Below are 70296 nucleotides of genomic sequence, written 5' to 3' on the forward strand. Positions count from 1 at the left end.
ATATTCCAACTGTGCAGTGCTGTCAAAATTAACATTCAAACTTTGTAATCAATTTGAAATGTTTATTTTATGGGCCACAGTCAACAGTGTTATTGCTGAAACACATGAAACCTGTATCCTCAGAAGATTGTGGGATGGACCTGCAGCCCTACAGATGTTACAGTAGTTTGTTTCAGTCTGTCTTTGCAAATTAGATGCCATATTGGCAGGGCCGCCTTAACATGATGGTTTCATTGGAAATCTGGAGCTCGCAAGTAATAATCGTTGTTCAAAGTTAAAAATAAGCTAATAAACAATAGTATCTGGATTTAAATCTGCTCCCGTTGTTTATTTTACCCTAATTCAGTGATTTTTACATGTAAATATCCATCATTTCAAACTTCAGTCTTAAGATGAACATAAGTGATTAACTGTGATTGACAGCCCTAATCACTGTATCTTCTAAGGGCTGAGCCTAAACCTCCAAGCTTTAAGTTCCCTTATCAGGAGCATTTTATCATCCTCTCTTATGCCATTGATCAGAAACAATCTATTATGTCGCTCGCTGGAAATGTAAGTAACTAAGAAATGAATTTAAAGACACTATACTCTATATTTCAAAGAACCAGACTGGCCTTCCTGCACAGATCTGTGACTCCAAAGCAGACACAATGTGGCCTGACTTAACACTATAATGAAAAACTGTGGCTTTTCACATCTGTCTTCAAATACAGCTCTAACCACGAAAAGGTCTGTGCAGAAAAAGAAAAACAAATGCAAAATGTGGCTTCAAAAATGTAGTCTTGCATGCCATTTTCTTTATGAGGACAAAGTTTCCACAACTTCTGGCTGATTGACTGTGAACGTGACTGGGCTGCTCCCCACGTCAGTGATCCCTTCCAGCTCGTCCTCACAGCAGCACTGCTGCAAACATTCTGCTCAATATCACACAGAGCAGCATCCTTTATATTATCATCATTTTAAAGCACTCTTCAAGCGCTCCTATGAAATTGTTCATATCTCATTTTGTTAGGGAAGTGTTTGTCTTCATTATGTGGCATAACCAAGGTCTCAGCAGCCGACTAAAACATTTGCTGATATTATGTTCTTCCATCCACACATTTTCACTCTAATTGACCTTTTCCCTCTTTTTAGGTTTCTGTTCAGTTTAATATTTAAACATTTAATAAATAGATTTTTTTTGTTTTGTTTTTAGTGAGCGAGCTGCTGGTCTTTGGTACGTCTGGCCTCCACCTGGCTAAAGGTGAGCATTGAGATGAGCCTGCACCGGGTCCAGGACTGAACCAAATGGCTGCCACAGAACCTCGTCACTGCCACGGTACTTTGTGTTTGTTGCTGTTAAATCTTCCATTAACTTGAGAATGATTGTGTGTTTTTGCATGGTTAGTAATGAGTTGGTGGTAAACACTCGGGCATTGTAGGCTTTGTGTTTCATTCACCAGATGTGTCTTTAATGGCCTGGCTGCACATTATAATGTTCCTCAATGTGGCATTTTCTCAGTTGCTCATTTCTGTTGCAGTCCAGTTTGCTGTATTATTCTCTTCTCACATTTTTTATACATTTTTTGAAGTCCAAAACCTTCCTCACATCTCCCTGCCCAGTCGCTAACATATGGCAACTTCAAATAAGAAAATACCTTACTCAAGTAAAATTTTGGGAACTTGTACCAGAGTATTGTGATGGAAAAATACTGAAATGACAATTAGTTGTTGATGACCTTTGAAAGTACAAGTGTAACAACACTGAAACATGCCAAATGTATATATCTGCCCTGCAACTGATCCTAAGAAAAGGACATGGCGAAAACAGGAAAACACCTGGAGTTGAGTTTGAGGGCATTTGATCAGAAAACAGGAAACCACCTTGATTTTAGCGTTGGGGAGGATGACCAGAAATTAGGGAGTTACCTCGGCTATTGTCGCTCTTTGTGTCTGTGATTTATAATGCTATGTTTTACTTAGATTCTTACCTTATAAGGAAGAAAACCATTTGTGCTTATGATACGCCCAATTGCCTATAATATTCTGTCTGATATCTCTTTGTGCCAGTCAACTCCTTCACTCTCCTGTGGTGTGGATGACTTGACTCTCTTGCGCAAGATAATAAAGAGTTCAGTTTGTTTGACATTGTACCGAGCTTGATTTTATTTCAAATAGCGATTTTCCACTACAGTATATCCATTTAATACTACTTTATACTTGGCCTCCACCACACAGACTTTACTCTATTGGATACTTTTACTCTGTAAAAGTATAACTACAGATTTATGAAGCAGAACCCTTTCGAAGGGACTACAATACCTACAATACCCTCCTTCCATTCTAAGGGGATGTGCTTCTGCAGAATATTTTTGATACTTAAAGTACACTTTGCTGTGCTTTTACTTAAGTTGGCCTTTGACTGCATGGCATTCTTGTAATAGAGAGTTCTCACACGGTAGTATTGGTACTTTTACTTAAGTAAAGCATCGGTGAACCTCTTCCATGAACTTGGATGCACTTGACGTGGCTCGATTGGAAATTCAAGCCACTCACACACATAGAAACCCACACAGACATGCTTGTCGGTATCACATGTCCTTCTTTGGCAGGCTGTGTTCATTTTCTTCCCCCTTTTTGAGTTAAACATAAAGAAAAGAGTGTAACCAGTACGCTATTCTTACATCCAGCCTGATAGAGCAGCATCACACTGCTCTAAAGTCTGTATTTGTGAATTCCTGTGGAGACACGGGAACATGCACATGTACACACACACACACACAACCAAAAATGGCTGGCATTTTTGAAACACTGACATTCAAATTGGTCTTTGATGGTTCTTTACCGCACACTTGTCATAACACTGGGGCACAACTCCTCTGCTGGCACTGCAGTCAGCTATTAAAAAGCCTCTGAGTGCTGTTGGCATTCCTCACTGGCTAATGCTAGCCTCGCACTTAGTGGGTGGCAGTGATGAGCTATTTAACAATCAATTCCAAACATAAACTATAATAGCAACTTCTCTTTCTAGTGTCATTTCATGTGATTTTTATAACTTGTAACTACTACATAACAGCATTCTCTATTGATCCATTTTTTTCCTGAGTGTTGCTCAAGGCAAACTTGTTGTCCATGTTTTGGACCTGAAAGAGAAGTTTTTCGCTTTTTAAAATCCTGCTTTTCTTCTTCTTCTGGAGTGTAAATTTTGTTTCGGTGCGTCTGGCTTCCAGCACATTATAGCGTTGCAGGGGGTCGTCCACGCACTGACACAAATCTGATCCCAGACCAGCTGTTCAAGACGACTCATCTTCTGTCGACAAACATCTGCGCCTCATCCCCACGGTTCGACGGGAAACGCAGAACTTCAGCTCCCTCATGCTGCTCTCTTTTCTCCCCTTCGCTCGTCCCCGGCTTCTCTCTGATGTTTGTTTTTGCCTCGCGACCATCTGCTCCCGATGATTTCTGGAATACAGAGTTCAAGACAGAAGCAGGCGGAGGCGAAAAAGAAAACAAATTTAGCTGGTGTTTAAAGCAGAGCTGCTTCTTCTCCTTTATGTTTGGTGAATGACAGTTTATGGGTTTTTATAAAAACATTTTTGTAGTTTGTCAATCAGTTTATTCCAAATAATCAAAATTCTGAAGTTTTTGAAGTATTTTTCGTGTAGTATAGCTCTGCGGGGACATTTTTCACATAAACATGCCTTCCACATCGCATGTCTGAACTTTCACCCCTCTGATTGGTCACAGCCGACATGCAGGTGTTCAGCCTCACACCTGTTAGCAAGCGGTGGAAAAAGCAAAGACTCACAAGGAGCAGCACCTGCAGAAAATAGAAATTAACAGGCCTTATTTATTTTGTCTGGTTGAAAGCAGATTAATTAGTGGACCAAGAGACTTTTTCAGATTTTTGTCAACATCTTTTTCTTCTTTTTGTTAAAACAAATTTTAGGCAAACTTTTTTAACACACAACTTCCTTTTTGAAATTATATAAAGTGGTCCAATGAGCTCCCAGTGGTAGGTTTTGTTACTTTCTTTCTTTTTTCTTTTTCTTTTTTTTTATGACGTACACAAGTTCAAGTTTTCAAAGTCAAATAATGCAATGTGCTCTAATAAGCTCCTTTCCCACTGTTAAAGCCCTGTATTTATTCCATATTATAGAGATAATGCTTAATTATTGAATTGAAATAATAAAAAAAATACATCAATGTAGGTACATGATTCAAATATTGTTTTGTATATTTTGTAGTCACGTAAATGTACTTGTGTACATATTAGGAGTGTAAATGTTGGTGAACAGTAATGCAGAAAAAGTCATAGTAACACACAACATGATATAACATAATTTAACATGACCCTAACTTATGTGCTTGTTTCTAGATGTTTTATCTCCAAAATGAACATGTGATCCGTTACTTACATGAATCCAACATAATGTATAGCATGTAAATGCCAGATCACACTACATATAGAATGAACACAGATAAAAGTAGGGGTGAACATAACTTAATATTAGATAAAGTTAAACACATACACATGCATGAACAAACATCACTACTATAACATCACACATCTATGAAATCATACCTGCAAAAGCATTCATTGCATAGATAATGAACACACACGCATGACAGCAAAACAGAATGATGAAGATGAAACACATGCGCACTGAGAGCCTGACATCACACACACACACACACACACACACACACACACCCAGACAGACAGACAGAGTTATGCTTTAGATGGTATGTCACAGACCACACATTGTGCCGGCTGTGTGTTAAAACAGTTATTCACGGTCTCGCATTCTGCTGCCGAGATCCAGAGATGAGTTGCCCTGGTAACCTGAACTTCTGGCCTTGTGTGTGTGTGTACATGTGATGATGTGTGCACTTGTGCGTGTAAATATGTCTTGAAAGTACATGTGCCCTTAAAATTCTACGGTGCTTCGTACTCATGGACTTACCTAATTGTCCAGCAAATGAATTGCTCTTGACCGCACCAAATTGGATTAACTGCCATAGGTGAAGCAGCCAGGCTCAGTGAATATGGGAGGCTTTGCTGTTTTTTGTCAAGCGAGGCTTCATAAATAACTTGGACTTCCTCCTCTGGATGCCTGCCAGTGGCTCTTTGCTATAAACTACACAAGCTCCACGGCTTTCTCTGAGCAGCCGACTGCAAAATGGACTGCCGGCTCTTGACCCCTTGAGGAGTTCAGAGCCATACTCGAGCTAATATTTCTGTAAGGAAGAGCTAAAGCAATCGACCACCCTCCTTCCCATTGCCCTGTGTGTACGTGTGTGTCTGTGCGTGTGTGTGAGAGAGAGAGAGAGACAGACAGAGCGAGAGAGGATATCTGGAAGTAACCCAGGACAAAAACTGTTAAGCCAAATGACATCCGATATACTGACCCCAAATGTGTGTCCAAATTTGGGGTCTTCTTTCCATGTTTTGTAGCCAAATTTCCATTTATCCTCACTGTTTGTGTGAGGACATATAAACTATAACAATATTGCAGCTATTGTGCACAGATTAGTAAAAAGACTATCATAACCCAGAACAGCCTCTGAATGTCATTACAAGACAGTTTTCCCCTTTTTCAAGAAGCCTACAAGTGTAGCTCTTTGGAAAGTGGAAGCTACTTTAGTTAGCCTAGCTCGCTTACAGCTCGCTTTCTTTCTGTTATTTCAGTGTGCTTAATGTACAGAGCGCTAAAAACACTATGCTATATATACAGATATGTATTAGTGAGAGATTGATTTAAATTGCAGTTCAACTTTGCTGGATACCACGTGCCAATGCCTCGCTCCATACACATTCAAAAAAAACAAAACACAGTTTTAGCACATGGACAAATTTCACAGCTTAAACAGACGCACACAAGCAGACAAAAGTGCCTCCTACATTCATCATACCACTTGAACAGTGATAGTGCTCCCATCGGGGGGGAAGGTTTTCTCCCCCTGACAGGGAGAAGTCTTCCCATACGCCGGGTGGCCACGGAGGGCCCCTCGTACGGATGACATCAGCGCTCAGCCCGGAGGAGCCCGTGACAGCCGTATGTAAATTGAATATGACTAATCGCTTCCCTGCATCACCTCCAGGCCACCGCGATGAAAGACGGAGCGAGGAAGGAGGAGAGGGAGATGCACAAGAAGCGCGTCCGCTTTTGAAGTGTGAGAAGAGGGCGAGAGGGAAGCCAACCAGACGGACATCCAGTAAGTCAGCCATTGTTTGACTCTGAAAAGTCTGAAACAAAATGAACCCACAAATGATAAAAAAGCACATGCTAAAACAGCAAGCAGGTCTGCAGTCACTCAACACAGTGCTCCGTGTTGAAGTGATAGCATGGTGTCAGCGATCTACTGGGCACACGTGGATGGCTGTGGTATCTACGTTCTCATCACTTATCGGCTGAGTTGACCAACATGGCAATCTCCCAAAAAATGTGGTTGCTTCAACAGCAAATGTTCTCAAGGGATGGATGGGAGGAGGTTAAATCGCAATTCTCACCGAGGACCATCTTCTTCTCACAGCTTTGGTTTCTTCAAGTGAAGTTGTTCACACAGACACACACACACACACACACAGCAGAGAGGCAGTGGGAGAGATAAAGTACTTCCACATGTGGAAGGCATGAAGAAGAGGCAGAGGTGCATGTGACCACCCATACAACAAGGGAATCCCAGGTGTCCTCGCCTTTGTTCTCACTCACTGTGTGTGTGTGTGTGTGTGTGTGTAGGCTGCTATCAAAAACTCGCCATGAGAATTAGTGTAAGATGTACATCACACACATTTTAGAGTCAGCTAAAGACATGAGGTATGCATTTATGTTTTTGTTTCTTTATATGCATCATTTTGGGAAAAAAAAACCCTTTACGTGTTGCTCCTCTTTTTTATGGAATAGTTAATATCCACAGATCTTTTCCTTGGTATTTTAGTACCTCCATGTTGTTTTGCAGTCAGACTTCTCATGCTGATTAATGTGCTGCATGTGATGACTTCTTTTGACACAGATGAGGCAGATTAAAAAACATTCTCCAGCAGCCTGAAAAGTGTAGTCTGCCACATAGCTGTGGCCTGAGAAGCACTGTCATTTCCTGACGCTTCCTTTTTAATTAGAGCTGAATAACTGTCCTTAAGTGCACCGCCTTCTCAGTAGCACGCTATATATTTGAAAATTACATCCTCGCGCTCTGGATCATCTTTTAAAAAAAAATTGAGAGTTGGCTATGGACAATTAAGTTTAGAGGAACCAAAACATCATTTTCATCCCTCTGTGACATTGCCCTGGAATTACATAAATCAAATGTTCAAATCTATGTTATTCCTAAAATATAGTCTCAGAACGCTATAAAAATGGCAGCTTTTACAGAGGAGGAAAGCAGCCTCTGAATCCTTGGAAAGGGGAGCCTCTGGGAGATTGGAGCTTGACTTTATGATGCAAAGACAGCATCTTCAAATTCATCAGCTTCTCTTTCACACAATTCATTTCTTTACTCAAATTCACATTGTTATATGACACAGCTTCCTCTCACTTTTGGCCCGCACACGTCAGTTTGCGCGATGTACAGTGTGTTTGTGACGTCGCCTCCACCCTCTCAACACCCCACCCCCACAAATCACCCCCTGATGGGCAGAGTAAACAAGTGGCGCTGTGTATATCCTCCATGTAATCTGGATTTAGCTCGGTGAGATCACGGCTGTTGGAGCAGAGAGCCCCCTGGACGCTCAGCTGCATTGTGGGAGGTTCCCTCTCAATGCCACCTTTGTCTGTCTGTGTGTGTGTGTGTGTGTGTATGTGTGTGTGTGCGTCTCAGATAGTCCAGCTGACAGCCCACAATAAGCTGTGAGTAAACTTCCCCACGGTGAGAGCAGATCTCGGTGTATGTGCACTCCTCAAACAAAAACACTCGGTTTGAAAGTCATTCTTCGAGTTTCTTTGAGAGCTGATTGGTCTGGCACACAGGCTGGCAAGTGCAAAGAGAACTTGACTCAACGTTTTACAGGCAAACCAATAAGATTTTAACAGACTGATGAGCAACACTTCATCCCCACATTAGAGCTGTAAGTTCAACTTTTTCACACTTGTCTGTCATGCATTTAGCCTATTCAAAAATTCAGCTGCATTATACAATCTCCATTTGATGTTTTCATTATGTTTAATTCTGCCCAACAATTCTGTCAAAATGCAGTAAATTCATATTTGGTCAAAAGAGTTAAGAGCAGGGTCTGATCTTTTACTATGTAAGACATTTGTAATGCTGTAGAAACATATAATTTCTGTAAAAGGAGCATGTAAATCTGGTTTGGTAATCTGTGGTCTCACACTCTGTCACAGAAACCAACAACTGCTAAAGCAAGAGAGCCCTTTAAAATAGCTGTGGAACCACAAAATGTACAATATCTAATAGATTTTAAAAGATCGTATGAAAATAAATAATCTTATGAATTAGGTGTGTATAATATATGAGTTATAGTTGTTGTTATTCATGAATCATTTTCATATTAATAGTTTTATTAGATATTAGATTAGAAATTTTCTTTCATTATAAAGATTTTATTTCTTTTTTTAAAGTCGGTTTTTATATCATAATGTCATAATGATAACTGCCAGCTCACCCTCCAGCCAATCACATGCGTCCTGCCTCTGGCCAGTTAGCTCCTGTTAGCCAACAACAACGTCAAAGTCCGTCTGAATCAGGTGCTTCTCTTTTCCACCTGCCCACCCGGCTCACTGGCTAAACCCACTGCTAAACCTGGGTCATTGTTCAGCACTAAAATGAGGAGCCTTTGTTAGCAGTGTTGGCTAGCTCCAAGAGAGGCTGTCTTTTGTTGTGTTTTTCTCTGACAAATGTGATTCAAAGTGTGGCTGAAGTAAAGGTGAATAAACCAGCTAACTAAGTAATGTTTAGTTGCTGTGTCTGTGTACTGTAGTTATTTAGATGGTTGATTCAGTGTGAGTGACTTTGACGTTGTTGCTCAGGCTCACAGGAGCGAACTGGCTCAATAAAAAAGAGGCATTTTGAGATAAAAAATGTTGTGATAAAATAAAAATTAATAAATTCTTAAATTAAGACAAGGGAAATAATATTTTCTAACAGTGAGTTGAGTTTGAATACTTAAATTATTTCACAAATTATTAATTCATTTATATATTTTCCACATTTTCTTCATGTGATGATTTATTTCATAATCCTACTTTATTTAATACTGACTACTTTGGGGCTCCACACTAGCCACAGTTAGGCGTAGCTGAAGCTAAAACTAAATCTACTTAGAGAATTTAAAGCATATATTTTGATGAACTCGCACTTTGTTAATTCAGTTAGTTATTCCACATAAAAGCAGTCATGATGGCAAATAAAAACCCAGCTAAGCTCCTAATGGTAATGTTACTAACTCAGATAGCAGTAGCGACCATCTCTGCTTTGAACTCCACCAGAGAGATTTTGACTCAGATTTTGCTTCATGCTTCATCTTTAAATCATAGATTTGAATCCATTTATTTATCATTGATGTCAATATTGATACTAGTAGTAAGCACACAGATGTACAACAAGCAAAGTGGAGATAATATTTAAACCTGATGAATTATGAATTGCTAATAACCAAAATAAAGGTCATTTCCCTAAATTAACAAGTTAAAATGGTGAAGGTGTCTGAAAGTACGAAGTTTATTTATAGATAATATATTATTTGCTGCATTATTATTGACATTTTGTTTTTAGCCCTTTGATGAATAATAAAATTCAGCTTCTATTTTTTTTTTTTGTCTTACAACTGAAATCCTCAGAAGTGACCCAGCAGACCTAATCTAATGTCACGGCTCTGAGCTTCCTCTGTCCCCTGTACTCCCTGCGTTTCCACTTGTCATTCTGCTGTACGATCAAACACAACAGAAAATGTATAAAGACCAAAAGCAGAAATTGCAGTGTCTTTTTACTGGATGCCAATAACTTTTGCCATATGGTTAAAACACGTGTGTAATGAAACAAATGAATGCTGTGTTGCATCATACAGCTGGAAGAGCTGTGCAACGCCACTCATTTCATTTTCTAGACGTTAGTCCGGGAAGAAAATAAATAAAAATAGCTTTTTCTTGCAGCGAACTCACTTGAAACTGCTTTCTGTTTGTGCACACCGTGGCAAATTGTACAATTTTGTATGTCCAATGGACAATCTGATGTGGGACCAACTGGGCAGCTACAGTAATTTGGGAGAAGAGTTGAGGAGACATGAAGGCCCTCTCTCTTTGTCTCCCTCCCCTCTTTTCTCCTCCCATTATGGAGACAGCAGCTGAGAGGGAATTACTCTAAACCTCTCTACTTAGCACCAGCACCACCGTCACAGGGTAGTGATCTAAGAAGCTCTTTTAAATGGGTCTCTCTGTGTGTAGGCCCGGGGTCTCTTTCCCTGCCTTTTTCCACATGCTTGTATGTCTCTGCATGGGTGCATTTCAGTGTGTGTGTGTGTGTGTGTGTGTTTCTCAGTGTCTGTAACTATAATTGTTTAACTCCGAAAAGCTTTTCTTCGCCCGCTCTGACATGTATTTTCCAGCAGCGTGTATCGTACAAAATAAACAACACTGAACACTTAATTTGCATGGACTGGTGAGCCCCCCCCCCACCCTCCACCTCTTTGTTTGAGTGACAGGTGGTTAGCCTCCATGTTTCTCAAGCAGGACCCTAGTTTATGCACCGTGTGCTCCTGTACATCCATACTGTCTCTGCTGGAAAAATACACAAGTTTAGGGTAGAGTTTTGCTCTGGAAAAAGTTTATGCAAATAACCACCATGTATGAATCATTGAATATGAATACACAGCACAGAAATGAATCGTACTGTGTGTGCCTGAAAGCTAATTATGATTATTAACACATATATACTGAGGGAATGTAGGATTATCATTTACTTCTGGTTCAACTAGAAGATGTTGTTTTTTAAAACTTGAGTAAAAGTGAAGTGAAGTGTGTCATCGTTTATTATATTGTTTTTTTTATTTCTTTTTCACGTTGTAGCTGGACGAGGTGGAGCTAATTGTTTTATATAGTTTTGGGTAGTTTCATCTATGACAGTGCATCATATTTTATAAGCTGTGTGTGTGTGTGTGTGTGTGTGTGTGTGTGTGTGTGTGTGTGTGTGTGTGTCAGCACTCTGTCTGCTACATTCTGCGCCTCATGAATGTAACTTTCCTAATAATAAAAATCTTATTTAATTCTACCTCTAACTTTAGGGGGTTGCAGTACACACCAATGCAATCTTAGCTGCAGCCTGTGGATGTTATATAACATTGTTCTTGGTGGAGGCTGATAATGCTTGGTTCTGTGTGCGTGTGCTACCTGCTCTGAATCCAACTCGCTCCCCTTTAAACGGCACAGATTTCCAGTGTGTATTCTCCTTTTATTGCTTTCATTTGCATATAAATTAAATCCATATTGTGCCTGCGAGGCAGACTATGCTAACTATGCAAACGATCCCTGGCTTTTCTTTGTTTTACAGATAAACCCTCGGCTTCCTAAATGACAAGGTGGGAGGGGGAGAGAGAAATCCTCTCGCTGTTTCATAATTGTATGAATTTTAAATACATTGTCATAGGATCCTCTTCCGCATTCACAGCAGGGAATGAAACTATCATTATAATATTAGAGCTGTAGGGTTAGCTGACCGTGAAGAGCCAGGCAGCTTCCTCACCTCTGTTCACACATGCAGGCCAGATGGCAAAGAGACTGGATTTAGAAACACATCAGGCCTCTGTGTGTTTTCTTAACACAATGACAACCTCTCATTTAATTCTTGAAGACAAGGCGGTGCGTTAAAATACTTCAAAAGATCTTCAACTGATGACAAAGACTTCCTGTGGTTTTAAGTGGAGTCTAGTTTTTAGTGGCATCACTGAATAGACACATTAGATCCACAAAGAGCCATTTAGATTAATTAAGATTTTGTGTCAAACTGAAATCCAACCCTATGAATATTCATTCATAAATATCAGTGAATAGTGACATTAAATTATTCCTAATATTGCTGTGGGCCCCCAGGAAACCCCATCACGGACCCCTGGAGGTTTCCGGTGGTGCAGAGATGCTGCAGAGGGGCCTGACAGCCTTCAGCAGAGTTTACCTGCAGCAGAGCTTCACCCTGCTGCTGTCTGCTGCACAATGAGAAACACGAATCCACAAATAAACTCCGAACTAATTGTTAGATAATTACAATCTAAATAAATTCGCTGTTTTTAAAGCCTGTTTCGCTCCCTTTTGTGAATTTACCATTTTCTTAACGCAATTCATTAACAGGCGCGTGGTCCTCTAATAGGCTAAATGAAAAATAACATAAAACCTGTAGAATAACCTGCCTATAATCTAGCAGCGGGTCCCTGCTCGTCTTTATTGAAATCAATTATTACCACACGATGCAGTGCGCTTATTAAATCCGTGCTCTATAGGCCGAGCTGAACACAAACGCAGCAGCAGCGGCAGCACTTGAAATAATTAAAAAGCCTGAAACGCGGAGGCCGTGAACTCCTCCGCTGCAGACCTCTGCAGGCTTGTTAGCTCTTAATTAAATAATCCGATCCGCGATCAGCTTCGTGCAGCCAAAGCGACGCAACAAACAGAAATAATATAAATCACGTCAGTGTGCGTCGCTGGTTCAGATCACTGCCGCATGTCAAGAGTTCGCCCGGGGTTGTTGAAGCTCCTCCTTAAACCATTCACTTTTTCATGAAATAACGAATGAAATCAAGGTCAGATCTCTCCTGCTGCTTATTTACATGTGTTAGAAAAAAATCTGGATTATATCATCAAGGCAAATAACTCGGCTCAAATATTAGAAGCTTTGAAGTAAATCCAAACCTCACTGGCCGTTTTCATATTAGGTTTAAGTCTCGTTTTAAACATGACTTGTTAGACATTTTTGTATTGATGAATGCAGTATGAAGATGGTTTGGGACTTAGAAATAGCAGATTACACCCATGATGTTACCACTGATTATTGGTGAGAATCAATGTAAACTACAGGGATCTTAGCTGGGTGAAGTTAGTGAAAGGGAGGGCAGATTAAAAGTAACTGATAAAAACAGGCGGTCGAGAAAGACAGAAGAAAGGAAGAAATAAAATGCCAGCGTAACCTAAACATTGATCATATTTTCATAAAAGCAACAATCATCCAGTTTCCCTTTAAAAAGACCTCACCCTAATCTAATTCACACCACTTTGAAACTCACAAGATATCTTCTGCCACATGTTGGAGATTATGTGGATCAAAGGGGAAAGTTTTCCACACCTCTGAAATTAATAAGCAAGTGTTAAAATTCTAAATTTCAGTCTAAATTTAGTGTTTTTATGGTCCAATATTCTTAAAAAAACAACAAAAAGTCCTGTACTGTGTTGAAATAATCAACAACAATATAGTTCAAACTTTCACTTAATCAGACAAATATATGCAGAGACCCTTTATCTGCTCTTGCTGACCTTGGAGTGCACAGCCACACACACACACACACACACACACACACACACACACACACACACACACACAGGGTTCACAGCCAGGCTCTCTCAAACCTGAACTCGAGGTCACATGAGGCCAAACAGGCCAAATGTCGCCCATGTAAGAAAAAAGTGTTCAGGCCTGAAGCAGAGGACTGAGTGGACGTGGTACACTGGCAGGCTTCTTCCATAAATGTATTCATTTCATGATACAAGAGTCTCTCTGAGTGAAAGTGTAGCAGAGATGTTCAATCCTGTAAATGCCCAGAATAGTTTAATTGGTGAAATGTTATCCATTATGGAAAAACAAGCAGGGTCTGATTCTAGTGAAAGATGAACTGTGAAACAGGAACTGTGGGGGTCCTCCTGTGTGTGTGTGTGTGTGTGTGTGTGTGTGTGTGTGTGTGTGTGTGTGTATTTCTGTTCCTGTCCTGTCACCTCTCACATATCAAAATAATAAAAAATATAAATAATCCAGATGGTCAGAAAGAATTTAAAAGCTGGTTATTAATTTACGGTTTGCTCCTTTTAAATTTGCTGTGTGAATTTTATGTCCCCCTTAAATCATTTTATATTCTAATTTTATTTTCACATGTGTATTTTATAAGGATAATTCAGTTAAAGTCATAATAACACTTTAGGTTTCCCTCATAAGTGAAATTAGGAAATTAACAAACATAGAATTTAAGATTTTTCTGTCGCCCCAAATCGCCGTTCAACGCTTTTCTTCAGCATTAAACCAGTGGAAGAAAGAAAGCTGTCGTCCATGCTACCGTTCCCTTTCTTTATTTCAGACTACACGTGAACATTTAAAAATCTTTGGCTTGTTTGAGTCTGCGGACGGATGGATGTGTGGAGGGGAAATGCGGCTTAAATATGGAGGACGGGACCACAAAAACCTCTAGAGCCGATGAGACATCCTAAAAACAATGAGGACAGGACCGAGAGGGTCCCGCTGAGAGATGAGCTGAAATTAAATATACTGTATACAACATGATAACTGTTTGGCTATATAAACTTTAATAACGATCGTTCATTTATATAATTATGTCCATATACTGTTACCATAAACAGAAATCTGTGTTTTAAATAGCTCCCCCACTTCCAGTTCTTTTTTTTTTTTTCATTATCTCCAAAAGCCAAAAGAGTCAGCGGCCATGTCCGGGCCCCTCATTCACTCTCCTCCTTGTCCTCCTGCACGGTGGTCGTTGAGTGGTTGTACAGTCCTTGCGCCATGAGCTGCAGGGCCAGCCCGTTCTTGTAGCCGGTGGCCTTTTTAATCTTGGCCCTCTTATTCTGGAACCAGATTTTAATTTGGGACTCGTTCAGGTTGAGTTCCTGGGCCAGAGACTGTCTCCGCTGCTCCGTTATGTACCGGTTGGCCTGGAACTCGTTTTTCAGTCTCTGCAGCTGCTCGGCCGTGAACGCTGTCCTGGGCCGCTTGTCCTCCTTGGCGTTCTTCTTCTTTTTCAGTTTCCGTGTCCTCGGGCCTGGCGTGGAAACAACAGTGGAAATAAAACAGTTATTCTACGGCTGGGTCAGGGGCGCAGGGCTGCACAGGAGGCTCGGAGCTCCTCCATCGCTCACCACCGAAGCTCGTATCGACTGAGAGCGTCAGTGATGAGCGATGATCGCGCCTCATGATCTCCTGTGTGTGATCGAATGTAGGTCACAACCCGCCCTCATGTGCACGGTTTGGTCTGATCTGGCCTGAAACCGGGATTTAGTCAGACTCTGCAGTCAGCACATAACAAAGCTGGGAGATACCTTGTGGATAATGTGTAGGAAAACACACCACTGCCTGGCTGCCAACGCAAAGCAGTGGCTTGGTTGTGTTTAAGAGGCAATAAAAGCTCAATGGAAACACAAACGCCAGAATTACTGTCATTTTAAATGGGCCTTTGTTTCATTTTAAACACTTATAATAAAATATACACAGACAACCACTGGGGTCGATATTTCCCGTGGCTGAGGTCTGAGCCACACAATAATAAGCCACGGTTCTTTTAATTAATATGATATTAATACTAAATCCTGTCTCCTCAGGTCACAGCAGGTGGGACCTGAAGACAATAAGTTCCTCACTATCTCACAACACTGGAGAAATAATCATAAATATTAGATCAGTCATTTCCTCTGCTTCTAATTTTTTTTTTATATGGAGGGAAATGGTGGAGAAACATGAAGAGAAACAGAAAATGTCCCCTCATACACATGTGTGAGGGTTTGGTGTGTGTGTGTGTGTGTGTGTGTGTGTGTGCCCCGTTAGATCAGACAGGCCTTTGTGTGCAGTCTAACTCTGGTCTAATGGGCCCGTGACGTCTGACTTGTTACTTCGCCAAAACAAGCAGCAACCCGCTGCCCGCACGCTTCATAAGGAATAAGTTGCTTTTGACTGCACACTTCAGTTTTCTTTGCAAAAAATGCTGTTACACAATGAATGAAGCCGCCAGGCCCGGAGTTACTTCATCCCAGAAACACGCTGCAGCACTCGTGGCCCAAATGCATCTGATACCTACAAATGTGAGCTCACACACTGAAGTCACTCTGTCAGAACACAGAGCAGGCAGACTCACCAGAGGAAGTGATTATTGAGACAATAATAATAATAATACTTAATACAATACCCACAATTTAAAGGGAGGCTGGAAAAAGCAGAATAAAGGTTAAAATCCACCCTGTCACCGCGCAGGCCGAGAAAATAAAATAATCCCATAAAAGCAGTAAGAAAGGGCCTTTGACCTTCATCCCTCATCATGACCACGAGAAGCACATCATCTCCATCAGGGGGGCAGCGACGAGACAACAGAAATCTGTGTTAATCTTCATAATTCGGTTCAGTAAATATTATGTGAAATGATACCAATGAGGAGGATTTTGTCTTCTGTAGTTATTACTATAATTACCATCTAATAACACACCGTGAACTGTGAATGACCAGCCTGCGCATCCCTTTAAACTGTGTCACCAGGCACTGAGTGCATCCTCTGGACCAGTGCGCGTTAAAAGGTAGCAGCAAAAATACAAAAACTATTTGACATATTTTCTCTCTCTCCATATTTAAAAAAAAAAAAAAAATCACAACAGGATATTCTGAGCCACCCCATCAGTGCATCACATTTTATTTAATACAGTAAATGTATTAAATTAAATCCTCGAGAAAACACATTGAGCATTACATTAGAAAATAAGCCTGGTCGCATAATTTATCTGGGCCTAATATTTAAAAATATTTTTTTAAAAATCTATTTGACATGACCGAGGTGTTGCAGGCTGAGTCTCATCAATACTATATTTATATAATCAAATTACAGATTAAGATTCCGTGAATGGCTGATATTCTCATTGCCTCTAAATTATTACAGAAGTGCAGGACTTGAGCCTGTAACGCGTTTACATGCGTTTTCCTGCACAGCCGAACCGCGCGGAGCAGCAGAGGAGGAGGACCCACGATCATCACCTGCACGTGTGTTTTTGTGAATATATCCAAAGGTCAAAGGAAGCCTCGTTGTTCTCACACAGAGAACACTTTTGCACAACCCGTGGAGCCCTAATGTTACATTTATTACGGTGAAATTACAGAATTACTAAATTACAAATTACAAAATTAGGAGGATTTTTGAGCTGTAATCCATAATACACTTTTATGGCTGTGTGTGTGTGTGTGTGTGTGTGAGGGAGTGAGGAGTAATAGAAATGAATTACGTGTTGACCTCCTTCTTCCTTCGTACACCCTGTTTTCATATTCATATTCTCGCTTTTATTTTGCCAGTGTCTGCTCCACATTTAGTTCTAACGTGGCTTTAAAAGAATCCTGTTTTGTTTGGCTCCGTTAAAACCACACTGGGAAACATTGCAGGCAAATTAAATGCAGATACGTTGGCCGTAAATTTGCTCTCATACAAATAACTCTGAGGTCGATTTTTAAAGCGAGTGTGTGGGACACCACGGGGGATCCAACCGAACAGACCCCCTCCCCAGCACCCAGACACCCCAGGCGGTAGGATTCGGGGACCATTAGCGCCTTACCAGATGAGGGCCGGTCCGAGTACCGTGTGCAGTAAACCCAAGCGGGCCACAGCATCGGCTGGCTGTCCTTCGTGCTGGTTGGAGACCCTCCATTGCCGCCACTCCTGACCAGAACTGACGAGGGGCTGTCCGCGTACCTGATGGCCCCGTTGCTCGCCGGTTCGCCCTGTTTGGACAAGTTCTGCTTGGACGAAGGCGAGGAGGACGTGGACGACGAGGAGGAAGAGGAGGAGGAGGGCGACGACGAGGTGCTGTCGCTGCTGCAGTTGGAGTCCAGGCAGAGGCTGCCGGCGTGCGGCGGCCTCGCTCCCAGCGGGTTCACGTTCTCTCTGCCCGGTGTCAGGCTCCGGTCGCGGTAGCTCGCCTCCTTCCTGCAGCCGAAGTCCGGCCGGAGGATGTTGTCTATGAAAAAGTTCGTGGTTCTGTGGGCCTGCTGGGCGGCCTGGTGGGGTAAAATCATGGGAGGGGAGGGCAGGTTCGGCGACAGGGACATGCTCTCCTCCTCGGTGGAGTCCCGGCCGCTGTTGGGCTCCTTTTGCTCTTCCATAGCTGGTGAGAAACGTCGGCCTCTCCACGCCAAGCTCCACTTGTTGCTCCCGCCCCCCGTCGGTATCCAATTTAGACGGACAGCATGTAAAAACAAGCCTTCTGGCTGGAATAAAACGAATAAATACCTGCGTTATTTTTTAGTATCACCTACAGCGGCGACATGTCGTCTCCTAAGAGCCCCCCTGGCAGACGGAGCAGGTCCAGGTTACAAGCAGAGTCCCTGCCCCGCTCCGGTGCAGCATAATATCTGTGTATCCGCTCCTCCTAAACGCGCCTAAGACCGTCGGCTCTCTCCCCCCGTGTGTGTTTCTTCTTTCTCTTACACCCAGCCGGAAGCACGTGTGCGCGTACACACGTGCAGCGGACCAATCGGGCGCGGGCTCCGTCCCTGTCACACCCGGCGACGACCAATTGGGGCCCGCGACGCGCCGCGGACGAGCACGCGCGGAGTTCGATCGATTTGTTGGCCCGGCGCACGTGCGCACACGCGTACACAGCAAAACAAAAACAAGGGCGGGGAGCCCGGGTGGGGGGGGGCACAGAGGGCAGGGGTGTCCATTTAACACCACCATCCCACCTCACATCTAGTCTGTACAGATGAACTTCTAAAGCACATATAGAAGAATTCAGCACACAGTCATCTTTAACATGACTCTGATCCACTCGGCAGTGTTTACTGCTCTGCATCAGACAGAAACATGGCTCCTTTTAGATTTTGGACTGGCAACAGGCAATCAAGGAACTCCCAGAAATATTTAATTCAAATATGTCTGAAATGACGGAAGCATGTGAATGAAATGTTTCTATTTTAATGAAGAACAGGAAACAGAAAATAGACTGTAAAAAAATCTCACTAATTCTTAAAGCTAAATTAGATTTACAAAAAATTAAAAGCGGTGGTCTTTCTGTCATTTCTTTGAATTTCCCTTCCCTCTCTTCGCTCTTTATTCTCGTCTGTTCTGCCGCACTTGGGCCACATGCACACCCCCAGCTGTAGGCCTCACAGACCAGGGCTGAGTCCCGCTGACACGCTGCGGTTTGCAAAAAAACTCTCCAGGACGAGAGTAAAATTGCCACCAGGCTCTAATTGGCGATTTGAAATAATAATATTAATAATCATAATAGCAACAGCGCCAGAGTGGGGACGTGTTGATGTTTAACACGGTGAAATCTTCATCCCACAGGCCGGAGAGGGAAGCCGTGGCTACTTAATTACATTCCAATTAGGACAGTATCAATATGCTGTTTAGCCGCAGCGCCTTTGTGGGGAAATGAGCGCTCAGTCTGCTCTTATCTGGCGCCGCAAAGAGAGGCTCCCTGAGAGGGGCCGGGGAGATAATTTATAGCTTTTAATTAGTCTTCATTCTGCCCGATCAGCCCGGTGTTCATCACGGGGAGCGGCCTGAATAAAAGCCGGGTGAGGAGCGCTGTCACCGGCCCCTGGCAGGGCCCTTAATCAAAGTGAAGCAGGGGCCGCGCTACAAGCCGCGTAATTTCCAAGGTGCTGATAAAGCTCGTTGAATAATAGCGGGGGCCCTCGGAGACACCATTTACAGAAATGACTTTATTGACGGCTTAACGTTGGTAATTCATTTTACCTTTCATGTATTGGGAGCCGGATTTGTCGCCGTAATAGGATGATAAATGCACTGACGGATCGCAGCCCCGGTTTTATTGAGTAGCCTATATAGTGGAGGTGCTCCAGCGACACACACACACACACACACACACACACACACACACACACACGGTTTATGATGAGGCTCTTGTGAAAAGCTGTCTCGGGTAAAGGCATGACAGTCGAGCTGCGTCTGTGATACTGAAAAAAGAAAATCATGTTTCCGCCTTTTTTACCTGATCATTTCCTCTTCTTACGCTGATTTATCATCTTTTTTCTGTGCAAAACAAAACCCTGACGCGTATTTTAACACTCTTGTAACACAGTGCGAACTATTCCAAGTATTAGAATTAGTACCTCACTGTACTTTGTTTTTCTGAGTGTGTTCTACAGTGTGTTTGGGTTTCTTACAAGTAAACGCACATTTGTTTTTACACGAAGAAAGTGAGTTTGATATTAGAAATAAGGCAGATGAGGCCTCCGTAAAGACCAGGGGCACAAGTGACTTCACTGTGAGCCTGAGAATATTGTGAAAAACCAAAGAGTCAAACCAGGCTGAGCTCTGTTAAACACACTGAAACATCACCTGAGATAGTTACTTACTACTTTCCTTGGCCTTTAAATCGAAGAGGATACACGATCAAAGTGGACATAATTCCCAGAATGCCTCTCTGTGCTTTCTTTTCTTCCTCAGGTAAATACGGTCTGTTGGTGTTGAAATGATTGTGGATTAAAACTGTTTCAGGAGTCACATGAGAGAACAAAGTGCACAGTGAGAGGACAGTCGGGAACTTCTGGATGGATTCTGGGTCACAGTGCTGCAGCTGAGTGCTCGTGCTGCCACCTGGTGGAGCAAGATGGGACTGAACGGTCCAGTCATTCCCTCCACCCTCTGTTCAATTCTCACTGGGCCTTACCTCAGAATTAAGACAACAAAGACCTCCTTAAACTGGACGATTTCTAAATGAAATCAGGTGGCTGATAAGGAGTATTTATGTGAAGTTATTGGCATGAACATCTGGGCCAAAGTATCCACATCTGGACACTCAGAAAGTCTCTAGCAACAATATGACTGTGGTGACATCTAGTGACTCTGAGCTGTAAGTGACCTGTCTCACTTTAGACTAGTCCACCTTCTGTTGTTTTACCTGCTGAGAGGATTTGAAATAGGAGGAACAGCGAAAAGAGAATCTGCCAACCAACCTGTAAATAAAGTGCTTTACACAAGCCGAGGAAACTACAACAAAATTTAAACCTCAATAAAAATCAGATGAAATAAAATAAAATGTAAACAGACAAAATACAATAGAGCAGAAATATAATTATCGTGCAGTTACAAAGCAGCAACAAGCTGCCCGAAAGGCACGAGACAACAGCAGAGTTTTTAATCAGGATTTGTGTCGATCAAGTGGTGAAAGCCGGGACCCAGTTAAGTTAGAATATGTGATATATGCTTTGGCTCTTTAGGCTGTTAAATGATTTAAAAATATCAATGTTTGGTTTTATATTAAAATGTTATTCAAGATATCAGAAGATCAAAATATAACCAGAAGTATCCTGGAATAAAACAAAGATTTTAAAGGACTCTTTGTGGATAAGATGTGCTCTGCTCCTCTGTATGCTACATCCCACCACATTACATAATGTTTATTTAGTGACAATTACACTTATTTCTTTAAAACATTACAGCAGTCAACAGCTATTCATATATATAAAACTTATTGAGTTTCCCTTTTGTATCAACTCTGAGAATAATTCCACAGTCTTCATTGCAATGCTGTGACTGTCCACTAGATGTCAGAGTAGAGCAGTATGATGAACTGCTCTGCTTCACTGTATAACTGACTTATCTGTTAGACACTTTGAGGCAAAAAGCTGCATAAATCAGTGGAGGTTAGTACCAGGCCAACAGGACGAACAGGCTCACTTAAAAATATTCATCTTCCCCCATAAAGGCCAATAAAACCGACAACAAGGCGTTTTTCATTCAAAACGACTGAAAAATAACTTGTGGAGGTTTAATGTCAGAGTTATAATTTCAAATCCATCAGCTTGTCTGTGAGGCTGTGAAAGCAGTCTGCAAATAATACAGTTTACGATGAATACATGTAATGAATAGTGTTTGCTATTCATTAGATAAGTTTGACACTTTCACACCTTTGTGCCACAGGTGTCACATTTGAGCAGAGCTGTGGCGATGTGAGACTAATGTTAAAGAGAGACCACAAACAACGGCCAGTTTTCAGTTGGAAAACTCTCACTCTCACTTCCTGCCACTCAAGTCCCTTCAAATATTGAGATTCTGGCAATGTACACAGGACATGTTTGCATACTAAACGATGATTATCATTCCCAGAGTTTCCCCTCTCCTTCTGTCTGTCTGTCTGTCTGTCCCTCTCTCTCTCCAAGGTCCTCGCTCTCTCCAGTAATAATACATGAAGGGCTCCTCTCCCTCATCCATTAATCAGGAGGGAGGCTGAGGTATAAAAGGAGGGCTGATCTTTGGCCTTCACACACACACACACACACTCACCTATCATTAAAAATTTAAGGGATATTAATGCAGATAAATAATTAAGCTTTGTGGGGATCTCTTTTAGAGTCCTAATGAGTAGAGGGGAACAGATTGCTCCAGTCTTATTACGTCTTGCTGAGAAGTTTGTGAAAGCTTAAGGTGATGATAAATGGGCCCCATCTAAGTAATTGGCAAATTAAATCGATGCAGACACTTTGCTGCGCTTGTGTTAACAGAATTACCCGCCTTGCTTCAAGCTGTTGCTGTAATGCAGACATGTCGATGTGTTTTTAGCCACGCGTTTAGGCTGGTCAAAGTAACAACTATTGGACGGGTTGTCAAAAATGTTTGCACAGGCATTCACGGTCCCCAGAGGATGGGGCATACTGATTTTATTGATCCCCTGAATTTTTCTGTAGCACCACCCGGAGGTTTTGCATTCTTTAATTTAATGTCTTAAGAGCTGTTTGATGAATTGCCATTAACATTTAGTACAGACATTCATGTTCTCCAGAGGATGAATTGTAACAACTTCAGTGATTTCCTGACTTTACATCAACATTTTTAGCATTGTCATTGTGAAGCACGTTAGCATGCGGATGGATTCAGACTGAAAACAGCCCAGTAGGTGACTGCGTTGGTGTGGCCGTGATACTTTAAGGACCTGAGACAATGAAATCCGACCCAGGAGGCACACTTGGAGTGACACATTCATGCTTATATGCCCAAACACTGCACAACGCATAACACTCCCACATGGCAGTTTACTTCTCTGGAAAGTTTTATCAGGACGACAATCATTGTGACATTTGTGAGGTAAACAGCAGGAATATGTGGTAGTCTTTTAGGAATATGAGCTTGCATGTAGATAACACAGCATGTGGCTGGATGAGGTTCAGCCAGGTCCAGCTTCTGTACTGGACGACCCTACGTCTTGTTGGCCAGAGCTCTCTGTGTTGGGGAGCGTCTTCATTCTAATAATAAACAAGAGGGCTGCTAAAGTCGGTCTGAAAGCAGCCGTAGTCTTGTTTTGCCATCAGGGTCCATAAGGACAGATTTGCGGTTCTTGTCTTCTTTCTATGGACACCAACATCTCTGCTCATGTTTCTTTTGATGTCATGAATACAAGATCATGATATAATTTCTATCCCTTTTAAACTTGTATCTCAATAAGCATAATGAGTGTTTTTTTTTTAGCTTGTTTGATGGGACACATCAAGAAGCAGCACTGTATGCATGCGTGACTGAAAGGGTGTGTGTGTGTGTGTGTGTGTGTGTGTCCTCATCAGCCATGCTGCTCGGGGCCACTCTAACCTTTCAGTTGATTCTCTGAGGATCGTCTCTCTCATCTGGCATCCTCGGCCTGTCACTGTCATCAGCCAGAGGAGAGATGAAAGATATAGTCCTCATTGGCTTTGTTACAATAAAAGCCGCCTGCTCCGGTGACGTCTCTCCTTAACCTTCACTGCCTTATATTCAGAAATGACAGATAGCATGACACGTGATTACAAAAACCTCCTAAGAGACACAGCGATAAATTAATAATGTCTCTGAGAAGTCATTATCAGATTGAAAGCAGACAGATGACATCCATTTAGAGCAATCTAAGGGAAATGATAATAAAGCAATAAGTCTGAATGAACCAGCTGTTAATCCTGAACTTATTTGCTATTGGTTAAGAATAAACAATGAAACCACACTCAAAGCTGCTACAGGATGCACATTTTAGTTTGAATAAAAAGCTACAAATAAGTTAATGAGGTAGGACCCATCTTAAAGGCCCTAAAACACCCGTCTGCCATGACAGGCTGAGTGAGGAGGCAGAGCATAAATGATGGGGATATAAATGTGTGAGAGAAAGAGAGGATGAGGGGAAGGCAGCAGGGAGGGAGAGTTGGATGACGGTTGACGGGATAAGGGAAGGAGTGTGTGAGTGTGTGTGTGGGCATGATTGATCTCTGCGTAGTCCCTTTTAGCCCCTCATTATGGCCCGGCCCCCGAGAACCAGACCAGAGATGTGTTTCTGACAGTTATGCCATTTTCCTGCCTGCCTGCAAATCATCTGTGTGTGCGTTCTTGTATTTCCGGCTATTATAAGGTCAAATGTCCTCACAAAGATAGAGATGTAACTGCCTAAGTCAAACACATGAAAGAGTTTATGTAAGGTAGAAAATCTAGTTAAAAATCAGAGTCTGATTTGAAGTTGTCTTCCAATTAGAATGAGAATAAGAGTTTGACATTTGGGGGAATACTTCTCAACAAACTAATCCTTTAAAATTAGAGGGTAATTAATTTTCATAAGCTACAGCAGCTACAGTTGTGTTTATAGAAGAAGTTTTAGGTGATTTCAAATGGAAATAACTAGTATGGGTTTGTCAATCCCTTCGACAGAAGCTGATGCAGATACAGTAAGTTCTCATAGAGCCAGTGCAAGTTTAAATGTCAGTCAACACCATGTTTGAAATATGGCATCATGTCCCATCACGCTGCAGTGACGACGTCTTGCTCTGCATCAGGATGAAATATGATTTAATATAACCCATATTCATTCTGGTTAAGGCACACTCCCCTAGATGGGCAGTGTTGCAGCTAATGATTACTGTCATCATCAGTTAGTGTACTAATTAGGTTCTTGATTGTTTGGTCAAAAAAATATCAGAACTGTGAAAAATGCCCATTTCAGCGTCTTAATGCCCAAGTTGACTTGACCAGCAGTCAGAAATCAAATATATTTAGTTTATTATCCCAGAGGACAAAGACAACCATCAAAGATCCACATTTGAAGATTTAGTCATTTTGTTTTCCATCGAAAACGACTTAAAGAAATCGCTTAGTTGTTAAAACTGCAGTGCTGCTGCCACGAAGATGTTACAGTGATGGAAAGAGCAGCTTTGGATCGATCAAAATCAGCTTTTGCCAACTACCTCTGCAGCCATGAAGGTTTACGTCCTTCTAAGTGTTGGAGCAACAACAATAATCTGTGGCACTGAAGATATCCAAGAGTGACAACCCGGTGCATTTTAATGACTCTGAAGACAGTGATAGAATCTCTGCAAATCCCAGATGTGAATGATGCAGGTGACTGTCGGTGAAAGGAGGCAGAGAGAAAAAAGCACAGTGACATATTGTACAATAAGCCAGCCACTAGGATGGATAAACACACCCAAACCTGGAAGCTTATTGCCCCCACAACATTATATTATTTTCCAAATAAGCTTAACCCTGAGCTGAAACCCCCGGGGAGCACATTTGTTTTCTTCATCTGTCTTTTTTGTGTTCTTTTATTTACCTCAGTGAGGACAAAAAGATGCATTCTGTCCCTTCGCTGTTATCCCTTTCCTTCTTCTCACTCCCCTCTTCTCTCTCTTTCCCTTGTTTGGCCGATTAAACCACAAAAGATATGTAATTTTGAAAGCACGGACCGACGGATGAAGTGAGTCAGCATTTGGCTGAATCATTATCCTGCATATGAATCGTGATACTTGAAGGAATTCCACTGAAGCAAAGCTTGCATCAGTCTCTCCGAGTCCTGGTCTCTGTGTTTGCTGCGTATTGTTCAGGCTCCCTCTGGAGATCTCTAGGACACAAAGACAACTGACAAAAAAATCACCATTACTTCCAAAAGTTTCACATTTATTAGCACATTCAGTATTTTGATATTGAATCTAGAAGATCACATCTTGTGTTGATGACAATGACTTTAACTAGCATGGAGCTTCCTACAGCGATACAGAATAAATTAATATGCAGAACCTTCCACCATCTAAAAAAGTAAGGCCCTCCCCAGCGTAGCACTATTTTCCAGTACCACTTATAAAATAGTAACCATAGGAGGCAAAGCATCCAGGCTTTAAGATGTTGTGCTCTACTTTAAACCTTAATATCTTTCTGGAATATTGATGTAGCTTCCAAAATGCACATGGGAGCTGCTAAAGTTATAGTAAACGGTGAATATTCAAGCCATTTCAATAAATTGGTTATAGTTCAGCTAACTGTAAAGCATGTGTTCAGATCACTCTTGAGCTAAAAACTCAAACCAAACATGCTTGCCTTGGTGAAGTCCTCAAATAACTGGTCTGCAAACAGCCATACTAACATGTCTCATACAGCAGTAGACTATGGATAGCCTATCTCAATCCTGAAGTAAAACTCACACATTCAAGACTAATTAGCACATCATGTCACAGCTAATTCCTACAAAAAATGCAAAAAAGCCATGTTTTCATGTAAATATTCACTATATTACATGGGAAAGCTGAGCTAATACACGAATAAAAGACCCTTCCTGGCCCTCCCAAAGATTTTAACTACCCTCTATTCTGCAAAACGGAAAAATTAGAATATCCCCTCCCCCCTTTCTGATCCTTCCTCTCCACCCAATCATTTTCATACAGTCCCTAAAAACTCAACATGTTCCTTATACAAATGTTAAAACAAAGTTGAATCTAGCAGGCTGTCAGACTGTGACTGTTCCACAATTACATCTTTAATGGAGTGATGCGTCACTTTAACTCCTTTTGTTCTTCCCTCCCTGCTGTGCGCTTTGTGATCACACCAGCCTGCTTGAGACTTACACAACAAGAAAAAAGAGGGAGATAAGCGGAGGGTTTGCAGGTGTCTCTTCTAGTGGAAATTCTCGAATTCGGCTGTCACCCTCTCTGCAGGTCCCTTCAGATGTCCCTCTTTGTATTTTGCTCATGCCACTCCGGCATTTGCATCTCGGGCATGAACGTGGATCAATCATCGCGGGGAGGAGAAGGGAAAAAAACCCAGCAGAGTGAAAGAATGAGGAGAGGTTTTAAAAATGTCCCGATGATTGTCTGCCTGTGTGCAGAGCTTGTCGGCTGCAATTTTTCACGTCAATTGCTGGAGACACGTGGGGGCAGCAGGCTGGTGTGTTCAGGCAATCTATTATTAGATTAGACCATTGTCACAGGCTTTAATTAAAAAATCAAAGCTTATTGTAATGACGGTGGCATGTACAACAGGCAAAACACACAATTTCACACACACACACACACACACACACACACACACTTAAAACCTGGCAGAACTGAGATGCCACATTACTCCAATGAGATGCCTGTTGCTCAGCTGCAGGTTAAGCTGCATCCCCCTGAACCTCAAGTCTGTTTGTGCGTGTGTGTGTGAAAAAGAGGCCCTGTCCCACTTATCTCATCCATCAGAGAGTTTCACTACTCCGTCTGTCACTCAGCAATCCCTCACTGTCACCCAGACCAGGAGGATGGAGCGGTCTGATCATCCATCGTGTGGTTTTATATATATATATTTATGTGTGTGTGTGTGTGTGAGAGCATCCGTCTGGCAGACAGTGACACGTATTGCTGTTGATGTCTCAGTTGGTGTCAGCAGCTCCACTTTTCATCCTAAATGTGTCTGCAGTGGGGGCTGAGAGCCTTTACGAGGCCGTCACGCTCCGGTCTTTAGACTTTAAAAGGCCTCTGCTGGTCAACAGCAATCACCTCAGACAGTCAGTGAATCAAGCCTGGTTATAGTGCAAGAATACATTTAAAGGTCACCTGTAAACCGTCAGCGTCGTTTTCAGGGCACCATTTGTTCATCCTCTGTCGTGTAAACCAGTGACTCATCAACTTCATGCTTTGAGTGTCTGAACTTCAACCTTGTCTGGTTTAAAAAAGAAACATTCTCATCCTGTTGTAGTTTGATCGTATGATCTCCTAAAGAAGCATCAGTCTGTTGTCGCCAGCCTTCCTGTTAATCCCCACACCCTCTGATCTACATCCTTCATGAGTGGAAACAGCAGGTGCTCTCGCCCACGCCCACGCTGTCTGTTTTAAATCCTCCTCAGTGACGTGTCGTTCTGCAAAAGCACAAGTCATTTTTCTTTCTTTAAAAGGTCTCATATAGTGGGAAATCAACATGTGAAATAAGCTAATATATCTGTGATATATAAATAAGGATGACACAACATGAAACAAAAAGAAAAGCAGGGAGGGAATTCTGCTGCTGGTTGATAAGGTCAGACAAAACACATAACAAGGAGAATTTAGAGCCACATCAACACGAGCAGACAATGAAGGTGACTGATAACAAAGTCACTGCCAGCTTTATTCTTGCTATTTGCACTCCTGATAAACAACACAGGAACATCCTATTAAATGTTCAGATCAAATGCTTATAGGATAGAACTACCCCACACCAAATGACACCCATTGTTTGAGTATTATCACTCATTATAACCATCTGTATTGTGCTTCTGTACAACCATCTACCTGTGTGTTTTCTTCCAGCAGCTTAATCCAATCTAAGGAGGACAGAGTTAGTTTGTTCAATGCAGCAAAAATAACGCTAACGCCCTAATGGAGGTTTATCTAACCAGACATGCTAATATTTGGCTTCCATCATTTCCATTTAAATTGACAGGGGTGGTGTGTAAACAGCTGTTTTGCGTGTGTGTTCCTGGGGCGATGGGATGAAGGAAAAAAAAAAGAAAAAAACAAAATCAAACACACACAAAACAGCCATCATCTTAATGAAGCCTTACAGCAATCTTTGAGTCTGGTTAAACATTTGCAGATCTCCATACAAGTTAATCAAAAGTGAAACACAGGAGCCGGCAGGCTGCGGCTTCTCACCACCTTTTACATTTGAGAATATCTAAAGAGACGCATGTGGCTTGAGATTTATGTTTCCTCATATAGCTAACCATTAAAGGACTCAGACTGGTCCCTGTTGCCATTAAGCCATCGTGCTGTCTTTACCACGGATAAAGGTTACAGTTGAGAAATGCATATAAAAAATGTTACGTACTTTTGAGTTTAGACTTTGTGTTTTTGAGTAAATGGCTTGCAGTAGAAAACACACCTGGAGCCAAATTACAGGCAGGATGCCCACAGAAACATTTGGCCCTGACACTATTAGACAAGAAACAACCAACACCTCTTCTTTTGCCACTGAAAACATGCTCATGGCGTAGCAGCAGCTTCCTCTTCAGACTGGATTTCTCCTCCTGCCCTCTTGTTGTATGTAATAAGCTTGGTTATTGCTTGGTCTCCACTTGGTCAGAGATTTTCACACAAAGCAAACATTTTTGTCAAACAATATTTATTTGCATATATGAGAACAAAATATATTGGATTCAATATTGATGCAAGACATCCACATGTATCTTCCATGTGTGGTTATTTAGTGAAACACTGAACACGACTCAAAGCACCAACGGTTTGGCGCAATGTGGCGATCGGGGCGGCCTGCACGAGGACAGACTCTCTGCAACTCGTCTAATGCGTTTAGAATGTGAAGTCCGTCAACGGCTGACCTCATCAGATCGTTTCAACTGATCCGATCGTTTAAAAGAGCTCCAGCTTGTCCACTTGCGGTGCACGACAGGTGAATCATGGGAAGAAAGCTGTACCAGATGTGCCCTGAATGATGGAGTTCGTTTGTTTTAGTTGCCACATTGAAGGCCTGATCGTACCAGCAGATGGCACATGTGCGCGTCTTCGCTAGATATTTGGTTGTAGAAGCTTGACGACTAATAGCCACTAAAATACTAGCCAGCCAGCAACATGTTAGCACAAGTCAGTCAGTCTGAGGGGAAGAAAAGGCTCTACAAGCTTCTTACTTTAGTCGCTAACATCTTATTTGTACTATGGACTCCTGCCTCATAAATGTCTCCTAAGCATCTCTCTCTGCAGGCCACTTTTCCAATACAGGGGGTTAAATAGAACTTGATGGTGCAACACAGCTAATGAGCTACAATAGTGCCCTCCATTTTGGACTCTTCGGCTCTCTGACCCCTCAAAGCTTTACTGGTGGTCACTGGCGCAAACTTGTGCGTCAAAGCTGAACCTTTCGTGCCATTTTCCCCACCGATTGAGGCGATTCCAATGAAATGGCCCGACTGTGCCGCGAAATGTAGTCATTTTAAATGCTGGTGGGACCAAGGTGTACCCTCAAAACAGCCTCTCACATTCATGTCATCCCCTGATTTCAATGGATTTCTTTTGTCATCGGAGCGTGAAACATAAGACTGCATGCACTGGCTCATTTCCCCCAACAGCCTTTTAGGAATGTGGTCACCATCATTCACAGGGACCTCAGACACAGTTTTTGCTTTCTCAGAGCGTTTAGGGGTGGTATGTCTGCGCTCTCAGCACCCGGGACATCAGCTTAGACACATACTCTGTTGACAGTTGAACTGAGGTGAAATCAAATACAAATACAAAAAGGTCTTTGACTAAATGAACAGAACACACAGTTGCAGATAAGCCTGTGCGACGTGGCACCTATCTTCAAAAGGAGAAACATATTTGACCATGGACGTTAATGGAAACAGTTTTCAGCAATGATTACTGTCCGTTTTGTCGTGTTTAGTCAGGGTATAAGATGAAGCCGGAGAAGGTGCTGTACTTGTTGTTGTTGCCTCCATGGGCTTTGCCGCCGTCCAGTTTGACGTAGACCTCGTCTCCAGAGTCCAGGTGCAGCACGGCGCTGTTGCTGGCGTAGTCGTAGTTCTGGTCTGCATCCTGAGCTATGGCACTGGCTCTGACCTGGGGATAAAAAAGGGGACCAGACTTCCTGTAATAAGCATTTGGTTAGAGGAGAACACAATAGAGATGGAAATCGGAGTAGAAAGGTTCATGTGTGCCTGGGAGGCGAAGTGAAACAGCCTTGAAAATTGCATTTGCTGTATAAAAGGACCAAAAGTACCTATTGCATTGTGCACTCAGTGCATTATAGTTAAATTAGAGGGCAGAACCACTACTTATCATTACAGAATAGCAATAAATAATAGCATACAATAATCCAAGTTTGACCTGAATCTATTACTGGCTGTATTATGAACACTGATTATGTTAAGACTCATATGCAACCCTGGAACTGTCTGAGGAGAAACATCACTGCCAAACAGAGCATGAGGACATGCTTGGATCTGACCAAGATATCACAGATGTTACCAAGAAATCATATGAATAGTAAGACAATGCAGTTATATAACAGGCGTCAAAGAGAAAAGGGCTCCAGCCTCAGGCCATGCTGTGAGCCTTTGGTGCGTAAAATGCTTATTTTTGATGCCTCTGTGAATCTGGATGGAAATGGATACTGGGTTCAGACTACACATTATTCTTCCTCCTCAGCTCTGCTATTACCTGTCCGTTCTTGCACAGGTCGGCCCACATGCTGGTCCCGTCTCCCCCCCGCATCAACACATGGTAGGTGAAGAAATAGATCCCGGACACATGGCAGGTGAACTTCCCGGTGTTCGCATCGTAGTGGTTCCCCAAGTTTGTAATCACGTCGTCAAACTTTAACACCTCGTATCCCTCATGTGGATTCTTCAGACCGACGTAAAAAGCGATCCTGTAGCCGCTGGCCGTGGAGTTCACACCCTCCGTCTCGCCGTTCTCAGCCCCCGCTGTTCCGGTTAGCGCGGGGAAGGCGAGTTTACCGTCGCCGCGCTCTCCCGGTGGCCCCCTCGGACCCGGAGGTCCTGGCTCTCCCGGCGAACCCCTTGGTCCCGGTTTCCCCGGTCGCCCCGGCTCCCCGCGGCTCCCTTGCGCCATCGGCGGCTGCGGAGCGACACCATTCACGTTCTGGATCACCTCCATGGCGGTGGCGCCCCCCGGTTTGGGGGTGTACGGATCGCAAACCATCCGACAGGTGCCCATCATCTCGTAGTAATGAGCGGAGGTCTCAGAGGTGCGCAGCAGCAGTAACGGGACGGCAACGGCCAGAGCCAGCAAAACCATCGCGACGGCGGTCACCAGAAAGACCACCGACCACTTCCTGCGCTCGGTTCGGGGACCAAAGGACGACAGAAAGCCGGTGGAGCCGCTCTGGAGGGGAATTGTGACAGAGGACGGGGGGCTCTCAGGACTAAAAGAAAAGAGATGAAGTTGATTAAGTACTCATCCCTCGGTCCAGCTCCTCTAGCTGGTGCCTCCGAGCCCCTGGACAGCGGCTGTGGCCGGGGAGCGGGCGCGCGTCTTGCTTGGATGGAGAGGTGAGCGCGGACAGCTGTGTCCAGCTGCATCCAGCTGTCACAGTTAGCGAGGATAAGACCGGAAGACAGGGGATATGACCTTCAAATTAAAAGAGCTGCTAACGGACGCGTTGGGCTTAGAAATGTAGAGAATATGTAAAAGAAAGCCATTTAAAGTTGACCTCTACTGTGTATTTACACTGTGGTTCACTGGTTTAATATGTTTGTCATTCAGGTCAGAGCCAAAACTACACGGTTAGAGGGGGCTCATCATGTCTCCATTTACTCGATTACAGTGGATTTACTTACAGTTCTGAGGTAATTGTACTTTACTTTAGTATTTCCGTTTAGCTTTTTACTGCAGAGGCAAATGTACTTTTTTCTCACCTACATTTTTCCTATCTGACATATTTAGATTAAGATTTTTTTTATTCAAAACAGTTTCTAGATGCATTGTGATGATTAACCGGGCAGTATGAGGCAGTAAACATGAACTTCCATGTCTAGTGCATCATGAATAAGAATTCAGGAACATAAGAGTGAATGGAGCTTTTCTGCATAATTCAGCATTCTTCCTGTTGTTGCCAATATTTCTGTACTTCAGTAGTGAAGTGACCACCAGACTGCAGGACTTTTACATGGAGTATTTGCAGTGTGGTCCAAACTAAATTATCTGAATGTGTCTTCTACCACTGCACCAGACTAAGACATAATGATTAGACATAAAACCAGATCCTCAATAAGAGTTTTATTGTGAAATGTGTAGCAGGAAGTCCTTTGTTTCTGTTTGACTGACTTGATAAGAGGACCAGGACCAGTCGGTGCGTAAAAGTTGAAGTCTGCGCAATTGTTATTCAAAATGGCACTAAATATTTGATATGATTCAACAGAGAACACTCAATACTTAGATGAGGAGAAACATCTTAATATAACACTTGAATGTATCGACCCAGGCTTCTTAAAATGCCAAATGATTTCATTTTTATTTTCATTCATCTCAGTGTGTAGACTTACCACACAATTCATTGATCTGTTTCCCTGTGGGGGAAACAGATCAATGAAGCTCTATTCCATTCTTCTGTTTTAAGCAAACATTATCTAACATATTATTATAAATATATTTATTAACTCCATCCGCAGCCACACTAGATGTTGTATCTTACAGTAAACATATGAGTTTAGAAGATAATTATGATGGATGTCCACACATATCCAATCCATAATCGCATGCATTCGACCTCTCAAATCTACAGAAATGAATAATAAAATGTAATTTCAAGACTAATGAATCCACCTTGACAAAGAACGCAGGTTAAAGTCTGGTTTGCGGGTGAACTAGTGATAAAAGCAGCTCAATACATCACCAGATATTTGACTTACACCATCAGGGGTCTTTTCAAAGTCAGAACCAATGTCTGAGGGCAGGCTCGCCATGGTGACATCAAATGACCAACGGCAGTGGTCACTTCATGCACACTCATCCACACATGCAGACAGAGAGGGAGCCAGAAAGGCAGACGTGGGGGGGTAGGGTGGTGGTGGGGGCAGATAATATATGCAGGAAATGGACCAGAGATGTCTGACGGCTGTCGACACCTTCTGCTCTAAGCTCCCCCGCTGCAGGGACATATTTGATGTCTTGTTTCACGAGGTGGAGAGCCACAGGCCTTGAATTTCGATTCTCTGCCAAATTAAAATTCTTGCTGCGCACAGGCAATCATTACTCTATTGCATACTGATTTGTCTTAAATACCTCTTTAGCCTCTTCAGTTTCTTTTCCTGTGAGGCCACTCGTTCTAACCATGTGGTTTATGAGTACATCAGCTGAATAAGACTCTTATTAATGCCATTCATTGGTTATTTCCAACAAGGACAAGCTTTTGAGGCACTCAATAAAGAGAGCCTTTGCTCATTGAAAATAAAAGCATCTATTGATTTTGTCCTCAAGCTCAAAAATTCTCCCAAAAGACCTAAAAGCCTTCAAAACATTCGAGTTGGGAACTAAGCACCTGGAATTGGAGCACGGGCCCCACATCCACAACAGAGGCTTTAGAGCTCAAGGCGATGTGGAGAAATCTTCAGAGGCCAGAGACGAGGCTTAGCTGAAGCCCTGCGGTCACACTGCAGAGGCCCCACACCCTCCCCTCCAAGTAATTTCAACTTGTGCTCAGCTCAGATTTTAACTCCCCAGAACATGGCTCCAGCTAGGATGCTCATGTCTGAAGGTGACAACGAGCCCGACAAGCGATGACAGCTGGGTCGCAAATGAAATTGGGTCTGAAATTTGAGGATATGACGTCCTGGCAATGCTAAAATGTATCATTTTTTAATTTTCATCTGCTGCTTGCTTAAATGAATGCAGTAATCATCTGCAAAACAAAATACTAAAAATAAGTATGCAGATAGAGAACATTGTGCTCCCCGACGCTGCTACATGACTGCAGAAATGACCTTTACTCAGGATTAGTACAGTGAACTGTATCTTTAGGCTATGGTGAGCCATGCACGACACACTGTCCACATTATGCACTGCAGCTGCTGAGATTATCCTGCCCTGCGGCGCTGCCATGCTTCTAATCACGCTGCATGTTAGTGGACTGCTGTGTCGCACACATGAAGCATACGGCGAGACAAATGAATCAGTCCATCATTAGCTGCCCTCAGACCTTAAACTGCATCTAATCAGGTAAACGATGAAACATGAGGGCTGTTTCAGTGACACAGAGGGGAATTAAAGCCGGGAACAAGAAGTATGGTGGCCCTGAGAGCTCAAAGCGCTACCTCTTACGAAAACACAGACAAATCAGGAAAACATCTTCATCAGTTTGAGAACATTTGCAGCGTTTGTGCTGAGTGGAAACCACAGCCAACTTAAGAAACACATTCACCAATCTGAGAACACTTATGGAGCATCATTTGTGGTCTGCATCTTTTCTGCAAATTTTCAGCTGCTTAGTGTACTTACATAATCATCTCTGCATATAGTGGTTTTTATTGGTATTGGCGGAGTCCGCCAGATTCAGGATTGCCTAGCTAAACTTGAGGGATTGACAGGAAAGGTTATCAAAAGTAAAAATGCTCATCATGCAGAATTCCTCTGATGTTAGAGTACTACATCATCATTATTCTTATTCTTCTCTCTATTATTGTTATTGTTATTATTGATACATAAATGTGTTTGTGGCATTTAAATGTTGTAGCTGGTCATGTGGGAAGCACTTAACATATTGTTGAGAAGCTGAATAATTGACAATGCATTAGATTTTAAAAGCATTTATAATGGTTGTGATGCTGGTTATATGATGTCAGATTGGCAAAGATGTTTCATCATTCAGTTGCAGGTTTTCTTTAGCTATAATGGGCCATTAAAAGTGATGACAACCCTCAAGTGAATCTAGATAAAGTCCTTACACAGTCACCAGAGGAAAGACGTGACTTTACTACACGATGAATTATAGGTGAAACAGTAGCATCACATTCATTTAGGATTAGCAAAACGTACTGTATTTTCTTAGTGTAAAATGTCGCAGGGTATTACTGTAAATCTGTGTGGGAAACCGTCACAGAGCCACAACAAGACAGCGACGACAACTTGCAACATCAGCCCCTGTCTCAGCACGTGACCCTAATCCCCGATGAAGGGCACCAAAGACACCTCCGCCCTTGAAAGCACAGAAGCAAATGTCTTCCTCCATGTAACATGTTGACAGTGAGGTCCTGTCAGATGTTGACATAGCTGTACCTGTCCACCTCAGGCGAAAGTGTTTATGACCATGCCTTCACTTCTCTGACATGCCATTTCCCATCCAACCCCTGTGAATCATCATTAAATATGCTTCCCTCTTAGTATCTACTGACCAAAAATATGTCCGTAATGAAATGCTGGGGCTTGTTTCAGGGAGAGCAGTAGACAGAAATCTGTTGCCACTGGATCAGAATAACTTCAATTGATTTGACTTGTAAGATTAATGGGTTACCCCACCGGGAGACACCAGTAATCAATACCTATGAATGGAAAATCTCAAAATCAGATATGTATGTCAAGGACTGTGACCTAAAGTGTTGTAAACAAACATGAGGCCATGGCCAGGAGACAGTGAACGAGATGGGAGCACTCATTTGTGTGTGTGTGTGTGTGTGTGTGTGTGTGTGTGTGTGTGTGTTTGTGTGTGGCGACACTGATGCAGTGCTGCGAGCCAGGGGGATTCAACCTTTTGCAAGTGGCAAAGGCAGACATGATGAAGTCATGTTGACAGTGAGTAACCTGCGGTCAGACATCTTTTTAACACGATTTTGCTTTTTTGTTCTAATCCCAAGGCCAGTTTATCAGATACACCAATTCAACTAACCACTTCTGGGGGGGAAACTACCATTGAAGACAATTATTGTTCACAAATGGTTACACTTTTCTTGTTTTTATCATTCAGTAGGAAGTAGGAAATACAACTTAACCATTGCTACAATAGGAAGAAGTGTTTACACCCACGCTGGTATCTCTTTGAGGCCAAACAACAGCATGCTAACATCCTCACATATGGATGTTTGCATGTGTAGCAGTTTTGCATTTTAGCATGTTAACATTTGCTAATTAGCACAAGCCACTGAGGGGACCATGAATGTCTGAACCAAATCTCAGAGTAGTCCATCCAATAATTGTTAAGAAGTTTAAATCAAAACCAACACCTCCAGGTGGAGCAAGGGAAAAAGTCAGGGGATCAAAACTGTAAGTAGGATACATCCTCTGGGAACCATGAATGCATGTACAAAGTTTGCTCTACCCGGTGGATGGTGAGATATTTCAATCTGGACCAAAGTGGTAGACCGAATAACTAACATTGCCCTTCCTTGAGCCACAACCTGAGCATGGCTAAAATCTTCCCAAATGTGTCAGATATGATACATTATTATATCTACATTGTATTAGTAATCATGCTGTATGTGGGCTATATTCAATATGAGGAGAGCCTGTCTGTTTTTAAAAGGGACAGGTTGATACATGCACTGTACTGCACTGAAAAGAGTTAAGTCCACAGAGAATAGCCTGTGTGCATACTAACTTCCAAGTGCTCAAGCTGTAAAGACTGACAAATACAACTTGAGGTGCACGGCCAGTCTGCACCTTTACTTTAAAAGTTTACCAACTTCTCTTCTGCACACAGTGCCACAGCTCCTGTCAGTCCGCTGCTTTCTCACTTTTATCTTGCGTACCCACCTGGGGGCGTGGTTAAGGCGGGGCTTTGGCTGTTGCGTCAACTTATCAGGAAGAAACGCACAGCCAGCGGAGGAGCGGGGTGAGTACGTTACTGTAAATAAGTAAAAATATCGATGAAATTACTGCAAGGAGCTAGATTATGTGGTGTACGTTGATATTTTATCCATATGGACGCGTTTGTGTGTCTCTGTGGTCCGGTTTGTCAAGGACAGAAACGTTCATTTTATTCGGGGTTGGAGTTTCCACGAGTTCAGCCAAGGACGACAAGCAAGGTGGCTTCTTTCGCTTTTCTGTTATCGAAAGAATATCAATACAAATTGCCGTCAGTTTAATGCAGTATCGCCATCCGCTCAGTTTTTATAAACTATACAAGTTTACTTGAAACGGTTTCTGAACAGTCGTGGTGTTGTGGTGAATTCGGCACACAGTTGGCTCGTTACCAAAGCAGAACTTTTACAACATTTACACTTTTGCCATGCTAATGTAGGCACCACACGTTAAGCAGCATAGGGTGTATTGAACCCAACTGTGGCTCATGAGTTAGGAATTTCCCTGGATGGCAGACTAAATGTGCGTGTGATTCAAATGATGGCATCTATTTATTAAATCTAGCTGGATAGACTAACAACAGAGTTAGATGTTAGTGTCTTGAGGGCGCCTTACATCCATTTATGCTATTATTGGATAGCCACTCACTGCTCAGACAGTGCAGAGTTACAGATCTAGGACATGGCAATTGAGACTCAAACATAATGGGAATCCTAGTTCTGTCTCTCTAAAAAACAGCAGACATGGTAGATTGAAACAAACCTAATCTCACTGTCCTTAAACTGCATTTTATACATTTTTTGTCACTATTACTTTTATTTTAGGTCCAATGCTGGATGAAAAACGTTGCTACGGGTTAGACCTAACAGTCCGTATCTGTGAGTAAATCACAAGTATGCCCTCTTAAAAGTTCTTTGCTTTTTATCCTCCTTTCCATTTCTTGACTGTACATTTCGGGAACAATTTAAAGCAATACTGCTGTATGTAAACAGAGACCAAAATAATGACCATGTCCCCTCTCTCTAGATTTGTCTGTGCGTGATGCCTGATGAGATGGCGAGGCCTTTAATCCAAAGCAGAGGGGAAAGGGGAGGCTCCAGACATCTCGAAGCCTCCATGTCCGAACCAGGCGCTCCAGTTATCGGCATCCTGGGTACTGGCGACTTCTCCCGCTCGCTGGCGACGAGGCTGGTGGCCTCCGGCTACCAAGTGGTGGTGGGGAGTCGAACCCCCAAACGCTATGTGGCTCTGTTCCCTGAAGAGGCTGAGGTGACACATGAACAGTGACACTGACACTCACATTCACACTCACCATGTAATTGGTGTTTTTGTTTCTCCGCCTATGGTGATAATTATATATTTACTCTGACTTTATCCACAAGGCACAATGACTGTTGTCATCATCCTGAATAGATACTTAACAGATAGTCCTAGTGAATGATGCGAGTCATTTGTGGTATGGGAACAGAATAACGCAGTTAATAAGACAATATTATGGTTTCTCCATTAAATCCTCAGATTGTCAGTGAAAGAAACCAATAAGGAAGAACAGAATAAAGAAGTCTCAATGAAAGTTTTATAAATAGAATGGTCAGATGTTTTGGGAAGTTTTCCTGCTGAGAATTGGATGAAAACCTTTTGAAACAAAAAGAAAGCCTGTTGGCTTTGGCTTCATGTGCAGCCTACAGTTCTGAGATCACTATCATCAATCTTTACATTTGAATCTGCACAGGAAACTGAATGTGTGTTTCCCAATATGCCAAACCTTTCCTTTAACTTATGTTGTATTACAGCACAGGTGCTCCAATAATGATGGATGACACAGATTCAAATAAATCATTACTATAATGCATCACGAGATATATGCATATGTTTGGGATAATACAAGTAATAGGAAGTTACACAGAATACACACCATGTTGCCAAACATTAGGGGTTTAAAGATTTTGTGGCCAATTATTTAGTGGATCACATGATACACGATGCATGCACTCCCCTTAATGATTCAGTACATTATACATGGAGTACAACCATGTATTTGTTTCCCAGGTCACGTCCCAGATGGAGGCAGCCAGCCAGGCAGACCTGGTCTTTGTCGCTGTGTTCCCTGAGCATCACTCCACGCTGGTGGAGCTGAAGCCGACACTCGCTGGAAAGACACTGGTGGATGTTAGCAATGGTCTGAGTATCAACCAAGATGGGCCCTCGAATGCCGAAAAGCTGGCCGACCTGTTCCCAGAGAGTTCTGTTGTCAAAGGCTTTAACACCATATCAGCCTGGACGCTCCAGACGGGACCTCGGGATGGAAGCAGGCAGGTAGGACACATCATGGAGGCCCAGTGATACCCCGACTTCAAATGACATGTGTCCAGATTCCAGATTTAGGGAGAGAGGATTTCTTGGGAGAATCTGTGAACTCTGTTTGTCATTTCTCATCTCCAGGTTTTCCTGTGCAGTGACAGTAACAAGGCCAAGAGCTCTGTGATGCAGATCTGTCGGAGGATGGGCTTCATCCCCATCGATATGGGCCTCCTCTCCTCTTCCCTGGAGATCGAAAACCTCTCCCTCCATCTGTTTCCCTCCTGGCGCATCCCAGTCCTGTGCACCCTGTCCCTGTTCATCTTCTTCTACCTGTACAACTTCATCCATGACGTCCTGCACCCCTACGTCACAGCAGGGAAGGTTGTTTTCTACAAAATGCCCATTGAAACTGTGAACGTCACGCTACCTTCTGTGGCCCTGGTGATGCTGTGTCTGGTCTACCTGCCTGGGTTGTGCGCTGCTTTCCTTCAGCTGTGGTGGGGCACCAAGTACAATCGCTTCCCTGATTGGCTGGACCGCTGGCTAACACGGAGGAAGCAGTTTGGACTGTGCAGCTTCCTGTGTGCAGCTCTACATGCCATCTACAGTCTGTGTCTCCCCATGAGGAAGTCTGCCCACTACAAACTGCTCATCGCCTTTAAACAGGTGAGGGAAAGAAGAAATAAATAAAGAAATCACTGAGGCAGTTTGGTTGATGGACTACTTTAAGAACAGTAGATAGTCTTTATTGTCCCTAATGGAGATATGTGTACACAGCCAATCTGCACAGAAACACACAATACATGAAATATTTTACTGCCTATTAATGTTAGCATTTGTTTTGCTTTTTTTTCTCTGATACATCCCCCAAAGAGATCACCTTGAATCTCACAAAGACACCACGAGTATCCACATACATGAAATCACTCTGTCTTCCGCCCTGATTGTTGCTGCATATTTAGTGTTTGCTAAATGGGACGGCTGGAGGTGAACCTCTGCCCTTGGACTCACTGAGGGTCCTTGTGTTTATTGTGTGTTGTCCAGATGAAGGAGGGGGAGGGGGACCTGTGGGTGGACTCAGAGGTGTGGAGGATGGAGCTGTACGTCTCCGTTGGCATCATGGCGCTCGGGCTGCTCTCGCTGTTGGCTGTCACCTCTCTGCCCTCAGTGGCCAACACTGTCAACTTTAGGGAGTTCACCTTCATACAGGTAAGTGCTCATACAGATAAGACAGGTTTAATACAGACCGATGGCCAAAGACTGACAGACACACAAGCATCATGCTGACATGTACACAGATGCACACAACGTTTCCTACACACTCACATGCTCTCACAGCCACACACACATAGCTGCCCTCCTGCAGCTGCCCCAGATGTGCCGTTAAACTTGGGCTGTGACAAAGCCATCAGGAGTGTTGTGACTCCTCTCCCCTCCTCCTTGACCTCCCCCATCATGGCCTCTATTTCTCCAGGAGTTGCTGCCCCTCTGTGCTGCCATTCCCCTTTCATCTTTCCGTTTAACTAATCCGGTGGCAGTCAGATTAGTCACGTGCTGACAGCCGGCGTGATGAAAAGCAACTTTCTGCCCGGCACGTCTAGACATGTTCACTAGAGTGTGCATATTTGTTTCTATGTAAAGACACACTTCTCTGTGTATTTTAGCATTTCCTCATTAAAAAGTATGTGGAACATATTAGCCAGAGAGCTCCCAGATATCTCCACTTTAAATCCCACATAGATGGACGCACTTCCCACATCAAAGCAGAGGAAGCACAGATATAACCAGTGACATTAATGATGGTTGTATTCCATTTCAGTGAGACTGTTCCAGGGTTTGGCATTGTACATAATGGGATACTTAATGGAACACAGCCACAGTTAATAGTAATAATGATACAGTTTTAAAATTGCTGTTGTTCTGGAGAAATGAGGCTATTTTTAACCCCTTGCCCCCTTTTGTAATTAGTGGGCCCTGTAGGTACAGTGTATGGCACACAGACATACACACACACACTTGTACGGTTCATGCACATCACAAGTGTTAGGTCAGTGTGTCTCCTCAGGGTCTGCAGTAGCCTGCGACTCAGTGAGCTAATGTAGAGGACTGGCTGAACTGCTGTGAACTGAAGAGGAGTCACTTGGAGGGAAAATGGCGCAGCCGTTTTGTTTTATACAATGTGGGTAATATATTTAGAAGTCAGGATGATTGTAATGGTACTTTCACTGTTGTCCTCCCCCTCCTGTCACCACCTGTAGTCCACACTAGGTTACTGTGCCTTGTCCATGGCCACCCTCCACACAGTCCTCTTCGGCTGGGACCGCGCCTTTGACCCGACCAGGTACCGCTTCCACCTGCCTCCCACCTTCTTGCTGGTTCTGATCCTGCCACTCGCCGTTCTGCTGGGCCGCCTGGCTCTCTTCGTGCCCTGCTTTGCCCGGCGTCTCCGACAGATCCGCCGCGGCTGGGAGAAGAGCCGACACATCCGCTTCACCCTGCCGGAGGACGAGCGCTGCAACGGGCTGGAGGATGTTAGTAATGTGTGAGAAACACACTGTTAGAAGATCCACACAATAAGGTGGAAAGGTAGAGCTCTTTATGCGTGCACTCATGAATATAAACACCGTTCAGTCACACTCAGAGAAGATAAATGATTTATACACATTTGGAATGTATCGGAGGCTCCTCTCTGAGACCTAGAGAGAGACTTTAGAGATGCTTGAGTTTCTTTTCAACAAATTAGCCCGTAGTTCCTTAGAGAACTAGATCTTATTGCACTATTCATTGTCAGAAATAAGTATTTAGTTCAGCTCCTTTTGCTTTTTACGTTAACTTATTGTTATGTTAAGTGAGCTGAAGAAAAACAATGATGGCTTCTGGTTTCATTTATGCAAAACAGTGACTGTTACACCTCTAATGAACCTGCTGAGCTGAAGCAGTAGAACAGGTGTTGGCAGAATTTCATACCTGAGTCTTTGAAATAAGGTTTCTTCAGTCTGATCATTAGAAGTAGACTTCCTCTCGGCTTGTGCATCCCTGCCAGTTTGAGACCTTAAGGCTGCTGCACAGATTTTTGTCTGTGAGCCTTCAGCAGAACCCATCATCCCGTTTTGTGTAAAAATGTGTGAAATTAAAACCAACATGGTATATATTATTCCTAATTATTTTGATCACTGCCATATCATTTTTGTGATATTTTATTTTTCACTGCTGTGTGCTGTCATTCATTCAAAGTTTTAGGGACTGTATGAAGGTTATTTGTGTGTGCAGGGGTGAACCTTAAGCAAAACCCTCCTCAGCATTATTCAGATTTTCTCTGAACTTTCCCCTTAACTTAAACAGCCTCCCCTAAAAGCTGAAAATGATATGCCATTATTGAGTTGGCTCATTTTACACATTTGATGTCTGCCACCATTATGTGAGTAAGAAGTGATATTAACAATTACCAAGTTTATGGCATAAATCTGTACAATTTTACTGTCTGAGCTATATCCTCCTTGTTTCCGACCACCCCTCCCCTCTAATAATAGTTCTACAGTCCCTTACTGAGGTGTTATTTATAGTACCAACTGGAAACCCAAATTCTGAAGCATTGTTGCTGTTGTAGCTGTTTTTTGTTTTACATAGTTACATTTCCTTTTTGTGTTACTGACTTGTTGATAAGCATCCATCAGTACACATTTAACTCAAAAAATGTCCCTTTGCTGTTACAGAACGTTCTAATTGTTTTCATCGTGGTCATGAAAAACAGTTTGCTGCTGTGCCATTTCAGCTGTTTTAGTTTTATTATTAAGTTAGTTTGTACTTTCTCTGTTTTTCGTGTTCTTGCCAAAGATGATTGATCCGTTACGTGATACATGGATGTCTTTGTCGTATTAAAATGTCATATAATTGACTATTATTGACTCTTACCATAAAGATATAAATGTAAAGGTTTTCTAGAACACAGAATAAAGCATTTTTTTCAGTATTGTATTTATGTCTTTGATAATTGTGAAATAGAATGGATGTGTTTGGAGATGTGAGGCTCATTGGGTTGTTTATTTATCAGCTTCTTGTGACTACGTCAAAGGCAGAAATGACTGGGTCCACCATTATCTGATAAAAGGTAAATCCGTCTCAGCTGAGCCAAAGTGTGCAATAGCAATATTACATGTGTGGATGCTGCCATCTTGTGGTGGGAAATAGCGTTACCAAAGCGTGCCATGTTCTCTTCCATGTAACCTGCGACATGGTCCACAGGTCTACTGCATTCTCATGTCATTTAATGTCAAATGTGTAAAAGACACTTGTCAAGTTGTGACAGAATCTTGGTTAAATGAGCGATCAGGAGTGTGATTATTGTGGGGTACAAGTTCTTAATGTAAGAAATGAAGCACACTTCCGTGGCCTCCTGCTGTTCTCACTGACAGCGTCTACAAACTACCTCCCACTTTGTTCTCCTCAGCCAATCCCTACAGTGACGAGCCACATTGTTGCCAGACGAGTTGGACGAGCCCAGACTGAAAGCAGGGAAGCGACTTGAGCAGCAGCAAGGTGTGTCTGTTTGTCACTGCAGCCATGACTGTAAGTACTATGTGGCTTTAGTTTCCATGCAAACCTTCTTCTCGTTGTTACATCAAAGAGTTAAAGTGTGATCGAGTCCTCTCTAAGGTATGTTGGCTTATCCACATTCACAGGGGCTGTAAAGATTCTGTGGCCTCGGCTACTTTTGTATAGTTTTCTGCAAGTGTAGTGAGGCGATAAATACAGATACAGTAGTATGAGTGAGGCTGGTTTTAAGACAAGTTGACAGATCAGTTCTGAATCAGATGTGTCTCCTCTCGTCCTACCAGGAATCCTTTGAAAAAGCAGCAGAGGAGGTGAAGGTGCTGAAACACAAACCAGACCATAGAGAAATAACTACACTGTATGGTTTATACAAGCAAGCCACAGTGGGTGAAATAAACATAGGTGAGTCACTCTGTAAGGTTCTACAAGGTTCTGCAGAAATCATATGGAAGTGGTAAAAAACACTGCTCTGTATCTGCAGTTCCACAGAGAAAAATGCGGCCCGACAGGTTGTCGTTCTGCTAAAGCAATGCCATAACTTCTAAGTTTATACAAAGCCATTTATTGTCTTTTTACAGTCTTATAAAGAGAAATGAAGAAACATGAATTAACTAAATGTGCCTTTGACTAAAAAAGCACTAGTGTTAACATGAATAGATTATATAAACTATGAAAACATAGTTTCAGATTTGGTCTGGTAGGTTATTTGGCACTGTTGCCTCACAGTAAGAAGGTTCCGGGTTCAAATCTGCTGGCTGGCTGTAAGTAAGTAACAGTATTTTTACAGTGTGGTACTAAAACGTTTACTGATGTAAATGCTCACTGCAAGAAACTGATGCAGAAACTAAGTTTTCAGAAACTCTAAAGCTCTGTCAGACATTTAATAAGAGGAAAAATGTGTTGAATCTGTTTTGTTTATAAGACAGTTGCTGTGTGGTTTAAAAGTTTGCATAAGAACAAACTGCAGTACTAAAAACCCTGAGTAATATATTGTCTGTTACTTTTCCATCCACAGAGCGTCCAGGGATGTTTGACTTGACAGGACGAGGAAAATGGGATGCATGGAATGCAAGGAAAGGTCAGGATTAAAGAACTTTTTCCAAAAGCTTAAATGCAGGCACGGCTGTGTTGGGGTTTTTGCCTTTACATGGATAAACAGAGCTTTTCCTGCAAAAACCAACACATTTGTTTGTTTCCGTTTCTAAACCAACAGGTCTGTCCAAAGAGGAAGCAATGGACGCCTATGTTGATTTTGTGGAGAAGCTGAAGGCAAAATATGGCATCTAGAGTCTGTTTCTAGCAGCATTTAGGGAAACACACTTATTTGCTTTCTTGCCATCTTTGTATGTCTGTGTGCTAACCACACAGTGAGAGCCAGCAGGCGATCAGCCTCACACAAGAAAGCCAACAAATGAGTGTCTGAAAATGAAAAACCTTTGAGCAAATACAGTGTTCATTTTCATATAAAAAGCCTGAGCACAGGGCGTCTGTGTACAGCACCGGCTATCAAAAATAAAGACTTGTTCTTCAGGCATCACACCTCAGACCTTGTTTCTGTTGTTCTCTAAGAGAGAACTTCTAATGCCAAACATCCAACACTATGTAAATAAAAATGATGGAAAAACCCGTCGGTATAATGAAGCGTAGGCTCCATAATGACCTGCTGCAACTGAACATCATAACCTTCATGACAGGAGGATCTGTCACAGCTCTTTGCTATTAGGCTGCATTAGTTTAGCTACCTAATAAATTAAATAAGTGAATCATGTTTGTAGCATATTAAAGCCCGCAATGGTACGATAGGTTTTAAAGGGGAATTCCACCAATTTTACACATGAAGATCACTTCTTTGTGTGGCTGAAAAAGTAGCAGTGCTTTGTCAAGTCTGAAAACACAACCCTGGTGATGTCATTGTGATGTCATCAGGGATGTCACACTGGGTTCCTCCTTTACAAGTCAGGGGCAGAGAGTTTGAAAGACATTTATCAGGGACAGTGAACTAGTGCTGGGAAATGTAGTCTTTTTGGAGCTTTTAACACATGAACAAAAAGTCTGCAATAATTTTGGTCATTCATTTTTTTACATTTGTGTCCCCCAGGTTCCCAACAGTTTATGGTGCAGTACTTTATACTGCAGTACCCCTTTAGGTGGTATTTTATAATTTAAATAATCCTTCCAACCTCAGCCTTTAAATATCTGGATAGTAATAAAAATATGACATTTGAGCAACAAATCATTGCCACATTCATTTTGACTCATTTGCATAACTTCTATAAACAAGAAAGCCTTGCACTTTATAAATATGCATTGTAATAAACACAAAGCTGCGGTTGTGGACTGTCAGCTAGGATCCATTACTGTACGTATCGATGAGGACCGTGAGATAATGAGCCAATCCCGACTTGAATCACATCTCCACAGTATCCACGGGGAGTCCACTGGCTGTCCGGCTGCCTGGAGAGCAGGGCAGCAGGGAGACCTGTGTGTGAGGGGACCCGCTGTGGCTGATGGAGCCGTGGTGCTGCCTGGTCCGGCTGGGGAGGTGCTGAGTCAGCCTCCACCTCCTCCACCTCCTCTGAATCTCCTGCTGCACCTGCAAACGCACGTGTCACAGATCTCCTACCTGCTCCACATTTTACTTTGCAGCTGTGCTGATCGGCGAACTGGTGCTTACCTCTCCATTCATGAAGCAGTAGAGCACGGCGACCACGAAGCCCTTAGAGGTGTGACAAGGAAAAGGTCAGTGAGTGTACTTTTATTTATCATCATTCTCTTCCATATGTACACTTACTTTACCTGTGTGGACGACAGGGCCAGCTCTGCAAAGGTCCATATCTTAAACACTGAGCTGCTCACTTCAACAGGTAAGAACACAAACAGGATGTAATGCAGACCAAACAGAGCCACCAGAAAAAATGTGGATTTGATCAGCCTCCTAGTGGAAGAAAAAGTATTTTCCCTCATTAATAGGAACAGAATTTCCCCTGCTGTCACACATAACTGTCTTTTATCCAAAATACACGTCCCATTCTTCAAAGACACTACTTTTCTTCTAGAACACATCACTGGCCTCAACTTTACAGACCAGACACACAGCATGACCACAGTACTGTGGTCACTACTCACTTGTATTGGCTGAACTCATTCCTCTGTGCATCTGGCATTCTGAGCTTGCTCACCAGTATCCTCAAAATCCCCAAGAAAAAGACGAGATTCATCTGAAATGATTCAGACCAGTCATTACTATGCTAATGCCATTTGGAAAGCAAATAGTTTTACCTTTTGGGAAGCAGATGTTCACTTTCTTACCAAGAGCTAGATGAGAAGATTGATAGCCACTCTTTCCTATTTAACAAACAGACTTGAGCCTCCCAATCCTCTCATGTAACTCTTGGCAAGAAGCAAATAAAAATGCTTTCCAAAATGATGAAAGAAATTATGAAATTTCAGTAAACTAGAGAAGAAAGTTTTTACTGATATAGTGAGAAGAACTGGCACTCGAAGTATCCACCAGATCCACTTATGTCTCCTTGTTTCCCAGCAGCTTTGGCAATGACATATTTTTTTTTAGAATCAATCAATAATAATAATCTCATAACTGCAAATGAATGAGTGAAACCGGTTTTATCCTCCCCTTACCCTTCATCCTCATAGAAATACTTGGCACACCCCCAGGAGACAATAACAGTCAGTGGTAAGCCTGTGTGATGAAAGGAATCTTGGTTAAATCTAAAAGGTTCTGAGGTGTGAATATGTGCACAAGGGCAAAGAGCAAAAAGAGGTGTGTGTCACTGAGTCTCCGTACCCCAGCTTAGGATGATGTACCAGGCGAGGTGTTTCCTCAGGGAGAAGAAGGAGCGGCTCACCAGGGTGAAGAGGAAGTGACCCTCCGCCAGCAGCCAGCTGTAGTTGGCCAGGATGGAGTAGTTGGAAAACATCAGCACCACCTTACATGCCACCTGAGAGAAGGAGAAGCTCCTATGTTGGGTGGTGAGGGATAACTGATCTTTATGCAAAAATACGCTCACTGGTACTGATCTTCTTATCTAACTCTAACTTCTCTTCTCTTGTATGTATGAGTATGACAAGACAGTGTTCGTCCATCCATACCGGGTAGTAGTCACAGTGGTAGAGCTCCTCATCAGTAAACAGCAGAGCGTCTCTGATGAAGATGAAAATGGCTCTCAGGATGAAGGAGACAAACAGCTGGATGTGAATGTAGTTCCTGGTACAGTGCAGCTTTCTGAAGAAATATGAGATTCGACACACATCTGTGACACATGAAGCGAAGGTAAAAGGAAGGGCCAAAGCAATTCACCAAAGTCTTTGTGGTCGAGAGAGAGAGGAAGGTTTGAGAAATGATGTTTCTCACCCAAACAGACAGAATATAGCGATGGCGATGGTGAGGGAGATGAGAGAGAGCGTGTACCCGGCTGTGTACATGCTCTTCACGTAGGAGAAATACAAATGGGAATCTGAGGGCTGATCAAGGGGAAGAGAACATCACTTCATCACGTACAAAACATGTGACAACATATCTAACACCACTGTGGGGAGAACCGAGAAGCCTGAGGGAAAATAACGTAAGCATGATTTAGTCTTGGCAGTTTTATACTCTTTTAGTTTACCAACTTTAAAAATAGTAACAGAAGTGAATTAGAGTATTTCTCCAAATGTTCAGCTATGCCTTTAAGCATTGCATAGAAATGATAGTTACTATTATACTTCTCAATCAGCTCAAACTCCCTACTTGGATAGTATATTATTTTGATCATGTAAAATTGGGTGTCTCATAGTTATGCTTTATACCAGATAAACTGCATATGTGGTTCTATTAGTTACCACCAACCTCTCCAAGAAAGTGTAGTGTCTCATTGAAAGTGTAGCCACATGCATCTTCATGTGGCACGAGCAGGTCTGTCCAGCCGTTAGCAGTGCAGTTGCGATGCACTTTACCTGCAAAATAACGATAAAATCCAACATCTGTTGCCGTTCTCTCAATGAGTCAGACAGAAAAATAAATATATCTAGGAAAATGGTGTCTTGTGGGGGGGTGTTCATCCTGGTTACGTGTGTGGAGAGTACTTATATATGTACTGGGATTTATTGGACAGTGAAAATCTGCAAATGCAACTTCAGATGGTTCTTCAGGTAAATGATGATGAAATCTATCATCCTCATCCCTCAACACAAACGTAACACTCTAGTGTGTAATCTGGTGTCTCTGTGTACACGAGCATTTCATGGCTGAATGTTTGTATAGAATCAGAGAGGGAGAGGCTGTCTCAGTTCCTTTTGAAAACAAATGAGTTTCCTGGCAAATAATTAACCAGTGCAACGTGGTATAAATAATGCGTCTGTTTGTAAAAGTGCATATGTGGTATCTCACCCTCTGAACTGAAAAACTCTGGACATGGTTGAGAGACAGTTTCCCAGAGAGAAGCAGGCGGCCAGCAGTTCAGGTCATCCCACATTCCCTTACAGTGCACACTGATATTGTTGTCTTCATAGATGGAGCAGAAATTAAAGTATATTTCATTTTCTAGGATTCCGTCCAAAAAAGCCAATGACAAATAAAAATGGTGGCTCTGATTTGATGTTTTAATTGCAGAATGAACACTTTAAATGTTCCATATCTGGATTTATTTTAACCTTTCAAATTAAAATCAATTCTCCCTAATTAACGTTTTGGTGGTTGTCGACTTTAGGGTGCAGTATGCCATGTGACCACTAGGTGTCACTAAATCATCGCACCATATTTCTGTATGTTCAAAAGGCTGTATTCAAAGATATCATTAATTTCAAAGATCAGCATTTTTTCAATAGAAATTTTAACAAAGAAGAACTTTTGATTTATTCTACATTATATATAAAGGATATATATTCTTTATTCATTCAATAAAGTATATTGTATAAGATAATACAATAAAATACACAATTTAGAAACTGTATTAACCCACCTGTTGCTTTGTGTGACTGAAAAAGTAGCAGATCTTTCATGCACTGTTCCTCCTCTCTCACAAGATTAACATGAGGATGGCATCCTGATGACGCCTGTAAATAAGGACACAATAAAGCACTTGTTCTTAACATTTGTCATTAAGCATGCATCTGTTTTCTCACCTGTGGTAACAGTAGCATTCCAATAAGTCCAACTTTTTTCATTGTGTCTGACAGGTTCCTTTTTCCCATCAAGATAAGTGCCAGCGTCCAGACCTCAAGCCGCATATCTGATTAGAATGACAAGTAAGCATCCTGCCATGCAACAGATATATGAGGTCTGAAAATCAAACACAGGCCTACTCAGTGGCGATAATTATGCACCAGCACAAGCCAGTAATAATAAACTTTAAGCTTCCTGTCATGACTTTCAAAATAATGTCATCGGCTCGCGTAAGAATAGTTAATCTGTGAAATCGTAAAGTATATTTAGGAATAGTTCAAAAGCAAATGAATATTAATTAATATAATGTGTTTTCACTGCATATAACCAGATGAGGAATGGCAAAAAATAGACACCGCGTTTGTTTTGTAGACCTTTATTTTGATTGTAGAATGGCTAGCTTCCGGGTTTATTCTCGTTGGTTTGACGCACTTTAAATCAACAAATCGTATTCGCCCACAGGACGTTGGTCCCGCCCCCTCACAGTACTAAGCGTCTCTATGGCAACGACAGTGTTTGCTAGTGGGGTCCTCATCAACAGTAAACTAAATGCCCCGGTACGAAAATGGAAAACGGAATATTGCTGGATCATTTGAACAACTAAAGGCAACACAGTGTCTAAAACATAAGTAGGTTGTGAAGTATCATTATTGAAGGTTTTTTCATTGAGAAGCTGATAAATCTGTTGTTATGAGCCTCTATTTAAGTTAACGCTTGTTAAAATAAGCTATTTGCTATTTGTAGCCTGTTTGATAGCGTTGCACTTAGTTCTGTTATGTCTGATAATTATTTGCATTATAAAAGGACTGAAGTTGCATCTTAAATTCTTTCTAGATCTTCCTAAAACTGACAGTGAAGTCAGGTGCCTACATTTAAAAATATGTACCTCTTTATCAAAATATGACACTGATTATAACCATATCCTGCTTCCTTCCATGTCTTTCATCTTGGGCTCAGTTCATAAATTCACAGGTGTACCATCCTAGTGTTCCTCGGTGTCTCCTTGACTGTCCTCCAGCCTGCTGTCATTTCTCTCATGAGGAGCCAGAGCTGACCTTTTGCCAGGATGGAAGTAGCCCTCTCTGCCCCGCAGATCCTCTCAGAGCCCCTCAGGAGGGGGACTCCTCTGCCCCTGAGCCAGCTGGTGGAGGAGAGCAGGAGCACAGCCAACATTCCCAATCACCTACTGGAATCAAGTATTCAGCATGACCTCTGAAACCCTCTGATATCACTCATTCAATTGTTGTCGTCATAGTCGTTACCATGTCTTTTTCATGGTTTCCATTGCTGCTTATTTTGGGTTAGCTGAAGCATCTGTGCGCGGTAATGCAGATGTGAAAAGCCTGCATTCAGACAGTTTTCTTCTATGCATAAAGCTTAGCACATCTGAGTAATTGTTTTTTCTTTCCCAATAGAAATCTATGCCAAACTGAAAAGCAACAGCCTGATCCAAGCGGAGCCCCCAGTGCTTCACTTCAGTGGGTTTGAGCTGGAGAAGGATTACATGAAGATCCTGGTGAGGGAAATTGTGCCAAGATGTTACCATTCATTTCTTACTGTACCATTTACAGACTACACTGGACAGCTAATTTACCAAGTTATTACAGAGTTGTTAGAAATGTAGTAGAAAGCTTTTTTTCTGCCATTCTGTTATGAGCACAAATGCTTGGTGTGAAAAACAAGTAAATCAGAATAGTAAAGACCAGACAAAAGGTACAGGCTCAATGTGGGCTGCATAAAAAAAGCAGAATGGCAGAATGGCCATGATATGATATAGTCCGCATAGTCTCCTCAGAGCACATTGGCAGCGTAGGTGTACCTTCTGCTGCACGCTGATTCATCTGCAGTGCTTTTGAATTGAAGGTAGATGTGGATGTCTTGCATCCTTTTAAACAAAAATCCTCCTCTTCCTCACTGACTCTGAGGGAGATAGCTGTCCATGTACCAGGCTTATTCGTCATCGTCATTAGCCAGGTTCTCATACTGACAAGGGCCATTGTGGCAGCAATTTATGTGCAGTGCATCATATCGGCACGTTTGAAGCACTTGGCACCACAGCTGAATGCAGCATCCAGGGTTTTAAGAGGGAGTTTACAATCAATGTTTGGTGAAGTGGTGAGGAGGCACAGATAAAATGTATAATCCAGTGCTGTACTTGAGTACACAATCTCTTAATGTCTTTGATATGGACTGTCCCTGTGAATTATAAACTTTGGCAGGCAGCTCCAGTTGTATTCAAAAAACATTGCAGTAAAGTATCAAAATAATTGTAAAAATCCTACATGATAAATTCCTCATTTGGTTTCCGTCGAGGATAGATTTGATTTAATTGAATGGGCACTGATTTTACCCTCTATGTGCGTGATGAAGCACTGTGGGCTGGATGTAAGCAGCAAGAGTATGGAAATGGTTTTCTCAAGTGCACATGATTGGATGGAAATGAATTATTATTTTCTCTCCTCTTCCTCTCCCTCAGAAACTAATCAACATCTCATCTGAAGTCATGAATATTCATATCATCCCCACCCAAACCAAGCACTTCCAAACAACTTATATCAAAAAGGTAATTTTTTTTTTCATCACAAACTGCTGACCTGAATATAATATTGTGTCTCCCCTTGTCCGTTAGTGCAGTCTGTGTTGCTGCTGATGATTCAGCCTTGTTCCATCTGTTTCTCTCAAGTATCGACTCATCCCAGGCCTCGCCTACACACTGAAGGTCAGATTCTGTCCCGACGAGTGGCGATACTTCTATGACTGCGTTCGGGTTCACTGCAAGGTTAGGATCCAGCAGTTTGCACGCCACTGTGGCCGCCGTGCTGCTTTTTGGCTGCGAGTCGCCTGCAGTGTGCTAATGCTGATTGTTTGACACTGAAATCTTCAGACTTTAGGCATTTACACAGTCACTGGGAAGGAACAGCTGCTCACTAGAGCTAGCTCATGTTGCACACAGCCAGACAACCATGTTTAACAATCCTTTGTTACTTTAACTTATCTCTTTTTATGATATGTTTACTTTGAGAGCTCTCTTATCTCTGCTCTTCTCTCTCACCCTTTCAAATCTCCCCTCTCATGTTTTCTTGTTCATTCAACCCACGTCCACCCCTTCTAAGGGGGAAGAGAACCTGTTAATTCCAGTTCATGCTTACCCTGTCATCGATGACCTGCACATCCCTCCCCGTATCGACCTATCAGCCGTACCACTTGGACAAAGGTGTGTGCGTGTACCGTACAGTATGTGTGTTGGGATCTTCAATGGACTGTATTTTGACCTCCATCCAGCCCGAGGGCTTGCCTGTCTCTTTGTATTCTTCCATACAGCCAACCATGCTTCCATTCACCCGATGGAGTCGAATCATAAAAAAATAATCTCATCTCTTTTTGCTCTAGCGTTTGCCATGTTATTCCTCTGAGATGCAGCTGCCCCATCGACTTTGAGTTTCAGGTGTACGTTCTTCAGCCCCACGAGGCCTTCTCCATCCACCCCCTTACAGGTATGGACCAGTGGAATCAATTCATTTAGCAATAAAAATGATGCAACTTGCCTTTTCATTGCTGTGCATGTGATTTTTACAGTACATTTTATGCCTGGTCTCATTTTGTCTTTTAAAGATTACATGTCGGCATTCTGAATTTACAATTAAGAATTTTTCTGTAAGGTAAAATGGCTGAGTTAGGTGTTTCAACATTGCTAGTTCTCATTTAAACCATCAGATTGAGAGGATAACCCATCAGGAGAGCAACTGTGCTGTGTTCTGTCAAAAGCTTTCAGTGCTACGTGTTGTTATTAAACATGTCACCAGAGAACATGAAGGATGCCTCCAGTTTCCACACACTGACACTATTCATGGCCTGGGAAGCATCATATCACATGGCGGAACCAGCACTTGGGATTTGAATTACAGCTGCAGTTTTAACTCGGTACAAACCTGGAATGAGAAGAGATATAAATGAGTGTCTCATTTTGGAAGGGACTTTTATGTTTTGTCTTTTTTTCCCTCTCTGCGTTCTCAATAAAGCGTGGCCATGTGACAGACCCTACAGCTCACAGTGTAAAAACATCCAGCCACACGCAGTCAGCTGTGGTAATTCAACATGATATCGTTTTTTGGGACATAACCGGGACACTTTATTTGCCCGTCAGGCATTTCAAGTTCAATCATTTGTGACCTCAGATGGTGGGTTTGTATTTGAAGTCATCACCCTTTGTTTCCCAACGTTTTGAGTCTGACGCACATACCCCCACATCCTGATCACATGAGCCTAAGTACTCTAGACGTCACCGTCCTCACATGGATATTATTTAACACTGTTGCCTACATAGACCTGGCTATTAGAATAATTTTAATGCAATTAAATTGTCATTGTTTAGGTTGGTTTAGTCAAGTCTGTGCTTCTACTACTTCCAACGGGAGTGACAGAAGCTGGATGAGTCTCTAACCTCTAACTAATTACCTTTAACCAATTTTTAATGCATTATCCTCAGCTAAGTCTTTCAGCTGGTTATCCATTACTTTTAGCTTTTAAAGTTCTGCTCACCTTGCGAATACATTCCACGCACTCAATGGCAACATATGGTGGTACAATTGACTGGGTTGGGGTGAAATGTGTACTTAAGCCCTGCTGTCAACACCAATTCATCTCTATTATCCTTTCTCTTCCAGGTGTGGTACCAGCCAATGGTGAAGTGAAGATCATTGTGACCTTTAGTCCTTTCCAGTATGAGACTTGTCAGGTCACCATCCAGCTGATAGTCTCCCAATTCAACACCAAACCCTACCTCTGCACCATCACTGGCAGCTCCACCCCTCACCTAGCCCTCAGGTAGTTACAATAAGAAGACTATAGGTCTCCTGTCCAGATTTGTCAGGGGCATTAAGGGACACAGATGGCACAGATACCAGTGTCTGTACTGGCAGCTTATCTTACACTGCTACACTCTACCTGTTCAGCAAGTTCTCTGGGTTCTTGCAGGCCTTTTTGACAGTACATCACAACAATACCTAACAAAGTTACGCCACATATTGCTATTATATAACAGGAAGAAAATATTTCAGGTCGGATCCTTTAATTTAAGTAACATACATAAACTAGTCAATCCTCACGTCGTCTATGAGTGAATGATAATGTAAAATGATCAGTTGGGGCCTTTCCCTCCTCTCTCTGCTTTCCTGTTATGATACCAGCTCTCAGGCTGTGCTTTCAAACTAACTACCAAACTAGTCGGTTGATTTAGGGATAAAAGCACGTACCCAACTGGATAAAGAGAAAATGGCCCTGTGTGCTGATTAGAAGTTCCCATTTGTTTTTGTTTTTTCAGCCGGTACAAAACCTAATGTTTAATTCTGTTCCCATGAGAAAAAGGGTGCTATCCATCACACAGCAGCAGCTCCATCCACTGCACTGTCTCGGTGTTATCTCGGCCGAAAGTTAATAATTCATGAAAATAGCTCGGTAGCTGGTGCAGTGATATCAAGATGGATATGCCTCCCGATGGATGTTTAGCATATAAAACATTCTCCCTCTGTTTGTTGTCCCCCTGCAGTGGAACCAAATAAAAGATGAGATATGTTCAAGTGAAAGATTAAGCAATGCATGCAGGAGCCAATGTTTTTCCAGCTAGAACCAATAGCTGACACTGGCTTGTTGCTGAGTGTCCCTTACCTGATGTAGGTAGAGGCTATTCCTAAAATAAACAGACGATGATCACTTTAATATCATGAATGACTTTGCTTCTGTGTTGCATTTTCCATCAGTCTAATCAATCTAATGCAATCTAACACAACAGTCTGGCAATAAATCCTTGAATAAACCTTGTAAATCCTTGTGTTGCTTATGCTGTTGGGCCTTTGCTGACACTGTCAAAGAAGTGTTGAGTCAACGCTGTGGTCATTTAAGTCCACGGTTAGCGACACTGACACCGAAAAATTTGACAGCTGGAAAAATGTAAATATAATGAAAATTCATTACCTGGCTTCTGACCTCATTGCTCAGCCTGCCACCCCCACACCCTTCAACTCCCTCGCTGTCCATACATCATTGTATAAACACCCAATTTAGACTAGTGCCGCTCTTACTCTGCTACAGCTGATCCTAGCATAATTCCAGAAAAAAAAGAACCAACTACATTTTCCCCATCCACTGTCTTTGTTCATTTTCTATTGGTTTTGACTTTGCAACCTCGAATTAGTTCCAGAAATGTCAGTTGCAGTCAAACTGGTGTTATCTACTGGTGTGTCTTTTTTTTTTGTGCTCACTATTGTGTCATAATTAGGGCAAGTTTTATATCAGGCGAAAATTCATGTGCTTATTTTTCTGCGTGACAGTGAGCTGCACACAAAGTCGGACTCTGGAGAGCACGAAGGGCCTTCACCTGCTGCCCCAGTGCCTCCTCGAAGACAAAACAAACACAGGTCGACCAAGGAGGCTGATAAATCTAAGGTAGCGTATGCAGAGATGTGGCTTATTTATTTAAGTTAGTGAAAATAGTTGTGAGAAGCTCTCTTACTCCCTGATGAAAGCTGTAAAGATCTTTATGTAAATTCGATGTAAGATGTGCTTGATACTGTGTTACCTCATTTCCTCATTCATTTCCACCTTTCATTTTTGATTAAGGAGACAAGAGAAGAAACACATTTTCTTTTAATATTTTTTTTTAATATATGCAGTCAGTGCAAAAACATCCATTGTCTTCCTGCTGTTTCTCTCTTTTGAAGACACTGAGAGATCCTAGTGCTAAGCCTGGACCGAAGCCTCCGGCAGATGTCTGCACCCCTGCTGGGGTGGCTAAGATGCTCATCAAAGACACCAATAAACTCAACTCTAAAGACCTGAAGGAAGGTAGATGATTAAACGGCACCCGATGATTTGACTGTTTCAGGATGATTTTACTCCTTCTGTGCAGTACCTCCTCCGATTTGCTGCCATGAAGTAAATTGAATTTCAGAAATATGTCTCATGTCTATTATTTGTCTTTCTCTTCAGCCATATCCTGTGGCAGTATGGCTGGTCTGCAAAACAGGCAGATGAAGGAGGCCCTCTTTGTGAAAAAGGTTCAACAAAACATGAAGGAGGAGCAAGCCAACCACTTCAGATGGTAGATCAAAATAAAAGAATTTAATTTATTTATTTATTAGTTTATTTTGGTACATTGTTGTGTTGGGTTTTTTTTAAATCAAGATGACAACCAGAGTAAAAATAGATTTTTTTCATTCAGGCAAGTTCATCTTGGTGCGGACCCGGTGTCACAGCGCTCCAGGAGGCAGATAGCAGAGGAGAGAGAGATTGCACTGCATGAATACATGGTAAGATTTTTCCTTCATTGTACAGAGAAATTCTTACAGCATGCTGTGCTACAGAAGGGTCAAATCAGAGCAGGGGTTTTCAAGGTCTGATGCTGTGTGTCCCACTCAGCCAAAAATGAGGCAACTGTGGCCTGTGTGGTGCTATTGGTACAACTCTTGTCTTAGCCTATATTTGCTGAGATTTTGGTGTATTTCTACTATTAAAAGTATGAAGGAGATATTTTCATGTAATGTGTTTGAGTTTGTCTTCCTCTTTTCCTCAACATGACATTTACTGGATATGTTGGTCGCTAATCACTTATGCTTACCACAAAGTCACAACCCGACTCACTTGTAGCACCTCTAGATCCACACTCTGTGTCTCTGTGATCGATTTTATAGAGTCACTGAGGAAATATGCAAACCCAGCCTATGTAACATCAGTTTTGAAATATTAATCTGTGTGTATGAGTGTGTGTGTCAGTTTCCTCAGAATCTTATTTGAATACTTGCCAGAACTCTCACAGACTCCTAACAGCACCTCCCCCACCTCCTCTCCACCTGCACTGTTAATAATACACACACACACACACACACACACACACACAATGCGTCCTCTGCCTTACACTCTTTGTTTGCAGCCTCACACCACTACACTTTGGTATTTTATGGGAATGGTTGTTTTTATTATAGCTATTATCTTCTTCTATAGGTCCTCTATAAACTTGACTGCAGGCCAGAAGATAAAGATGTGAACAGAACTGTCCTCCTCTGCATCACAGTCATCACTTTATCAGCATCACCTTTTCATCAGCCAGACCATGCTGGTCATCCACGATGCACTAGGATGAATTGGGACTGTAAAATTAGGTTTTTTTCAATCAGAAATCATCTTTGTCAAATTATCTTGCGATGCCCTGATATATCATTCCAATAACTAACCGAGACCGTACACCACAGGATTAGAAATCATAGCTATTGTTTCACAAAATGAAGACATACCCCATCAAGCTTATGACAAAGAGAACACTGCCTCTTCAGCCAAAGGATTTCAAGGCGTCCTTACGATAGAGGATGAACATGTTGGAATCTTTTCTTTTTTCCATTGGCTCTGCCTCATCTGCTATTGCCAGAACTCTGAAGGGTGCAGCAAAAATAGAAAGAACAGCATCTACTTTTGCTTTTATGCCGTGTACGAATCTCCCTTTGTAGAGTAAAGAGTTTTAGGAGATTCCTTACTTTCTGATAATGTGACACAGTATAAAATGCTGTCTCTGCAGAGGAAATGCAAATTCACAGCACCCTGTGTAAAACAGAAGCAGCAGGACAGTTAGGCTGTGGGGGGACAGTTTGATAAATAGCGACTTCTGGTCAAACTAAAAGCATGGTAGGAATTATTCGTACTAAAGTTCAGCATGTTAGCATTGTCACTATGGGCATTTAGCTGGCAGCCTCACATAGATGCTAGCACAGCATCTATTAACAGCATCGACTCTTAGTCTGGTTTTAATTCTAGCACAAAGTTAGTCTCTTCCTTAAATAATATCTATGTGTACTTCACAGACCTCCATCATGCTGAGCTAACTGAGTGTTGTTGCAGGTGAAAAGGGGAGATGTGAGGCACGAGGAGGACTTTGCTGCTGGACACCCTAAGCTTTCCTCTAGACGAGTGCTTTGTGAGGCAGGACAGGTAAAGCTGTACCGCTGTGTGCTTACCACATCCATATTTTGTATGGACATGTCCTAAGTCATAATACATCTGGATAATGCATTTTCTTTTCTTCTTCTAAGTAGCGGAGGAGTTTCAATAAAACACTTCACTCTCAATGGTGTTCGATTAAATGAATCTGCTTCTTACAGTTCCTCCTGCAATTTAATTCAATCCAACATCCACTTTAACTGTCCCACTATCTTTAGTCATTTAAATACTCCAAGCTGAGACCTCATAAAATGTCACATTATGGTCCACTTATATGCACTCAATGTAACGATGCCAAATGAGCCTATGAAATAAATGTCTTTCTAAACTCCTCTAGGCCCACGAGGGAGCCCCATCCTTCCAGTTTTACTCCAGCTTTCACTTGGAGCTCAGACAAAGAGCCCTCGCGCTGTTCCAGCAGGCAGCACGCAAGGTACATACATCCAAGTACTGTAAAATTGCTGAGGTATATGTGCAAATGCACACATGCATGAGCATTAGCTCAGATACACAAACACAGCACACACATACACACAGCTTCTCTCCCTCAGGAGAGGGCTGGTGTCCCTTCAGCACCGTCCCTTTAGTTCAGCCATGTGTGAATCCCTCACACTAAATGTATAATATTCTTTACACCACAGTCGGCTTTCCATTCCAGTAAAAGCAAAGTAATGTGACATGGCTTCTTAAAGCCACAGCTCTTCTCCTAGTTGCAGGTAAAACTAAAGGTCACTTTTTTCCTTGTGGAAAAATTAGAAAAAACTCCTGACATAACAGGCGACAAACAGGGAGTGCTTAGGTAACATTTGATTCCAATTCTTTTGAGAAAGCAACCTGGATGTGTTTTGCAAAGGACATAGAGTGTATGTGAAGTCTTTCTCCAGCCCTTCCTCTGAGATGAGGGGGGGTGGAGGTGAGTGCCCAGAAATTAGGCTTAATTGGTGACACCCTGTTCTGTCCTCTTCCCTGCAGGTGGTGATTCAGTGTCGCATGAAGTGGAGACTGACCTGCTTGAAGAAACTGTCAGACAGTGTGAAGACCCAGTCCTCAGCAAAGAAAGGTTTTGATTATCTTATGAACTCCTCATTCAGAAGTAATCTCATTATGCCACGTCAGTAAGGCATGCCTAATTGAATTAATTCCTAGAGCTAAATGAAATCCCCTTTGGTTATTATGAGGGTCATAGAACATACATGCATGCCTCAGGGACCGCACTATTTACGGCACTCTGTGAATTTAGTCATACATTTTCTCACTGACCTTTACTAATGATCTGTAGAAATGGACTTTTTGCATCTATTAATTGTCTCACCCTGTTCAGCTGAAGAGGAGGCGACTTGTGATGTGAATGCCTCGGCAGACAGAGTCTTTCCATGTGCTTTCCCTGTTTTCTCTGAAGATGACCTGCTGGTGAGTATGTTACATGCCTGAAATTACAGCCTTTGTGCAGATTCCGATGTCCAAAATGTAATCAGCAGCCTGTCAATAAAATGGTTTAACTACTTTTTTGCAAATCATTTCATCTTGTCAAAGCCTATTGAAGTGAAATGCTTAACTAGCCAAATGGGCGTTTGACATATGGAAAATGAGAAACCACTGAGAAGTGAGTGCTGGCTATTGTCGTGAACGTGGGACAATTTCCCTTCATTATTCCTCTTGAGAGATATCTTTGATCTAACTCTAAAGCGGAAGCTCACTTTCCTGCACTTTGATTAAATCTTTCATTTTCCTGATGCCCCGCAGAGAAAAGACTGCAGCGTTCAATAGAACAAATAATGCCATTTGTCTCCTTGATATTTGTAGGCTCTCAGTAATTTGGTCAGAGTGCCTGTGGATCCTATTGATGTGACTGTGACAACTCGTGTTCCTTTCTTCAAGCTTCAGGTAGGTATTTACTGCAGCACCGGTTCTCTGAAAGCTAGCTAGCAGCAAATGGTGGAAAGGGATGAAGTTAATTTACTGATGTACTTTACTTTTTGGCTTGTGACCTCTTAGAAAAAGGTTTCTAGTTTGGCTCCTCGTCACATTCTATGTGTATGCGTTGTTAACAATTCCCCCAAAGACGCATGTCCTTTTTAAACTGCTCAGCTAATTTAATTTGAATAACGATTTGAAGTTGTGAAATTACAAAAAAACAGTTAAATATAGAAATATGAATACAGACTAATTAATTGCAGTACCTAAAATAGATAAAAGGCCCTTGATCTTGGAACATGGCACTTTCACATGAATGCATCCTTTTTCACATTTTAATAATGTCATACACTGGAAGAACTGTGTTCAAACTATTTAGTACATACTGGACCATAAAACCTGGACCAAAAAAGTGCTTTGTTGTCACTCTAGGTTCCTCAGCATTACAAGCTTATGGGCTACCAGCCTATGTCAGCCTGGGAGGGATTTAACTCCTATATTCCCACTACTTTGGCCAGACCACTTCGCACTGGAGACCCGGTAAGTATGCTACGCCGGGACTAAAGCAAACACCTTTTAGAGAAAGATTCATTCATAATATATAATCTAGTGTTTATTTCTCCACTCGTCCACTCTGTGTCGTTGTCACTTCTTAGACTGATCTTGTGCCCACTGAGGATGGAGCCCCACATCCCACAGCAGCGGATCCCAAAGCGTGGGAGGAACAGCAGCGTGAACATGAAGAGGATGACGCTGTAGCAGATGAGGCTGCCAGTCTTACTTTCAGTGCCCCCGAAGCTCTGCTAAGACCACCTCCAGCAAACCCACTCAGAATCTTTGTAAGGCTGTCATTTAGCAGTTTTAATTAAAAGTCAAAGTCTGAAACAGAGCATGAAATGTTTTCCCGTGCACGATGCATATCAGCCTGACAGAATATTCAAACTACTATCGTTTCTGTGGTTATCTCATCATATGCTTTAGAACCCAGCTCCAGGCCTGCAGACTTACAAACCGACCCCTAAATACATGGAGAGTGATCTGGAGTTCCACCTGTGCCCTCTGCCCCGGTAACACATGCACATACAACACCTGACTGTTCCCTGACCACACCCACCTCCCATACTCAGACTGGTTTCCTGTGCAGGTATGAGAGCAGAACACTTGGCATGAAGAGACAAACCCCACACACTCAGAAGAAGGTTCTGTACTGCAAGGTATCATTTTTGTCTTTTTTTTTTCCCCTGTTATTATTATTGTATTTATTAAAACAATCCCTTTCAGCTGGAAGTTAATCTTGTCCAACTAGCTCCTGTCTCCTGTTTGGCTTGATGCAGATGCGGTTTCTTTTTTCTCGCCCAACAACAGGAAGTGATCACGGGGCTCATGACGTGGAAGAATTTTGATTCGATTACCTCCAACTGTCTGTCCAACCGACCTGCTCTCCCCAGAGACTGTGCCCTGCGAAGGTACGTCAGAGCTTAACACTGTGTACAGTATCAAGCTGTGCCAGTTCCTATTCCTCCTGTTTCACTGATCGAGGCAATAAGAACACCTTCATACTGACAGCAGCCATCCACAAGATAAGACAGGGTATATTCACCCAGAGGTTCCCATGTAAAACCACTGACGAGCTCCAACTGGACCATCGTGGGACTAAAAAGCACTAGTGCATGTTTACACTGCTTGTTTACAGAGTGGAAAGTGGCTGTTGTTTACTTCCGCTGTCCACATCTTTCCAGTCTGTGGAGGAATTTGAACTTTGAGCCAGAGCTTGCAAGATGCCTAATTATAGCATCAGTCATGGATCAAATCAGCAACTGATCATCTCTTCCTGACTGGTTCTTCATCCAAAGCTCTTAATCCTTTACATGTCAGCTAAATTAGAAAGGTTTGTAAACTGAACTAGTTAGTGACTGGTAATTGGAGTAGATATTTATCCTCCTGACACATTGTGATTATTTAATGGTTTGGGATCCCATTCATCATCTCACATGACTTCTATACTACAAGTGATAAATAATAAGTGTAGCAGCCCAGCCCACACAACTTCCAGCACCTGCCAGGTTGCAAGATGTCAAATTGTGTACTTGCTTGAACAGTATTTTGCACTCGCAGCAGTTGTCATTTTGGATTTCAAGTATTGGTACAGATATCATTTAGTTTTTGTGAAATAAACGGCTTTCATTTTTGCCCTATTAGGATTTGATAAAGATATGAGTGCTGTATAGCAGGCGCCTTCTTCTTGTATACATCAGTTCTACTTCTCTAAAATGCTCCCTAAAGTTTTATATTTCTGAAATCAATATCAGTGTTGAGATTAGTTTTCTCCCTCAGGTTTAGGAGACTTCAATTTCATCAAAACAAAATGCACATTTTCACTTGATTGCACTGCAAATAACATTTCAGTAGTGTGTGTGTGCGGTGATACTGCTGCTGTGATCTGCCAGAGTTCCAGTAAAATGATCATTTTAACACCTAGTGTTGAATTTAGATGCTCAATTAGAAACATATTTCCTGAAGTACAGTGGTGATCAAAATTAGAGAACAACCTACAGTTTCCTAAATTTCAAGGCCACCGCTTAGTCCTATTTGAAATGATCCAAACAGCAGTTTATTTCATGAGTTGCATGTATTCTGAAGCACAGTTTAAAAAAAACAGAGATATTTGAAAGAGAACACTGATCAAAATTAGAGAACACTTTCAGATACCTCCCGGTTATTGGTATTAATCTGGCACCTGGTGCTAATTTCCATAATTATCTGTCAAACCCTTTAACTGGCAGTCTGACTTTCCAGTTTTCACTGACTTTGCAAGATGGAGAGCTGTTCCAAAGTGACTGAAACCCTCCGTCTGCAGGTTGTCCAGATGAAGGCCAAAGGGATGACCCTTTCAGCCATAGCAAGAGAAGCTGGTCGTTCCAAATCTGTGATTTTTATTAAATTGTAATCTTTCTCCGTGCTACAGTCATTGCTGTTCTCTAATTTTGATCATTGTGTGTTTCGCCAAATAAAGTTTATTTTTTTCTTGAAGTGCCTTGGTCATTTTGTAAAACACAGTTCTGGTAGCATGGTATAGCCACAACAAAAATTCCTTCAGATTTTGAGCAATAAAGATTACATTATTTTTGAAAAAATCAAGTGTTCATAAATTGTTCTCTAATTTTGATCACCACTGTAGACTCTTGGTCATATGGAGGCAAAGAGCCCTGCAGAGTATCTTCATCTACACTGTGAATCTTTAGCCTAAATGAACACTGAATAGATGATGATATTCTGATGTATTAGCGACCACAGCACAGGGCTGTTTAATATGGTGTACTCTTTGCTTCTCTGTGAACCCTGTCACAAGAAATGCCACTCAGATGTGCATAACAAAAAATAATCTCATACACATTGTAATTTGTCTTGCATGATAAACATGTAAAGCTGCAGAGCTAATGAAGCAGTGTTCCCTTCCCTCTGGAACAATTTCAAGACCTTATTTTTCAAGATGCCAAAGTAATTTGGGCATCCTCTCCGTTCACATGATGTATGTGTGGGTTTGAATCTTACTCTGCTACGACTCTCTCTCTCCTCACCTTTCAGTCTACTTCCCATTTCTCCTCACCTTCCCAGTGTTACATAATCAGATGCCTGGCAAGGCAAAGTATTCTCTTTATGCCTGTCAGCACTGATCTGCAGGATAACTGTAGATGTATCCTCCTTCTGTATGTGAGAGGTGGCTTTACCCCAGCCCCTCTGCTCAGTCTTATTAATTTTCTATCACTGCCTCACAGACTACATTCAGTCTCTCCTGTTATCTTACAAACACAAGCAATGCGATTTATGTCAGGTGGTCATAATAGAAGTAGAGAATGAACTTGACAGCTACTTGACAGCAGGGGAAAGAATAGTATGTTTTCCTTACAGTCGGGGAAAGTTTATTATTGTATTCTACCTCAACAACCAACAAACTCTAAAACAGCCACTCTTCCTGAGACTACTGACTTTACAGCCATACTACTGTGAACCACACAGATATATAATCTATTAAGTTATTGATTGCAGCACACTGTACTGCTATAGCATAGAAAATCCCCAGAGCCAGTGGTACCAGAATTATCATCGGAATCTGAAGTTCCCTTATTATAAAACTTGATAGTGTAATTCGGCTGTCCCACCCACAACTTGACTGACTTGGTCACAGTCGCTGCTCTCATGGTGTTTTCAGTGTAAAAGCTCTAAAACCCACTGTATGCTCAGGATCTTTTGGCTGCAGTTTTGAGGAACTGTCTTGTTGTCCATCTTTGTATGCAGTTGAAAGCTAAAAGAAAGTGAATGTTGTGACTAGAAACTCCAAATGAATAATAAATGGTGGTAATGTTAGCACAATAGGATATTTCCCATTAATTCCAAACTGCATGACTTCCACCCTTTCTGCAAGCCTCCAGAAGCAAACCTGTGGCTTGTCCGTATTTTAATTCTGTTTTGCCCCAAAAGGGTATCAACATTCACTCTGGTGTACTTTTATCACTCTGTTCAAACTGAGATTCCAAACAACCCGAAGCAGTCCTTTCATCTAAGTAAGATGGAGTAGATATCCGACCATTATCTCGATTCGGTAATGTGTGGTCTGGCTCTTCAGGGTAAAAAGCAGTGTGTGTGTCCTGTCCTCCATAGGTCTGTCGACTACAGCACAGATGTACTTCCACTCGAAGCACCTCCTCCTCTCGCCGGCCCTCCTGATGATCTGCCACCGCTAATGGAGAAAGCGTAAGCACATACAACATTGACATCTATTGATCTCCTTGTTGGAAGCTTTTTCTGTCGGGTTGCTCAGATTATGTGTGCTTGTCTGTGTATCAAGGTGTGAGGGCTCGGGAGTCCATCTAACACCAGGCATGATCAGAGCAGAGTTCCTGTCTGGCGAAGCTCTGGTCTCCAATAGCAACCTCACCATAGGAACGCCAGTCAGGTAGGTCTGCTGGCATGATGTGCACGTTACACAGGCAAAGATTTCTCAGACATTCACCATCTAGTAGAGAAGCATGTAGAGGTTTGAGGCACAATGGATGCCTGTTTACACAGAGGAACCACTTCCCATGCAATAAATAGGGTGAATGTTCAAATATATTCACATACACACACACACACATTACAGATAGTGCTTCTTGGAATGGGCTATAAACATGTTGTACTTTTAGTTTAAGAGGGGAAGTCCTCAGGATAAACCAAACATGAAGTTAATGAATGTGCACCTGGAGTTTTTTCCAACTGAAGCTTCCTGGGAGCTGGAACACACTGCATGATGCTACTTTTTCATAGCAAAGAAAAATAGTTTTCATCCTTAACTTTGAACGTTCATCTAGATTGTGCTATTGTTATTGGTTGAATCTTCAGTCTTGTATATTTTTAGCAGAGATTCATAACTCAGGTTGTACTGTATGTGACCTCAGTGAACTCACCTTTTATGTAAGCTAGTACGCATTCAAATCTATAAATTTAGCTGGACCATTATCACATGTGGCTGCATGTATGCCACATATGATAATAGTACTTATGCTGTATGTATGGAATTTGATGTAACTGCTGGATTCTGTAACAGCCACTATACAATACATACAATACATGATTGAACGTGGGTCTGATATTCAGTTTTCTTACACCTAATTTGTTGCAAGGTGGTTTTGAATTTTTTTAGGAACTTATTACATCTTTAATTTTTTAGGGGTCTTGTCTCTTAGCAGCACATTTGACTCTATTTTAAACTGTTTGATGATGTGGTAGAGATGACTTTTACTGCAGCATTTTAATACATTTTTATCATTATCTCTGGGAATTTATTACCTTTTCTTTCGATTTAAGCCCTTTTAGACAAACACCTTATTATAAGAAATTACTGTGCTGGGATTTCATGACGTAGAGTTATTTGTCAGATTCTCATTTTCAAAACCTTTTCAGGGAAACATTTAGTCGTTTTCACACCAGGATACTCCAGGGGACTCGGTTCGATTGGGCGGGGAATGCCGAAAGATTTCACAGTGTACTTTTGAAAGCAGACCAAACCGCCTGGGCAGCGTCACACAGTTATTGCCCACGAGACAATTTCCAACTTTTTCTTTGTTTACCTCTGCTTCTTTGGATTTTTTTTTTCTATCCAAAATGCAGTGCGCTCTATGTCACTTTGTATCTTTGGTTCGATGGATAGTCCGTTTAAAGCTGACCAAACAGCTCTGGTGTGAAAGCAACCTAATCATATTCCATATACCAATAGGTAAACAATGTAGTTGCGTTAACTGTAATTTAAAACTGAAATAAAATTATTGGGATTTTTTTCAATTTTTGATGTTGACTTATATTCAAACAGAAATCAACAATATTACTTACTAAACCGTAAGTTGTTTGGATGGTGATTAAGATGATTGCCGAATGGTGGCTCTAGTTAAACAATGAGTCCTTTGAACCCGTTTGAACCCGTGAATTCCTCTGTTCTTCCGTCTGTGATGTTAAATTGCTCTGTCACAGGCACCAGAGGGAGCTTCAGATGGAGGCAACCTACAGGTCTGAGTTCAACCAGATGGGAAAAAGAGTGATGACCAGGCTGAAACAACTTGGAGCCACTGACAGAACTTCTCATTCACCTGAAGAGAACTGTGAATAGGCAAAACACTTCCCACACACATCCAGAGATGCACAAAAACCTCCAAACAGGCGCAGAATATGTGAATATATGTGTATGTGAATATATGAATATGTGTGTGTCTGCGCACAGCCGTGGGACTACAAATAAGCATGTTACCCTTCCTACTTGCCCATACATTGGCTGCCCTGCCACTTCTGTAAAATAAACCTTAGGTACTTTCTCACCCACCTATAAGCCCCCTTCCCACCCACGCAAAATTACCAGTAAGCTCCCCTCCTTTGCTCTTACAAAGCCTGGAAATTCGTTATCCCTCCGCCCACACGGATCCGTATATAAGCACAGCTACAGTGTACTCTCACAGGCTACATTACATTGCTGACAACAGCATTCAGTAACAAATTATAAATCTGCATCTTTATACTGTAGTTTATTGTAGCAAAGAAGCACCAGAATATCTAACTAAACTATTCAACTGTATTTCATGTTAAATATGACTTACCCTTTTAGATTTAAAAAACATTAACATATTTTCCAATCCTATAAACAGACAGGGAATCTGGATTTTTCCTTTGCCAGAAATGCTAATTGGTGTCAACTAGGTCAAAAAAGTTGCACAACTTCTTAACACTGACTCAACTAATAATTTTTGAAACTACATGTAGCCAAACGGCTAGGCATCATTTCTACATTTATTTGAAATATCAATCCAACACGTAAAAGTAAATATTTATTTGTCTGTAAAATGAAAGCGGCTGGGGTCAGAATTAAATTTTCAAAAGAGCTGACATCCTGTGAAGTCACTGGGATGCAGTCCAGCACAGTGTGCTTCAGCTCTCACCCCTAGAGGGAGCTCCAGCTCTATGACTTTTACTATTAGAGGAGGTTTCCACGGTTATTTGTCCTTCAGCAAGTGTGTGTGTCTGTGTGTGCTCACTTAATGGCAGTGTGCTTCAGAAAAAAACAGACAGCACCTCTTGGAACTCCTTTTCACAGACACTCACACACGTGCACACTTTTTTATTAAAAAAAAAAATCTCCCAGTATTTAGACGTGAGGTAGAACAGGAACACTAAAGCCTACAGCCATACATGGAGGCCACAGCTGAGGGTGGGTTTTAGATAACAGGGCTTTAGCTTTCACTGCAGCTTAAAAACGAATAATTCCATTGAGAAATTCATTATATTATTAATGTTCATGTAATTATATTTTTCTGCTTTTGTGCAGGTTGAAAGTTAGAATATATGCTTCTATATCTATCTATAGCCAGATATTTAATTAAAGCCACGGCAATGATATACATTTAATAAGTAATAGATGGTGTAATAATAGTAACAGAGTCGTGTGTGAGGGAGGCAGTGTGTGCTTGACATGTGTGAAGAGACAGAAAGAATGGGGAAATGAGATACAATACGGCAGCGTACTCCTATTACAGTCAGTCTGTATAATTCATTCACCCAGCAGCCAGCATCTACCATTTCTACTCAAACACATCACATCTGCTATGGTTCCTTTTACAGTTCACTTCACCGCAAAGCCCGTAAACCGCACAGCCTTGCTATTATTCCGAGAAGACAGCCCCGCCCGGTTGACACGTTCACCACAATGACTTGACCATCCTCAAAGAATAGGACAGAACAAAAAGAAGAGGTCATTCCTGAGACACAGTCCGCCTCCATTGCTGTCACTTTTGCAACTCCTTAGAGAAAACAAAAATAACTCGCAGCAGCCCATGATTGCAGCTTTTATAACAGCATCCTTTCCTTCTGTCCATCTCCCTCCCTCAGAAAACGCTTCCTGGCTCATACAGCTTTTCACTTCACACCTTTCACTCAAGTACTCTCAGAAACTTCCAGGGTGAGAAATTGTATCTCAGGTTTGGTAGGTTTTGGCCCTTCAGAGATGCAACCAAGCAACTTCTGTCACACGCTGAAATAAATTTGGTCCGACTTTGAGCTGAGTCTTTGGAGTAGTCTGTGTCTGTGGAGGTGCTTCAAGCCGCGCTTTGAATGGCTTCAAGCCTTGAGGAATCCAAGGTTTGTGTAGGCTTGAATGTAGAACACCAACTCTTGAGGCTTTTAAAAGGAATACAACCTATTTCCTAACTTTTCAACTCAACCACGGAGAGAAAAAAGGAGTGTTTATTAAAATTTGGAGGATGGTCAGGTCACTGTGTATGACAAATATAAAATCTCCTCTGCCTTAATACCACGTCAGCTGTTTATCCACCGTAAACAACTTTGCTCAGAATAACAGCCCTGACATCCTCCCTGACTATTTCTGAACTTCAGCTGAGGGTCATGCAAATGTTGAGTCCGTTCAACATCTCATCTTTGATGACTGAGAGGCGTGATGGCTG

The 70296-nt window shown here is 42.1% G+C and overlaps 6 protein-coding genes across 9 annotated transcripts; 3 read left to right on the top strand and 3 right to left on the bottom strand.

Moving 5' to 3' along the window:
• Positions 1 to 14455: 14455 nt before the first annotated feature.
• LOC139223769 (homeobox protein engrailed-1-B-like) lies at positions 14456 to 18299 on the bottom strand. The gene is made up of 2 exons (XM_070855761.1): positions 17499 to 18299; positions 14456 to 14959 (listed from the first exon to the last, which is right to left on the bottom strand). Exons 1-2 carry the CDS (start codon positions 18043 to 18045, stop codon positions 14640 to 14642), a joined length of 867 nt encoding a protein of 288 aa, XP_070711862.1. The 5' UTR covers positions 18046 to 18299; the 3' UTR covers positions 14456 to 14639.
• Positions 18300 to 30534: 12235 nt separating this feature from the next.
• Positions 30535 to 31914, bottom strand: LOC139223719 (complement C1q-like protein 2). Its single transcript, XM_070855702.1, has 2 exons — positions 31315 to 31914; positions 30535 to 30714 (listed from the first exon to the last, which is right to left on the bottom strand). Exons 1-2 carry the CDS (start codon positions 31912 to 31914, stop codon positions 30535 to 30537), a joined length of 780 nt encoding a protein of 259 aa, XP_070711803.1.
• Positions 31915 to 37386: 5472 nt separating this feature from the next.
• On the top strand, positions 37387 to 43683 carry LOC139223715 (metalloreductase STEAP3-like). Of its 4 annotated transcripts, none has more exons than XM_070855696.1 (7): positions 37387 to 37438; positions 38232 to 38300; positions 38434 to 38676; positions 39457 to 39723; positions 39850 to 40374; positions 40753 to 40917; positions 41967 to 43683. In XM_070855696.1, the coding sequence occupies exons 3-7, from the start codon at positions 38449 to 38451 to the stop codon at positions 42252 to 42254; spliced, it is 1473 nt and encodes a 490-aa protein (XP_070711797.1). In that variant the 5' UTR covers positions 37387 to 37438; positions 38232 to 38300; positions 38434 to 38448; the 3' UTR covers positions 42255 to 43683. The 4 variants fall into 4 exon arrangements, with proteins under 4 accessions (XP_070711797.1, XP_070711795.1, XP_070711796.1 ...); XM_070855694.1 differs by having other exon boundaries at positions 38232 to 38285; XM_070855695.1 differs by lacking the exon at positions 37387 to 37438 and adding an exon at positions 37569 to 37631 and having other exon boundaries at positions 38232 to 38285.
• A 470-nt stretch (positions 43684 to 44153) lies between these two features.
• LOC139223644 (acyl-CoA-binding protein-like) lies at positions 44154 to 45803 on the top strand. Its single transcript, XM_070855611.1, has 4 exons — positions 44154 to 44274; positions 44544 to 44661; positions 45275 to 45337; positions 45473 to 45803. Exons 1-4 carry the CDS (start codon positions 44269 to 44271, stop codon positions 45544 to 45546), a joined length of 261 nt encoding a protein of 86 aa, XP_070711712.1. The 5' UTR covers positions 44154 to 44268; the 3' UTR covers positions 45547 to 45803.
• Positions 45804 to 46563: 760 nt separating this feature from the next.
• sctr (secretin receptor) lies at positions 46564 to 50522 on the bottom strand. The gene is made up of 13 exons (XM_070855718.1): positions 50383 to 50522; positions 50220 to 50313; positions 49649 to 49762; positions 49109 to 49215; positions 48632 to 48741; positions 48370 to 48502; positions 48065 to 48218; positions 47899 to 47959; positions 47734 to 47803; positions 47386 to 47477; positions 47056 to 47194; positions 46934 to 46975; positions 46564 to 46852 (listed from the first exon to the last, which is right to left on the bottom strand). Exons 1-13 carry the CDS (start codon positions 50485 to 50487, stop codon positions 46667 to 46669), a joined length of 1407 nt encoding a protein of 468 aa, XP_070711819.1. The 5' UTR covers positions 50488 to 50522; the 3' UTR covers positions 46564 to 46666.
• Positions 50523 to 51488: 966 nt separating this feature from the next.
• cfap221 (cilia and flagella associated protein 221) lies at positions 51489 to 67958 on the top strand. The gene is made up of 24 exons (XM_070855322.1): positions 51489 to 51618; positions 51838 to 51938; positions 52899 to 52985; positions 53106 to 53201; positions 53536 to 53636; positions 53813 to 53916; positions 55087 to 55249; positions 56749 to 56863; positions 57139 to 57262; positions 57407 to 57518; positions 57639 to 57726; positions 59306 to 59395; positions 59742 to 59837; positions 60377 to 60464; positions 60732 to 60814; positions 61208 to 61288; positions 61751 to 61871; positions 62021 to 62157; positions 62300 to 62385; positions 62463 to 62532; positions 62684 to 62784; positions 65978 to 66070; positions 66165 to 66272; positions 67823 to 67958. The coding sequence occupies exons 1-24, from the start codon at positions 51489 to 51491 to the stop codon at positions 67956 to 67958; spliced, it is 2511 nt and encodes an 836-aa protein (XP_070711423.1).
• Positions 67959 to 70296: the final 2338 nt, after the last annotated feature.

Source organism: Pempheris klunzingeri, chromosome 24, assembly GCF_042242105.1.
Source record: "Pempheris klunzingeri isolate RE-2024b chromosome 24, fPemKlu1.hap1, whole genome shotgun sequence".
Lineage (NCBI taxonomy): Eukaryota > Metazoa > Chordata > Actinopteri > Acropomatiformes > Pempheridae > Pempheris > Pempheris klunzingeri.

Excerpts from the sequence above, each read along its gene's own strand:
- sctr (XM_070855718.1), bottom strand. The coding sequence starts at position 50,487 with ATGCGGCTTGAGGTCTGGACGCTGGCACTTATCTTGATGGGAAAAAGG. Across the intron at positions 49,216-49,648 it reads AGAGTTTTTCAGTTCAGAGG|GTAAAGTGCATCGCAACTGC; the intron begins GTGAGATACCAC and ends GTTATTTTGCAG. Across the intron at positions 48,742-49,108 it reads CACTACACTTTCTTGGAGAG|CCCTCAGATTCCCATTTGTA; the intron begins GTTGGTGGTAAC and ends CCCCTTGATCAG.
- LOC139223644 (XM_070855611.1), top strand. Across the intron at positions 44,662-45,274 it reads AGTGGGTGAAATAAACATAG|AGCGTCCAGGGATGTTTGAC; the intron begins GTGAGTCACTCT and ends TTCCATCCACAG. Across the intron at positions 45,338-45,472 it reads TGCATGGAATGCAAGGAAAG|GTCTGTCCAAAGAGGAAGCA; the intron begins GTCAGGATTAAA and ends CTAAACCAACAG.
- cfap221 (XM_070855322.1), top strand. The coding sequence starts at position 51,489 with ATGGAAGTAGCCCTCTCTGCCCCGCAGATCCTCTCAGAGCCCCTCAGG. Across the intron at positions 53,202-53,535 it reads GCGTTCGGGTTCACTGCAAG|GGGGAAGAGAACCTGTTAAT; the intron begins GTTAGGATCCAG and ends ACCCCTTCTAAG. Across the intron at positions 53,917-55,086 it reads CTCCATCCACCCCCTTACAG|GTGTGGTACCAGCCAATGGT; the intron begins GTATGGACCAGT and ends TTTCTCTTCCAG.
- LOC139223715 (XM_070855696.1), top strand. The coding sequence starts at position 38,449 with ATGCCTGATGAGATGGCGAGGCCTTTAATCCAAAGCAGAGGGGAAAGG. Across the intron at positions 38,677-39,456 it reads TGTTCCCTGAAGAGGCTGAG|GTCACGTCCCAGATGGAGGC; the intron begins GTGACACATGAA and ends TTTGTTTCCCAG. Across the intron at positions 40,375-40,752 it reads TGCTCATCGCCTTTAAACAG|ATGAAGGAGGGGGAGGGGGA; the intron begins GTGAGGGAAAGA and ends TGTGTTGTCCAG.
- LOC139223719 (XM_070855702.1), bottom strand. The coding sequence starts at position 31,914 with ATGGTTTTGCTGGCTCTGGCCGTTGCCGTCCCGTTACTGCTGCTGCGC. Across the intron at positions 30,715-31,314 it reads ACCTGTGCAAGAACGGACAG|GTCAGAGCCAGTGCCATAGC; the intron begins GTAATAGCAGAG and ends TTTTATCCCCAG.
- LOC139223769 (XM_070855761.1), bottom strand. The coding sequence starts at position 18,045 with ATGGAAGAGCAAAAGGAGCCCAACAGCGGCCGGGACTCCACCGAGGAG. Across the intron at positions 14,960-17,498 it reads CTCGGACCGGCCCTCATCTG|GCCCGAGGACACGGAAACTG; the intron begins GTAAGGCGCTAA and ends TTTCCACGCCAG.